Source organism: Oratosquilla oratoria, chromosome 25, assembly GCF_046742065.1.
Source record: "Oratosquilla oratoria isolate Oo_2021 chromosome 25, ASM4674206v1, whole genome shotgun sequence".
Lineage (NCBI taxonomy): Eukaryota > Metazoa > Arthropoda > Malacostraca > Stomatopoda > Squillidae > Oratosquilla > Oratosquilla oratoria.
This window is the reverse complement of record NC_134801.1, coordinates 52,540,690-52,605,039: the sequence shown is the minus strand read 5'-3', so window position 1 is coordinate 52,605,039 and position 64,350 is coordinate 52,540,690. Positions and strand designations below refer to the sequence as shown.

At 38.8% G+C, this 64,350-nt stretch overlaps 2 protein-coding genes across 8 annotated transcripts in view; one reads left to right on the top strand and one right to left on the bottom strand.

The window, feature by feature from the left end:
- The first annotated feature begins 12,465 nt into the window (after positions 1–12,465).
- On the top strand, positions 12,466–28,701 carry LOC143038957 (SPRY domain-containing protein 3-like). Of its 4 annotated transcripts, none has more exons than XM_076208770.1 (10): positions 12,466–12,594; positions 15,775–16,043; positions 16,193–16,314; positions 17,387–17,468; positions 18,151–18,298; positions 18,413–18,598; positions 22,298–22,447; positions 23,426–23,604; positions 25,781–26,006; positions 26,825–28,701. In XM_076208770.1, exons 2-10 carry the CDS (start codon positions 15,847–15,849, stop codon positions 26,957–26,959), a joined length of 1,425 nt encoding a protein of 474 aa, XP_076064885.1. In that variant the 5' UTR covers positions 12,466–12,594; positions 15,775–15,846; the 3' UTR covers positions 26,960–28,701. The 4 variants fall into 4 exon arrangements, with proteins under 4 accessions (XP_076064885.1, XP_076064888.1, XP_076064886.1 ...); XM_076208773.1 differs by lacking the exon at positions 12,466–12,594 and adding an exon at positions 12,675–12,995 and having other exon boundaries at positions 15,778–16,043; XM_076208771.1 differs by lacking the exon at positions 12,466–12,594 and adding an exon at positions 12,675–12,995.
- A 21,269-nt stretch (positions 28,702–49,970) lies between these two features.
- The window catches only part of LOC143038958 (uncharacterized), a 20,117-nt gene continuing 5,737 nt past the window's right edge, over positions 49,971–64,350 (bottom strand). For all 4 annotated transcript variants that reach the window (XM_076208776.1, XM_076208774.1, XM_076208775.1 and 1 more), the window contains exons 3-8: positions 63,923–64,071; positions 63,541–63,742; positions 58,045–58,165; positions 55,063–55,195; positions 54,326–54,468; positions 49,971–54,090 (exon numbers count right to left, since the gene is read on the bottom strand). In XM_076208776.1, the coding sequence (XP_076064891.1) occupies positions 53,913–54,090; positions 54,326–54,468; positions 55,063–55,195; positions 58,045–58,165; positions 63,541–63,742; positions 63,923–64,071 (926 nt within the window). In that variant the 3' untranslated portion in view covers positions 49,971–53,912. The remainder of the gene's footprint in view (positions 54,091–54,325; positions 54,469–55,062; positions 55,196–58,044; positions 58,166–63,540; positions 63,743–63,922; positions 64,072–64,350) is intronic.

Below are 64,350 nucleotides of genomic sequence, written 5' to 3'. Positions count from 1 at the left end.
CTCCAGAAAGAAAAGCTCTTGATTCTCTTGTTCTTTTGTTGTTACCCTCCTTGGCTTTGTTGACAAGCTCCCTTATTTCTGCTCGTTTTTCTTCAGTTGCATCTCATTTTATTCAAGTGTTTGTACATTTTTCCTTACCTGATAGTTTCCATGTTCTGTGGATCGTCTCATTTGCCGTTGCTCATGACCTGAACTTAATTCTGGAGGGAAATATACCTCTGTCTTTTTATTTACCTAATCTTAACACTTTCTTCATCTGTTTATGTACATTTGAGTCACTTCTCTTAATTCTGGTAGGAAATATGCCTCTCGCTTTTTACTTACCTAATCTTAACACTTCTTCTATCTGTGTATGCACATTTGAGTCATTTTTCTTAATTATTTATATCATTTCTTTGGCACTGTGCAAAACATATTTCCATCTTACTATTCACGAAGTAAATTGTTCCTCTCTCTACCCTGAGGCGACACATTTATCGTTTCTACCATGTTCCTGACAAGTAATTCCCTACTTTTAGTACTTTCACCCCTTCCTCCACCAATTTATCCTTTTATTATTTTTATTTTATTCTATGTTTTCTCTGAATATGATTCTTTTTTCCTCTTGAATTCTTATCAGTCGTCTCTGCTACCTGTATGCGCGTATGTGCGCATGTGTACATTCAGTTGATTATACCCATTTAAAAGAATGTTACAGGATAAAGTGAAAGATAAAGAGAGACGCGTAATACCCTGTCTGTTTTTCCTTTGATTCAATTCACTAGAATGTGAAAATATAGAATATATTGGAATTACCAGTGGTTTTATCACAATTCTGAGTAAATAGAGTTTGCATCATCACACAAATACGAATGCGTATTGGAGCAACGCGAGCCACCGGATGGACGCCTCCAACCATCGTGGAGCGTGTGTGATTCCCCATCATGGTCTTGGATCACGTGTTGGACTCATGATCAACAGCTATTTTCCTCCCGGAAGGGAGCTCAGAGCACGTATACGACCGATCTATGGGTAATGCTGTGACCTTACACGCACCACACCTCCCCAAATTCCTCGCCCACGAGAGTTGGAGTAATGACCCGCAGCGCAGCGATATTGAAACTATTTCAGCCTTGGGCGGGATTCGAACCCGTACCTCCGTAGTGACGGCCGGGAACTCTAACCGCTGCGCCATCGAGTCGTGTGTGTGTGTGTGTGTGTGTGTGTGTGTGTGTGTGTGTGTGTGTGTGTGTGTGTGTGTAATTGTGCATGTGCATGTACCTTCCTATGTACTCACACACTCGTACCGGTATGAATTAATCATTCCAACACTGACAGCAATACTGGTAGAGTTATTTTACCCCCGAGGCAACCTAGGGAGGGTAGAAGGGGAAGTGGAGGGGACGGATGCTGAACGTGTCCCAGAGATGAGATGAGCTAATTAATCGCATGCACTACTGTTCAGTCACGGAAGTCCACAACGAGACCGTTTTCTATGTCTCACGCATGTCGTCATTTTGAGAACAAATATCATGGTTCCTCTTATCTTTGATGCAAGAATAAATGTCGATTCATTAGACTGGAGTAAATCATGCACCAAAAACCAAAATATACTTTTCCCATCAATGGCGTTACAAATTACTTTTGAGAGAGAAGTTAGGTGCTGTAAAGATGAGAATGAAACCGCAGTACTGAAAACATAGAATCTACAGAAGTCGACGGTTAGAATAATGCGATATTGCATCAACGTTTATAAAAAAAATAAATCATGACAGTCACACTTCTGCAAAATTAATAAATAATAATAACAGTAATAGTTAATTGTTCAGGTGAAATACAATTTATATTGATCAAATACCCACCGTGGTAGTTACCTGTTATACAGTACTTTACTACCAAAGCGTGTATTAATATATTGAGACCTCTATGCCAAGATGTACTTTTATGAAGTTAATCAGAATCGCTTAATCATGCTTTTTCACACTTATTACCGCTCGTTATATTTGCCAATAAAAATATAATTCGTGTCCTCATGTCACATTTCTTCAACTGCGATCCTATTTTGCTTCTCCAACCCTGCCGACCAATTTACCTCTGTGTTTTTTTTTTTTCTTCTTCTTCCAAAGAAAGAGATCAGTACTCCGTTGCCTACCTTCCCTCAGGTTCTCCATCGGGATAAATTTATCCTATAGGGATAAAAGATGACATGGCAAGGAGTTGTAGGGGTTTTACTACTACATGATGTGTGAAGTCATCCATGAGATATGGATCAGAGAAAGTCAGGTTCGCTTTGGACTTTCTCTGATCCATATCTCATGGATGACTTCACACATCGTGTAGTAGTAACACCCCTACTACATTTGGTGACCCCTGGAGAGCTGCCTCTACTACATTTGGTGACCCCTGGAGAGCTGCCTACTACAGAGTAAATAATTGATGTACCTGATAGCTGAATAATAATTCAATTCAAATTTATCCTTGTAAGCTGTGTGTGTATGAAAGAGAATGCTAAGTATGTATGTGTGTGTGTGTGTGTGTGTGTGTGTGTGTGTGTGTGTGTGTGTGTGTGTGTGTGTGTGTGTGTGTGTCTGTGTGTGTATTTACCTAGTTGTATTTACCTAGTTGTATTTTACGGGAAGGGGAGCTATGCTCGTGGGATCCCGTCTTCATATCTCATTTTATCTAAACTATTTTTAAATTCATGTATTGTTTTTGCACACACCACTTTCTCATCTAACTTGTTCCAACTGTTTATTACTCTGTGAGGAAAGCTGTTCTTTTTCAAGTCTCTTCTATAGCTGTCTTTTTTTATTTTCTTTCCGTGTCCTCTTGTATTTCTGTTATCCCATTTTATCAGATTCTCTCTATCAGTGTGTGTGTGTGTGTGTGTGTGTGTCTGTGTGCGTGTGTGCGTGTATGTGTGTGTGTGTGTGTGTGCGCGTGTATGTGTGTGTATGTGTGTGTGTATGTGTGTGTGTGTGTGTGTGTGTGTGTGTGTGTGTGTGTGTGTGTGTGTGTGTGTGTGTGTGTGTGTGTGTGTGTGTGTGTGTGTGTGTGTGTGTGTGTGTGTGTGTGTGTGTGTGTGTGTGTGTGTGTGTGTGTGTGTGTGTGTGTGTGTGTGTGTGTGTGTGTGTGTGTGTGTGTGTGTGTGTGTGTGTGTGTGCACCGTGGGAGGACGGGAGAAGAAAAGGAGTGTTATTTGTCCCTTTATGATGGCTGTGAATTTTTTGTACGGAAGTAAAGGGTTAATGATGGAGGAAAAGTTGAAAATCCCTGTTCCAACCGAAGACATACGAGTACAAACCAACTCCGGTTTACACCCATCTTCTATAATTACAAAACCTTCAGATTACTCATACGTATCCTTCATGTGTAACACATGCTACACATGAGTTCACCCCACTGGACAACTCCAACCTGATGACAGACAGACTAAAAGTGGGAAAATGTCACAAGTTGTGGAAGAAATCAATCGAAAATAACAGAAACAAGTGCCACCCGGCACGTAAGATTTATTTCATCGTTTGGCCTCTCACGGTCATAAAGTAAAGAGAAGATCTTCGACTTTAGCTCGAAAAGAACGAAGCTGGTGGGCGCCTCCCGCCAAGTTTTAAGTTTCGGGCCAAGAAACTTCGAATATTCTTTCAGAAAATTCTGATGCGGACGATGACGACCTGTTGTGTGAGGCGGCGACGCAAATATCGGGGCGAGTGTCAAGTTTAAGAACAACAAGGAGAGTCCCCGCCCACACAGCCGACCACCACGGGCCTCCCCCTCCCCTCCCCTCTCCTTGTCTACGTAGTTAGCTTTCTTTTTATTACCTAACGTTTCCCTTTCCTTTGTTGTATGTGTATATGCATGTATACATATGTATATATATATATATATATATATATATATATATATATATATATATATATATATTGTGACATCATGACATCGGAATTGAGAGAGAGAAAGGGATGCGGAAGAAGAGACGAAAAGTTAAACCCGCGTTATCTATTCGATCTGTTTGTGGGATGTTTATAGCCTCCTTGTAAATTATTTACCACGCAATTAATAACAACAACGTGGAGGCATTTGATAATGTGTTTAATAAATCCGTAAGTAGGGTCCATCCCAACATCTGGAGACTAATTGACCCACTCAAAGATGAGGAACGGCAAGCAACAGATAAGAGAATTCGTTTTGAGCGAAGTAATTCACCTCCCGATGAAAAAAAAAAATACAGTGAATGCCAGAATAAGGAATATAATCCTAAACTACAGTACTTAAGATGATAAAATAATGTGTTTACGTTCCATTGCTTATAACATGTATATTTTAATGAACACGTCCTCTTCTATTCTTTATTGTGTTTTTAAATGTATATTGCTTGTAGTTTTAAACTGAAATTTTTATCGTGAAATTATTTGAGATGCTTATTTTGTAATAAACTGGTATTTTTTCATCTGTTTTCTTTTTTCATATATTCGATGTGTTTTTCTTATTTTGAATATGCAAATGGATGGCAATATTCCCGGTGGCAATAATGACAGTGCCGGAAACTTTATCAAGCAACAAAAAAATGTACAAGGTATACCTGCCATCACAAATTTTCCGGATGCAAGGCAATAGAAGAAAATTGTTTAAACTGCAGGTAAACACAACAGTGTAAAATGTCCAGTATATCATGAAGAAATATGATATTGGTTACAGATCTGGACCGTGATTTCTAGCTAAGGAGGAAGATAACCTAGATAAAACAAAAAAGGAAACATCGCAGAGATTTATTGTTAAAAATGTGAGTGAAATGCTACAGTAGATGTAAACAGCGTATAGGGAAGACGCCGTTAGTGAGTGTTTGTGGAACAAAACATCTATCAATATTGGATATCAACCGTCACTCGCCTCTTGGGCCACGACGCCTCACCTAAATGACCAAATACACAGACGACGGACGAATCCATAACCCCCCACTCCCACCCCCGCCTAATGATGCTGATTCATCTCGTCGACATTATTCTCTCGACTTCCAAGAAGATCTCTGACTGGAAAAAAAAATGGAAAGGCAACTTTGTTTTTAATCTTTCTTTCCTACCACTGGAGCACTTTTGGGAAATTTAACGAATGTAGTGACTTTTCGACATTTTCTCTTTCAATTATTGAATAGATATTTTCTTTTGGGATTACCACGGCCACTGTTAATTAGTCTATACTATACACGTGTTTGTACATGGTTACACTTACTATTCTTCTCAACTGGTAATTATTTCTTGTATTTATCTACGGTTACGTCTACGCAGGCCTTACAGATAGAGACGCAAATACTTTTTCATAGCATTAGACACCTACAAGTATTGTGTTTTGGCTGACGCCAGGTGATTTCATTCAGTTTGGTGGGATCCCTGGAGGGTAACGTTTCAACGACCTACCCCCCCCCCTCTCTCTCTCTCTCTCTCTCTCTCAAAGATCGGATTGCCCACTCTGGAAAAAAGAAGAGAAAGAGATGTCCTGTTTCCTGACTTTAGAACTACGAAAGATGTTGACAAAACTGACAAAGAAGATTTTATTTGTACGGGATGAAAAAATTGCGATCTTCGCAAAACAAACAACTTAAAACCGACGTACACAAAAATACAGTTTTCAGCGTTGATGCATTCGTTTGTTTTAGTAAATTAAAAGAAACTGGTCATCAGGACAAAAGGAATGAGTGGAAAGCAAAGTTTGATCATTGCAGACAGACGGAATTCCACAAGTATAATTCGTGTCCTTTGTATTGCCATTACATAAAACAATTTGGCAAATATGCACACGCACAGGAACACACACACACACACACACACACACACACACACACACACACACACACACACACACACACACACACACACACACACACACACATATGTATATACAGACACTCCAATCCAGTAGATGTCAGTAATCAGGCCGATGGTGGAGAAAACATTGTAGGCTACACTTAGAAAAATAATGAACCAATTATACCTACTTCAGTGACTGATTTTTACCCACAAATCTTCTCTAAGCATTAAATTCACTTCTTCTTCTTAATCTTGGATATGCGGGGGAGAAGGGAGAGAGGTTGAATCTATTTTGGGCCGACGGAAGCGTCCTGTGGGAGACGATAATCCGAAGGACCCCATCAGATCCGCGTGTACCTATTAGACAGGGGCACTTGAACCCTTGGTCTGTGTTGACAATATTCAAGTGTGGCCAATGATATTCATCAGGTGAAAATCACGGAGAAAAAGAAAGATATGATCAAAATGTCTTGAATTATTCTGTAGTTTTTTTTTTATGTAGACCTTGCGTTCGTTATCCAGCATTCGATATTTTTTCCGTGCTGGAAAATATTTCACTTGAAGATAAATACTGTAAAGAAGATATGTTAAGTAACTAACAATTCAAAATATATTTACATAATAAAATCCTTGGGATGCTTCAAGATCATCGTACATGGCAGGTGACTGGTATTTCTAATGTCAATATCAGCAATAGCATTTGATATCTTTATCAATTGCCCCCCATATGCAAGACGACAGGAATAATGGGTCAACTGTTATATCATCATTTATGTTTATTTGCTTTGTTTCTTTTTAGATTGTTTACATTATATGTTCACATACAAATTTCATCCTCATTATTCGTTCAAGGCACCTTTTCAGGTGTCATTAACTTAAACAATATAAAAAAAACAAAGAATATAAATAAAAAGGCAAATATAACGGGTCACATCATTTTTCTATTTTTCCTTTGTCGTCATTGTGCAATGTCAAATATAGCTGGTTCCAAGAACTTCTTTCGTGAGGACATATAGTCTTCTAGAAAAAACTTTAATGGCATGGGAAAGTTAAAACTTTCTAGAGAAATCGCCCTCTCATGAGCTAAATAGGCTTCTCAGAAGAAAATTATTACGATACTTCCGGGAGATAAAACTATCTAGGAAAATATAGACTCCATCTTCCCATAAAGAATATAGGAAACACGCACACATGTATGTAAATTTGGGTATGAATATTCACTGTCACACACATGCACACGCACACACACGCACGCGCGCACACGCACGCGCACACACACACACACACACACACCACACACACACACACACACACACACACACACACACGCACGCGCGCACACGCACGCGCACACACACACACACACACACACCACACACACACACACACACACACAAACTCCATCAAATGAATGTAGATGGACAAACGCTGGCAGCAGAAGGTATGTCATGAACACAGGTATAAAGAGACATGAAAAACAAGCTTATGAATGGTACAAACCTACACTTCCTGAAGATACAATACAGCAGAAGCAATGGATGGGAGAGGAGAGAGAGAAAGAGTCGGGGGGGGTGGAGATGGAGGGACATAAGGAGAGCCGCCAAGGGGTGCAAATTGCAAAACAACCATGTTAAATGAATTGCAAATATGATAACAGCCACATACGTGATAAAAGCAATGCTTGCTGATTAGGTTCAGGGAGGGATGGTGAGGGCGCTGGAAAGAGGCGGGTGACGGAGAGGAAGGAGTGAAAGTGAAGGGTTGGGATGGTGAGTGAGGTAAAAGGAAGGAAAGTGGGGAAATTAAGAAGGAAAGAGGTGGAAGGAGTAAAGAGCAAGGGAAGGTTAGGAAGATGAAGGAAAGTGGGGAAGGCAAGAAGGAAAGAGATGGAAGGAGTAGAGAGTAAGGGAAGGTTAGAAAGATAAAGGAAAAGGGGAATAGACAAAGAGAAGAAAAGCAGAGTGCATTGCATTTCGTTGCTAATAACTAGCGATTCTATACTTGGAATCAATGTCGCGCCGAAGAGGTAGAAAGATTTAAAGAGAGCAGAAGAAAGGAGTGGTAGTAGAAGTCAAAATCTATCATCATTCCTCTTTGAGTGGTGATTAGTTCCCAGTCATAAAAGAATTGTATGTAACTGTGGTCTGTAGGAGCGTTAGTGAAGTCCCTTGTGTGATGGCAGTATAGATATTACGTGTTACAAAGGATTACAAAGGATTACAAAGGCGGAGCATACCGACAGGAGACCTTTTGATCCATATCTAGGTCGGATGCGAAAAAAAAATCATATTAATAATAAAATAATAAATAAAAACTATAATAATGTAAATAACAAATAAAATACATAAATAGATGCATAGGTATAGTTAAATAATAAACAAACAGGTAAATAGTAAATAATAATAAATTGACATATAACTAATAATAAATGAAAATCAGACAGACAAAAGATAACAAAACAAAAACAAATAATATAAGATAAATTATAATCATTACAGCATCTTACTGTGTTCTCTGTACGGAGGAAGATGAGCGATGAAAAGGAAGCGTAGCGAGAGAAAATTCAAAGAGAAATTTGGGAGGAGAGGGAGGCTAAGGTCCTGTTCACACTGGCGGTTTGAACCGCGAAGAAACTGCGGCAGTACCGCATAGTAAGGAAAAACTGCGCGGTTGTGTGTGTGAGGTTGATGAGGGAGGAAGGTTTTGTGTGAGGAAGAGAACGACGAGAAAATTTTGGAACCAATGATGTGAAGGGCGGAGAGATGAAGAGAATAATGAGGAGAGCGAAGAAGAAGAAGAAGAATAAGAAGAGGAAGTGGAAGGAAAAGAAGGAGGCTGGGGCATTGGGAAGGACGGAGGATGGGAATTGAAAGAAACAGAGGTAACGGCAAGATATGGCTGAAACGTGAGGTAGGGTTTTTCTAATCCAAACTTTAATGCCTTGACTGAACAGAATCACTTAGTGGCAGCCATGATAGATATTAAGGAAACTACAGCGTACTTATGTTCCTATGATATGCCCTATTCCTTCATATCTCACTCCAACCATTATTTTTCATTTGAATGTGGAAGGAGATGGATAAGAGTGTTATTGTTTTATGGTTTAAAGAAATAGGCATGTTAGCCATTACAGGTAAATTGTTAGGAAGAATAGTGACAAAATAATATGAGAGAAGACCGAGGAAATGGTGGGAGAAGACCTGAGAGATTTCAGGAGTGTTGGGGATTTTATGATCATGTATTTTCTTTGGAAAAATCATCGAAATTTTGAGAAAGGTAGACAAGGATTTCTGAGTGGCGTTCGTTGATCTGGAGAAAACATACGGTTGGGTATTCTCTCTTTTTTTTGTTGGGGGGGGGTGTTGGATAGGCATAGACTGAGAGATGTACAGAGGGTAGTAAAACATTAGAGCAAGACATAGTTGAGTGTATGCTCTACCATTAGGTTTCGAACCCTCGCATGAGCGATTGCTTCCTATGAAAGCAAGGGCGATGCCGTTGAACTAATCCATTGGTATCGTTTTTGCTTCATAAGAAGCAGTCGCTCATGGAAAGGTTCGAATCCCAATGGTAGAGGATATCTCCATTTGTCATAACGACTCTCATACTTGAGAGTAACTAGGGAGATGTGGACATGTTTTGGTGTGAAGGGACTGCTGAGGCAGGGAGGTGTGATGTTCCTATAGTCGATCGACGCTTTCATGGATAAAGTCGTGGAGAAATTAAATGAACGGGAGGAGTGGAAATGTGTGAAGAGGAAAGATGGACTGCAGGCCATGTGATGTATGCAGATGGTATAATATTGACAGGAACTCTTGGACAAGCATTAGAAGGATTACTTTTGTGAGGTATGTGGAAGAAAAATATAAGATAAAAACAAATGTACATAAGAACAAATCTATCGAGATTGAAGAGTGAATGAGGTTTCTGAAGAACAACTGAAAGGTGACAGGATAAAAAAATGGAAAGCTGTTCCAACATCTGAAATGGATATAAGCGTGGACGGATAACTCAAGCCAAGACGACAAAGGCTGGCAAATACAAGACATACGAATGGCAAGAATGGGCGGAAGACGATCGTAGGTATGGTAGAAAGCGTAGAGAAGCAGGTGTTTCTGTAAGTCACCCTTTACTATTCCACTCTCCCCTCTCCCTCCTTTACCTATCCTCTCTCACCCCGAGCTCCTCAACCCCAACTCTCCACCCGACCCTACATGACTCAAAGCAGCCCACCAGGCACGCCACCCCTGGCCTATTAGACCAAAGGGTCTGATAAGGTGACTGATGGCTTCAATCATGCGAGGCTCCTTAACTGCTTTAACCGTCGCGCCGCCTTCAAAGCCTCTCGAGTCATGACGCCGACGACGACGCTCTTCAGCTTGTCGATGGCGGGGAGATATGGGGGAGGGCGTGGGCGTGGACGTGGGCTGACATGCAGAAGGCAAATCTAGAACTTCATGGCCTCGATGCAAGTTTCACAGTGTTGATGCTGTAATGCCTGCCGTTTATTTTGTATTATTTGTTGTTATTTGTATGTTTATTGTTATTTATTTGATCATTATTTGTTATTATTTGTCTGTCCATGTGTTATCATTATTTACTATTTGCCTGTTTGCTTATTACTTTATTTGCCTATTTATTTATTTTATCATTATTTATATTATTATTACTTTTATTTATTTATTCATTTATCATTATTATCATTTTTCGCATCCGACCTAGTTATGGATCCAAAGGTCTCCTGTCGGCATGTTCCTCCTTTGTAATCCTTTGTAGTATATGTTGCATATACTTTGTCGTCTGCTGCTGGAATACGGAACACTACTCAGTATTGCCGCCACTGTGATCTATGCCAGTTACCACAAATGAGTGAGATTTTTTCCACAAAATTCCCGCAAGGAAATCTGGATTTCCACAATTTTTCCCACAAAAAAGGAAATTATTATATACACATATAAGTTTATTGCAACATATTCCATGTGAGCAAATTTTTCCTACAAATTTGTGGAAGATTCCCACAAAATGGCATACCTACCACCACTAATGGAGGGGGAAGGGCTGATGGCAAGCCATTTCACTAATCGTCCAACCCCTTCACTGCAGTCAGAATGCTACAAAGGGGAACGGTCTGTTCTGAAACCAGACAGAAAAAACTAATTTCCAAACCATAGAAGGTCCGCCGAGACCGGGAATTCCCCTTTCACTGCCAAGAAAGTACTGAAGAGACAAGTGAAAATTTCCCAACAGCTAGGCAGAATAAAAAGAGGCTCATCGTCATGAATTCAGCAGCGTTTCTATCCACAAGGAAAATGTTGCTCCGTTACCGAGAACTGATTTTGAGTTCATGGAGCTATCAAGTCTGGCCAGTTCGTGGTTAGGTACGTGTGGGATTGTGACGTCATGAACCGTGGGGATGCCTGAGTGTCACGTCACAAGGTCGAAGTGATGCGAGAAGGCCAAAGCTTGGATAAAAAAATAAAAAACAATATGAATAAATAAAAATGCCACCATGGTATACTATGAAGATGTGATCAAAAGGATTTGATAAACACCTGAGAGAAGAAAACAAGGTGTTTCTCTCATGCACATCACGAACCCCGATCTGAACAGAGATTTAATTATTTAGACCCCTTTCTGACGGGGAGCTACCCCTTCCCCTCTTCTCCTTTCTCTCATACCCTTGCCATTTTTCGACAAATGGCGTGTTTGAATCTTGAACATGTTTTCCGGTTCTTTTTCTACCCACATCCATTTCTGGTCTTGTATTATTCCTATAACATATTTATTTTCACTCGGGTCTAGATTTGTTCAGATGACTGGTGTCATTCTTAGCGCTGAATTTTGAGCATTTTTCTTTGTACGCCATAGCCCATTTCCATTGCCTTGTCATTTTCAGTTGCTCACCTGCACATCGTTGCTGAGAATCCACACATATTATACAATTTATGTTCAACATGTACAGGTATGGACCTTTTTGCAATGTTCATGTATTCAATTTATATTTCCTAATCCGTATTTCTAATTGTTATGGTATTCTATCAGTTCTAGCATGTTATCAAAACAAGTAAACTATTCAACTTTTTCATATCTCAGACATTCACCAGTGATTATATGATTTCTGAATCATATTTCTAGATGTGACACTATTTCTTATTTTTGGGATCAATTACTATTGCAAGTCTACTGTTTTTTTCTGAAGTGAGAACAATACCATCTGTGACGTGGACTGTTTTGTGTGGGTAAGAGTTAAAAATTCAAAAGGCTAATGACAAATTTAATTAAAACAATTGCTGTGGATGAATGTTATGAGATTATCTCCGTCTTGCGCTTTACGATTCGGTAATCAAACAGATCGGTGTTGCAATCTCCATACCTCTCAGCTTTCACTTGCAGGCACGTCATACCTCGACCCACCCACAAAGTTAGAATTTAAAAACAGTGATTTTATCTCATCAAGAGAATAATCAATTATAGCTTGTGAAAAATATCTATATTGTTATGTTTTTGACATCTATCGTAATACGAACTAATATCGTATAGACATTAACTGTTTGCTTTCCGTGCAACTAGTTTATAGAAAATGTATCATATAAAATATTTATCGAGAACAGTATTAAAAAGTGTTGAAGTGTTTCAATTCTCATTGGAAAATATCCTGATGTACAAATTATATTTGCGTCTGTGTAGCTCCAGCTACAAACAGCTGATATTTGTAAACACGAATCTATCAGTGTTTCACGAACTATAACAAACTCTGTGTTTTGTAAATGCCCTACATATAGCGTCTGTTTCATGACTAAAGGCAATGACGGTAGGTATCCCTTCATGTGTCAGAAATTCTAAAATTATTAATTTCAGATATTTACCTTTGACGCAGTACGCATGTGCCGATCGGGGACGTACACACCCAGACATTGCTCAAGTTGTTTCTTCTCGCAGTTTGTAAACAAAACAAATCATTATACAAACAGGTATAAAAGGCCTCATTCCATTTCGAGCACGTTCGTGTCAAGCATACAAAATGTCAAAAGAAATTGCCCTGCTTCTGAACAGAATGAAGAGTGATTTGTAACTTAGTTACGTAGTAGATCTGTTCAGTAATATTTTGTCATTTCTTGGTCAAAAAAGATACATAACAATGAAAAATGTGTGATTCAGAACTTCATAGAACATGCTAAAGAAAGCTGATAAATTTATGTAAGGAATAGACACGTAAGTAACCAGAAATTTATGTGATAATTGGTTGATAATTGTAACTTACTAAATATGGACTAAAATTATTTCATGTAGTGAGTATATTAATTTTCATTCCAGATCTACATAAATTCATGCATACATTCATACAAAAATATTTTGTTCCTCACAACTTCATAATAGGGAAGGGACTAGAGAAGATAATCAGGCAATGAGTGCTGGGCTGTTTAGAGATCATGAGATATCAAATAGCATATGATAGACAGTTTGGTCACAGACTGGATGCCCTGCATATTAGACTTAGTGAGCTTCTATGATAGATGGTATACAGGAATGATATAGGGGGTTGAACTGTGCATGCTATGAGTATGCTAAGTATAGACCCCCAAAACAAATGGACTTTTATGATTGTGTGGAATGTCTATATAAATGGACTTGATACAGTAGAGTGTCAAACAATAATCTTAAGTGATTTAAATACCAATACTCTAAAGTCAGGAAATTCATTGATCAAAGCGATACATAACCTCATGAATGTAAGAGGGTAAATACAATGATTGATGTACTTACTATGTTATCTAAAACTAGTGATTCCATCGTAGATTTGATTATGGTATCCAATTCTAGCAAAATTTGTTAGCATAGTATAATAAATGTAGGAATTAGTGATCATTTGCTTATTCAATGTTCAAAGAAACTGAAAAGATGTTTTGTTAATGAGTACAGTACTGTAGAAGCACACTCACTGAAGAATTATTTGAAAGAAGATTTTGTTTACAAACTGGAAAATGTTGATTGGTCACATGTGAATTGTAATGAATTGGGAGAAGCCTGGATTGATTTTAAGAAAACCTTTGTGTATATCATTGTATATCTTATTGCCAATAAATCCAATCCAAGTTTGGCATTTTTTAAACATTTGATAAAATGTATATCACACAGTAGACAGTTATAGAACCTAGAGAGAAAGGGCATCAAATGTATCACATTGAAATGGATGGACTACTCATAACTCCCAGGTAACTGGTAACAGCCTCCTGATTAAACCGTAATTCACTTGAGGAAGAGATCTTGTGTTGTTATTTAGGAAAAAGTAGAATAGGACAATGTAGGATGAGATTTACGTGTAATTTGTGTGGCGAATCCATATGGGACATTTGGTTTCTATGGATTTTCTGCAAGAGACACCTGGGGCAATGGCTTGATTGAATTATGGATGGACGACATTTTTGGTAGGAAGACAGATGAAAATAAAAGTCAGAGGAAATTACTCGGAATACAGAAAATTAACAAGTGAAGTTCCACAGGGACTGATAATGATGCCAATCATAGCCAATAGCCCCAAGTCTCTCATGTAAGAAACCTACAACCCCAGATTATTGGCAGTTTTTGAATATACTTCTAATGATCAACAAGATTTACTGCCTTCTTTTACTTCATCAGATTCCTGTCATTTGTTTTGTTTGTGAGGATCAATTATGCATATTGGGACAATTCAGTAGGTTTATACTATGGCTTTTATACATAAATTGCTGAAATCATTGCTGTACATAGTGATTTTGAATATTGTCAAGAAATTGGAACAGATAGCATTTGACCTCATTAGGGAGGTCAATCAGTTAATTAATCAATTAGTGGTTTCCTTGAGTTTCACTGAGTGGAAACCTCACAGCCCCACAGTGACTGGCAATGGTCCTTGGAACCTCTCATAAATCTCTCTGGGAAGAAACTTTGGACTATTGTCTGCGTTGTATCAATGTGGGACTGTTTCTATGTCACTGGCTCAAAGTTGTGCAGAGAAAAGAGCAGTTGCTGGCTGTCAGCTCTCCATGTGTAAAAAAGTGCAAAAAATACAGCTGAAGCTGATAAAGATTTTGGGCCCAGTCAAAAGACCAAGTGCCAGCCCCTTTGGGATGCACCTTCTAATGGAAGTAAGGAGGTTGATAGGTTTTGAAAGTTGGCAGCTTCACTGTCCATTGTGCAGGGCTACCAATTGCAGGTACCTGTTGATGGTCATTTAGGGAAGTCAGATATATGTAAATTAGCTTGATTTAAATGTGAGGAGGGGGGAGTTTCAAGCTGGGTTGTGGGAACCTGTGTTTAGAAAAAAAAAAAGAGGTTTAGTCAACCACATTAAGATTGTACTGTTTGTTATTTCTCATTACATACATACATATACCAAGGCTTTTTCCCCCTTACAAGGGAGGTAGCCAAAAAGGGAAAGGCATAAAACCATTTCCACCCATTCCATCCCTGAATACACTCCACACCCCTCCACCCTCCCTCTTATCTGAGCACCTCCTGGATGACGGGTCATCCCTGCACCTTGTCCACTGCCCGTCTGGGGCTTGTTATTGTGGCAAAGTAGCATGCAGTTGATACTTTAGGGTCTATATGGGGTGCCCCTATGGACCAGAACCACACATCATTTTGTCTAGGATAGAGGAAAACTCTGTTCATAGAGAAATGATGACACTTTTATACTACGACTGTCCCTCCGTTATGCTGTCCCCCAACCCTTTGTTGCTGTCCTGTACCATTTCTCTGAGTATTCTTTTTCTGTGATGGGGGAATTCCCTGTGGTGGGGGAAAAGAATACTGCCACCAAGTATTCCCACTTGGATCATAAGAGGCGAGAAGAGAGGGACGGGGATTGGGACTAGGCATCCTTCTCCTTGTAGCCCCACAGGGGACATTCCTAAACAAAAAAGAGAAGGCAATTTCTCATTACACTTTTATGAATTTTGAAGGCTTAATTTGTATCTCAGGATATTTATTCTCTAATGTTCTTTTCCAGAAGTGTTGCCAGGTTTGTGAGAGTGCCATATTGATCTGAAGGGGGAAGGCTTTCGTGGCTGCATTTAATTCCATGTTGAGCTGTGTCCACCCCAACCTCTTTGTCTTGTTTAAGAAATTGTTTGGGTCCGCCCCTCCAGCGGACACAGATACTGACAGTGCTATGTACAACAATGTTGCACATGAATTCCCCTTTTTCCAAAACAAGAGGGCTCCTGTTCCTGGCAAAGTTCGTGCAGAAAGAATTACGATTGAGGGGGATGTTTTAAGGTTAGTTACAATACTTTTTGTGATGAAGATTTGCTGAATCTTTTCATGAATGCAATATTTGCAGGTATGTACTGCATGTAAAGTTTGTAATTAGGAACTATATTATATATATATTATTTTATTAATTTTTTTATTTATTGTTATTTAAGTTACACTGAAGAAGATGACGAAAGAGTTGGGGTTTACATAAGCGATACACCAGTCACAGCTGACCACAACTATTTTGAGGTAGAGATCTTGGATATGGCAGCACAAGGTGCCATATCTATAGGTAAGTTTGATTGTCATGATTTATATTTCACATGAAAGTGATAGCTATGTAGTTTTATGCAAGAACCTTTATCCCTACTCATCCATCTCATTACATCATAAAAGTACAATCAAGTGAATGCAATGAAAAACTACATCAGTAACATACTACTTAAACATATACAACAATCTACCTCTTGTACCACACAGTATATCCTTATAAAAAAAAAATTATAATCATATCACAAAACAAGCTCTTTAATGCTGATCACCAAATACCCTGCTTCATCACCCTCCCCCTCCAGGCAGCAGCCCCACAGAAAAATTCCTCCCAAGAGAAGCAAGAACCACACTTGAATTCAGGTCACCATTCATCGCTGCAACACTAGTAGAACAGAATAACCAGGATACAGAACCAAACTGCCATAAATGCAACCATTACACAGAAGACACAGAGCACGTCATCCAACACTATATCATCTTAGCTGTAACAAAACAGCAACACAATATTTCTTCCTTGAGTGATTTATGGGTGACTCCTGTGGCTGTTTCTAGTTACCTTGGAGCTGTGGGTCTCTTGCAAGAGAGATATGGGAAATGGATTGATTGATTGATTGATGGAAAATAATATTCACTCAGAAACAGAATGCTAATAATTTTTAATTTCTGTTATCACTGTTTTGCTGCCCTCCTTATATTGCTCTTTTCCCACTTCTGACTCCCATTTTTTGTTGTGATATTTTTCTCAGGGATGGAAATGTTGGTTGTTGTCAGTGAAAAACTGATATTGTAATTTATATTGACTTTGTTCATTGATATATGAATAAAGAACAAAATCAATTTGTTCATAATTCTTAACATAGAAATGTCTGTAAGTAGGTTGTGACTGTCATTAGACATGTTGGATTTTTTTCCAATACATAAGTATGTAAGAGGTCATCGTAAAACATCTCTTTAGCTCTAGACTGTGATCAGTTTAGGGAACTGGTAGAATGTATGTATAGATTCAATACAAAATGAAGAGTTTTTTTAATTTGTGTGCACTTTCATAAGTGGCAGTTTGTAAAAAACAGTGTTCTCATTTTGTACCTAAGGTCTTTGCTGCCAAAAGTACCCCTTATACAAACTACCAGGATGGGCTGCGGAGAGTGTTGGCTACCATGCAGATGATGGCAAGTAAGACTCTTCTCTAATTTTGTTTAACCTATTCAATACGCATCAAATTCTTGTGGACTCCTTCACAGTCCAAGGCTCCAGTCCTTGCAGTGCTGTGGTTACAATTGCTTCCTTGTGTAATCTCTTTGCATTCATCCCCAAATTAATACCCGTTTCTCAACACCTCAACACGTCTCATTCTCCCAAGAGATTGAATTGCTTCTCTTATACTATAATTCATCTCCACCTCCACTTCCCCATTCCCTGCTACATGTAACCCAAAATAATAAAGCTCTCCACCAGTATTTCTCACCCATTAAATTGACCTTCAACCCACCACCACCATCACTCTTTGTATATCTCATCACTTTATGTTTGCCTACATTTACCTTTGGATTTTTCTCTTCACATACCTCCCAGACTTCATCAACTGCTTCAGTCTCTCCTCCAACTTGGCTACAAGTGCAGTGTCATTCATAAACAACAACAAATGTACCTCCCACTTCCCTTTACTCTAACTCCAAACCCTTACCTAACACCCTTCTGTCTATCTCCTTCACTGCATAAGTACACATAAACATCACGCAACCTTGGTGCAGCCCAGCCATTGCCTCAAACTACTTAGATATGTATGGGGAGTTTATGGTTATTCAAGTTTGCAAGTCAATTCAGGTCCTGCATTTTTCTCCCCCATTATTTCAAGGTTGTTTAAAGCAAGACCGCGAGGCATCGTGTTTGGACCAAAGTGTGGTGGTGGGGATCGAATGGGATGTGGAGTAAAATTTGATCCTCTTTCACCTGAAGATGACCCTTCAGTCATACCCGTCTTCTTCACAAAAAATGGGAGAGAGGTAACTAATTTAGTTTTTATGTTTGTCTTTAGTTATACTCAAGTTCTTTTAACTTTTCATTTTAAATTGATTGCATTTTGTGAACATTTGAAGCTGAATCTTAGGTTCTCACAGATTGGAACAGTGTTAATGTCAGCCCCAGCTGGTGGTCTGTTTCCGTGTGTTGGCCTGGCAGCGACAGGAGATGAAGTAAGACTTACAACACATCTCAGTTGGCAACACGATGAAGATACGCACATGTCTATAGACTCTAATGAAGATGAATGGCTACGCTTACATGATATAAGGCTCAATGGACAGGTAATCACAACAGTTGCTCTTACTGGAACTCTCAGTACTTGTAGATTGTAATTCCCTCTAAATATAATAACAGTTTATGTATCTATATACCAAAAAACTTCTTGGCTCTTATAAGGGATGTAGCTAACCAAGGCATGCATCTGTCCCATGCCCATCCAACAACCATTTGTTTCCCTTTCATCCTAGTTCCTTGTGGATAAGGGGCTGTTCCTACTCTCTGCCCATTGCCCAGATCAGATGCAGTGCAGCAAGACAGCACATCTACAGCAGGGCCTGATAGCCTAAGCTGGTTCACCCTCACTGCTTCATTGATATGGCAACCCTACCTCCTCATCTCCTCACATGTAAATAAAGAAAATGAGGAGAATCCCTTTGGGATGTGTTAACTTGTCATCCATTCACATCAGTTCTCCACTCACACCTATTTCTTGCTTTCTTCCTTCTCTGCTCAACAGACATTCCTCTTTTACCCAAGGCCTCCTTCTCTCCATCCATCCATCTTATTCTTGGTCTTCCTCTTAAGTTCACTCCATCCACATCTGTCTTTCATACTCTTTTTGCTAGTCTTTCTTCACTCATTCTTGCCATGTGCCAAAACAATCCCAGTATTCTTTCATCCTCCCTCTTTGCCAGTTCCCTTTCTACCCCCACTCTCCTCCTCACTTCCTGAGTTCTCATTCCATCCATCCTTGTGACCCCCACTATACTTCTCAAGTGCAGTATCATCAGGAAACAATTGGCTTACTCTCATCTCCCTCCAGTATCACTGACCATCCCCAATCCCATGTCACTGACTGGAAACTTGCAGCTCCACAGTAGCAAACACTTGCTCTTTGGCCTTACCATATATTTTCTGGGAATCAATCACTCTGTTACCCCAGGTCTCTCTTGCTAAAGACCCGCAGTTCCCAGGTAGCTGGCAACAATCACTGGATTGACCCACAAATTACTAATGGAGGAGACATTGGGATTTTTGGGTAAGGCTAGAGCAGGGGAATGTAATCTGAGGGTTTTTGATGATTGGTAAGAAATGTTGGACTGTTGTGTTTGTGATATGTTAGTATGGATCTATTTCTTTGTCACCTGGTAGGAGAAGGAGATGGAGGGGAGTAGTTACTAGTTGTCAGCTTTTATGTAAACAAGTGAAGGAAAAATCTGATGGAAAAGTTAGTAGAAAGATTGTGGGCCTGGTCTTGTGGCCAAGAGCCAGCTTCTTAGGGGCTGCACCAGAGAGGTGAGGGTGTTGATCGATTTTGAGGATGAATAGCAAGAAAACTATGTTTTCTGATAATCTAGGATCATTGGTTGCTCTCTTTGTATTGGGTAGTACTTCTTTTAATGTGGATGCTACCAGACTACTATATTCATTTATGTAGCTTGTGTCTTTTTCTATCTTTTTTTCCTTTTTTATTCAATTACCCTTATTGCTATTCATCTTCAGTTTGTTTTTCCCATAAATTTCTCAGAGAATCAGTTTCTGCAGTTCATTTTCACTGCCTACCATCAACAAATCTTCTGCAAAAAGCATGTGGCTTACCTTCCCGTTCTTCCTGAGAGTGATGGTTAACTTCCCCAGGTGTCTTGTACCTGTTATGAATCTCATTTCAAGGTCCTGCACCTCTCTTCACTTCATCTCCCCCACTTGGCAAGACCCACTGCCTCAAGGCAGTGTTCCCCAGGACCTACTCCCACTTGAGAGTTGCCAAGCGTGAATCAGCAACTTAGACTAACAATATATTTAGTCACTATATAACTTCCCTCCCAGTACCTAACAATAGCTTTGTTCTTCAAACTATCAACCAAAAGTCCTCTGGTCGTTACAGTGGAGGCAGAAAGTGGTGATCATTTGAGGATCTCAGTCATAACCCACACAGCAGGGAATGTAGGTCCAGTGATCACCCAATGCTGGGACTGGGTGAGTAGCAGAGCTCATCAGTAGTCCACATGACTGAGCAGCTCTTTGCAGGATCTACTCTGCTTACCCTGCATGAAAAAAAATTATTAGATAAAAAGTAAAAAGTAAAATAATTAAAATAAAATAAATAAAATAAAGTAAATAAAAAGTAGCAGCAGCCTTCCCATAACAAAGCCCCCACTCTTCTGCCCCCCCTCCCCCTCCCTCATGAATGGAACAAAGAGGTCTTCCCTCAAACACAGGAACAATTTACAGTGACAGAAGACAGAACAGTGGCAATTGCTTACCCTTCCTGGAGAGAGAAACAGTTGCTATGATCACCAAAACAAAATTATGAAAGAATCAGATTTTGACCATTGTTCCAACCCTGCATAGTGTAACTGCATTGCCAGACTTAAACCCACATCAAAATAAAGTGGACCCTGACTTTGATTACTCAAGATTTATGCTCCTAAACATCACCAGTAAACCAGCATTTGCAGCAAGACCCATTAGAGCAACCAGAGATTTCAACGCTAAGTGTGGAATCCCTGTTTCAACCTGCTTTAAATCTACATCCTTTTGCAGGGTACCTTCTTGTATTGGCTATCCTGGAAATGAATGAACGGACAAAGCAGCCCGAGAAGTTGCTTTAGATCTCTTTGATACCTCAACTCCACTTGCAACAGACTACTATCTTGGAGTAAAATCTGTTCAGCAAACATATGGCAAAAATGCTGCGAAGAACACCCAACAAATCAATAAAAAATAAATCAACCCCATATACACTCATGGGTCTTCTCCAATAAGTGAAACAACACTAATACACTTAAGAAGAGGCCACACCAACCTCCTTCATGTCTGTCTTATGACTGGAGACAACATTCCCACCTGCTCATGTGGTACACACCATACAATACAGTCTTATTAGAATTTCCTACATACTTAACCTTTCACAACAAGCTCCTACTCCCTTACCTGTTCCCACAAAGAACAATAATACTGTCCCTAATCTTAGGTGAAACAGTGCCAACACCCTGTCATTTCTCTGCACCTTTCTACAGGAGATAGGACACCAAACCAAATTATAATTGCACCATAGTATAGAAAAATCATATCTCCCACAGTCAAAGAAAATCATACCCTTATATATATGTATATATTCCCACTTCCATCTAGTTGAACTGATAAAAAGAATTTATGATATCTCTAAACATTAGTACTAGGGAATTTTTGACAGTGATAACCCTTCGTTCTCCTCCTCCTCTTCCTTTTCCTCCTCTCTTCCTCCTCCTCCTCTTCCTCCTCCTCCTCCTCTTCCTCCTCCTCCTCCTCCTCCTCCTCCTCCTCCTCCTCCTCCTCCTCCTCCTCCTCCTCCTCCTCCTCCTCCTCCTCCTCCTCCTCCTCCTCCTCCTCCTCCTCTAATATGATTCCCTTTTTTTTTTGTAGTCCTGTGCTTGATTTCTTTTATTACTCATCCATGTATGTATGAAATATCCACACAGGTTGACATAACATATCTCTGTTTCAGCCCTGCCTGCAACCAAAATCATTCTGTCTCCTCTTAGCACACCTTTGTTCATGCCTTTTCATCCTCCTGCCTAATCTTTATTGTCCTCAATTTTTTTTTCTCTCTCCATGAGGATGGAAGTGCGAGTAAACTGTCAGTGATAATTAGTAATAATTCTATTTTGCTCTCCATACATTTCCACTTCCCTCCATATCACTACCCAGTCCCCTCTATCGTGCCATCTAGTGTAGGTGTTACTGTCTCGTTAATTCTTTTTTTTTTGTACTTTTCTCAGATGTTGGAATACTGTGGCAGAGGTAAAAGCTTAATAGATGTAGGACTTGCTCAAGCACGTGTACCCCTCAATACTACATCTCACTACTTTGAAATGGAAATAGTGGATCCTGGCAGATCTGGTTATATTACTATTGGTCTAACTAGAAAGGTAAGTTGTGTGAATACTGATATTGAGTTGGGGATGAAGTAATTGAATAAGTGAATCTGAAAAGGGTATGGGTGAGTTTAAGACCAGGAAGAGAGAAAGGGGAAATCATAATTTACAGTTGTTTTGGCCACAACTGGATAGGAGTAAAAAAAAAAAAAATCCTGGAAAAGTATGAATAAGAGATAGGAGAAATATTGGGGCAGAATTGAGGTTGTAGTGAATGAGTATGTAAATGTTTGGGTGCACTTAGGATGAACTGGGGATGTGATGAGGTGCAGTTTTTACTTAGTTTATGTGAGAAGACTTGAAAGGAATGTATGTAATGTGAATGGATGGGGTGAGCTTCTATGAATACATAGTTTGAAATGAAATGATGACACAGAAGTCTTTAGGGATACTCCATGAATGAAATGGAAGTAAGTACGGATATGGCAAATGAATCAAGTTACCAAGTGTAACTTGAAAGATTTTTGAGAAACTATGTATGGGCAAGATGTAGTGATGACTCATCATTCAGGAGGAGCCTATAAAAGAGGGAGGGAGGGAGGGGGGTGAATGGGAGTGGAGTATGTGGGGATGAAATTGGTGTGAGTGGATTTATGCCTTTGATTTTGGCTACCTCCCTTGTAAGGGGGAAAAAGCCCTTGGTATATGGATGTATGTATGGGAATGATAATGATTGTCACCTCAAGTCTCATAAAATGAAAACCCACAGTCCTTGTGATGGTGGTTTAAAGATGCACCTCTAGATAGAGATGAGGGTAGTGATGGATTTTGAAGATGGACAGTAGGAAGCAGAATCTCTGTTGAGGTTTGTCTTGCAGGACCACCACTTGCAGATTACTTTCTGCATAATGTAACGGAAAGGAAATTCTCTCAGTGAACAGACTAATAGTATCCTTTGACCATTCTGGTTTAATCATTTGACAAATAATTACCAAGAATGTCATAAGCCAGATTGTTTGATATTCCTTACAGGACTACCCAAAACATCGACATCCAGGCTGGAATCGAGGCAGTATAGCGTATCATGCAGATGATGGTAGAATCTTTGTTGGAAGTACTGTCGGCTCACCCTTTGGACCTCGTTGTCACAAGGGTGATGTTATGGGATGCGGAATAATATTCCCAAGAGATTATGTGTGTACATATGACAGGTAAGCAATTTTCTCACATTGATAGTGTTGTAGATTCTATGAGTATTGCAACTCAGAACTTATTGTGTTCACTGACAGATCTAGGACCTTCTTGACTCCAATGCTGAGTTGTCATTAATAGTAGTAGTAGTAGTAATGTTATTAGTATTAATATCCTTGTCTTGTATCTATCCCCTCCCTCATCTGTAGCAGTTCTTCACAGAACTGTGGTTCCCATAAATCAGGATTGGATCTGCTATTGTAATTATCTAATTTCATTCTTGCATTGTGTACAAATAGATTTACCTTCTGTAACAGCAGCATTAAGAGATAATATTGTGTAAGCATAGAAAGTCTTTAGTCATAGCAAAATAGGATTAGTTTGGATTGAAAAACATTTATCACAGTAGTTAGGTCATAGTAACTCAAGTCTTAACCCTTTCCAAACAGAAGGGAATTTTATTTATTTATCTATTTTTTTGCTGCCATCAAGCTATTTTATTTTACTCTATGGCAGACCTTTGGTAAAGAAGAGGTTCACATATGTCACCTGTTTCCGAAGGTTCATATATTTTTTTATTTTTCTTGGCTTCTCTCAGCTTTTTTGACTATCTATGTAGGAACCCCTGTCACTAAGAAAGTGGCTAAACTTACTGTGATTCATATTTTCCCTGCCAAATGGTACATACATACATACATACATAGTTCCATACATACATACATAAACACTATTTTTGCATGGAGCCAAGAATGGGAAATAAGCTTCAACACCAAAAAAAAAATGCAAAGTACTGGAAATGGGCACCAGCTGCAAAAGATAATCCTTAAACTATTCTTTGGGAAGAGAACCCATTACAAAAGCAAAAGAGCAGAAAGATTTTTGAGTATTGATAAAAGACAACCTGTCACTTGGCAGACATATCAGCAGGATTGTGGGAGAGATATACGGACTGCTGTTGAAGGTTAAAGTGGCTTTTCACTGTATGGATGAAGTGATGTTGATCAAATGAATTGAAACAAAGAGAAAGAGGCGATATGATTACAGTATTCAGGTTACTAAAGGGGGTAGATTGCTTTGATAGAAGAGATCTCTTGATTCAGGATGGGAGGGATTCAAGAGGCCATGGGAACAAATTAAGAAGGACCACATCTCTAGAGGATGTGAAGAAAAACAGTTTTCCACGTAGATGCATAAATATGTGGAATAGCTTAGAAGGTGATATAGCCCAAGCTGGAACAATATATAAATTCAAATCTAGATATGCTAATTTGAAACCAAAGATGTAAATTAAATTGGAACTATACATGAATTTGAGGCTAGGTAGGATAAATTGGATGATAGGAGACAGGACCCAATGAGTGTTGTTCCTTTCCTGTATACTATAATTAGGTAAATACATACATACATACTTGTACATACATACATCCTTGACAGAGAAGATTTATTAAAGTGGGACAAAAGAAAAACAAGAGGACATGAATAGAAACTCAAAAAGGATAGTTATAGAAGAAATTGAAAAAAAAGTTTCCATACAGAATGGTAGACATCTGGAACAAATTGGATGAAACAATAGTATGTGGAAAAACAATACAAGATTTTAAGAACAACCTGGATGCTGAAAGATACAAAGACGAGTCAGTAAGAGCATAGCTCCCTTCCCCTAAGATACAACTAGGTAAATACATACATAATATATATACATACATACATACATACATGTATACATACCAAAGGACCTTTTTCCCCCATTTAAGGAAGGTGGCCTGTGAGTAGTGTATTAGTACAGTAGTTAAGTTTTAAGTGGATGACTCTTCATCCATGAGGAGCTAAGATGAGAAGGATTTAGATGGGTGATGAATCGGAGTGGAATGGGTAGGGATGGGTGCATACCACCTTATAGGGGGAAGAGACCCTTGATATATTGATAGATAGCAAGAAGTTTTAAGTTTGAGAGATGCAAAGGTATGACACTGATAGCTCATAATATTGAAGAAAAAATAGATTATTGTTTTACAAGTTTTATATATATATATACTGTATATATATATATATATATATATATATATATATATATATATATATATATATATATATATATATATATATACTGTATATATATATATTAATAATTGATTAATTAAAGTTTCACATTTGGTTCTTTATTTTTTCTGATGACTGGATGGCTGTCCTAAACAGTGATGGTGGGAGTAATGAAGAAGTGAGTCCCTTATCAGGAGAAGGTGACGATTACTTGGAGCATCTTCTTCATGTTGCTCAGTACCCAGCCAATTTTCACATTGGTCAGTATCCAGGCGGAGGTTTTGGGGATGACAACCACTTTCATGGCTATCCTGGTTTTGAGTCAGATGAAGACGATCTTTTGCCAGCCAGGGAGCACATCAAGGAAGGAGCATTGGTACAGGTAAGGTTTTACCATACTTATGGTAAATTACATACATATATACATATACCAATAGCTTTTTCCCCCTTACAAGGGAGGTAGCCAAAAAACAAAGTCATAAAATTCACTCCCACCCATTCCATCCCCACATACTTCACTCCCACTTCCCCCTCCTCCCCCTCTTATCCTGGCTTTTCCTGGCTACTATGGTAAATTACTTTTGTTAAATGATAGAAGAGTAAAATGAACTGTGATTTTACTTTTACTTAGATATTCAATGCAGTAGAGCAGGGATTCTCAGCCTTGCTTGGCCCATGCACCCTTTTCACCATTTGTCAGAATGTCATTCCCCCCCTCCTTCCCAAGATTGTCTGTTTCAAAAGGTGCATTCTAAATAATATGCAAATATTACTAAAAATCCTTTTATTTTTTCCAAATTAGTATATATACATTTATAATTTTACATGGATTATGTTTATAGTGAAGTTTTACAAATTAAATGCAAATTGAAATTATTGATAGATATATAAAAATTGAATAAAAGTAAGATAGTTCTTTTAATTTATAATGAACTACTTAACAGGCGTAACACTTTTCTAATCCTAAGATCAACTTGGGTCAGCACAGGTATAATTCCAGCCCAGGTGACAGGCCAGATAGGCCAAAACCTATAATTGCTTTACTCATCCCGTAAACTTACTGTGGTCACAATTCACCCCCAGAAAACCCAAAACTCCCCCCTGGGGGTGAATTTCACCCCTAATGAGAACCCCTGCAGTAGAGTATTGTTTTACTTAGTACAGATGAAAATGTATGTGTTACTTTATATTCCTTTCAAGGTGTTTTTCACACGCAATGGCAAAATGATTGGTCTGCGGGAAGTACACCTACCACCTGGCGGTTTCTTCCCTAGTGTAAGTATGGCAAGTTTGGACGAGCGAGTACGAGTGGACTTGAGACCTCTCACTGGATAGAGCTTCAGACTGAAGGCAAGAGGCACATCACCATAGATTGCTGTTTCAGAACTCTTCTGCAGGACCTTTCTCAAGTAACTGTTTTCATTACATGAAATGAAGCTTCATACTTGTGAAAGCTTTCTTTAGTATCATGAGCAGCTCCTCTGTTGGTGTTGATTATGAGTTCATCAGCCTCTTGCTAGTGGTAACTTCATCATATGAGTAAGCAAAGCCTTTCACTAGTAATAGTTGTTCTTATTGGTAACAAGAAACCCATTACAAGTGAATGTTGCTTTAGTACCTTGAACTATTTCACCTGTGATTGATGCTTCTGTGGCCCACAGCCTTTCACTTTTGATTGCTTATTTGCGTGCCCTGAAGCCAGACACGTGTGTGCTGCTGCCGCTTCAGGGCCTAGTGGCCAATCCCTTGTGATCTTTGATTTAGTGACCAGAAGACTTTCACTTATCATCAAATCATCACATATGTACCCAGAAGCCTTTCAGATGTGATTGTCGCTTCTCCTTCCAGAAGCCTCTCACCCAAGATTGTTGCTTCTAGCTGTGACCTGAAGCCATCCAATTGGATGTGACATAAACTGTGAATGCTCTGTACACCCAACAAATCGTCAAGTTGGATTATATGCAGTTTGAAGATTTTTTGGTATTCTTTTGGTATGATGGTCAGTATTACTTCTTTTAAAACAAGTGAAGCAGTAGGGATATGAAATAGAATGAGAGAACTAGTAGACTAATATGTCAGTGATCCTATTTTATCATAGGTCTGCTGTAGCAGTTACTTTAAAAGAGTTGCTTTGGTGCAAACACATTTTTTTTAAGTATTTTAAGAATTTTTGGGTGGTGACATCTTTGATAATAATGAAAATTGCTGTCTCAAGTTTCACTGACTGGAAACCTGCAGCCCCACAGTAAACAGCAACAGTCCTTGGGCCCTCCCATAGATCACTCTGGGATAAAACACTTGACTGTTGTCTATGCTATATTAGTGTAAGGTTATTTTATGTCACAGGCAAGGAGGAGGAGGAGAGGGAGAAGGAGGAGGAAGAAAAGAAAGGCAGTAATTATCAATTGTCCATTTTTTTACATGAAAAAGTGAGGTGGGGGGAACAGAGAAAGATCTTGGGTCCAGTCTGGAGTCTGGAGATCAAATGCCAGCCTGTCGGGGCTGCACCTTGAGGTGGAGATGAGGGTATTCATAAGTTTTGAAGATGGGTAATGGGGGAAATGGGTGAGGACCATCTCACGGAACCACCGCTAGCAGGACTCTATTGATGGTTCCTGATAATATGTTAAATTGTTGACAAAGGACATAGGTGTCCTGAGGGGAGGCAGAGGGGCACTTGCCCTGTCCCCCCCTCAGATTTTTTTTTTTCTAGATAAAGAGTAAAATGGCTTGGAATGATTGCATGATATTGGATGACTGCATTAGGTGAGAGATTTGTAAACATGTACAGTGTTCTTAAAAAATTAGTCTTTAAAACTAGATTTTACCATAAGACGAGGTCAGTGGTGTACATTAGAGTTTTGTGCTCATTGTGAAAGATGCTGCAGATGCCCAGTGACAAAAGGAATGTTACTGAAATGCAGCATCTGTTAGATAAAATAAAAAGTATTTGAACTTCTCATTTCCTAAATATAGATATTCTTAGAACTCTCTCTCTCTCTCTCTCTCTCTCTCTCTCTCTCTCTCTCTCTCTCTCTCTCTCTCTCTCTCTCTCTCTCTCTCTCTCTCTCTCTCTCTCTCTGTCTCTCTCTCTCTCTCTCTCTCTCTCTCTCTCTCTCTCTCTCTCTCTCTCTCTCTCTCTCTCTCTCTCTCTCTCTCTCTCTCTCTCTCTCTCTCTCTCTCTCTCTCTCTCTCTCTCTCTCTCTCTCTCTCTCTCTCTCTCTCTCTGAAATTGAATACAATATATGCAAAATCTTCAAAATGGGTCAAAACAAAAAGAGACTGTTATGTAGATATAAAATGTGAGATGAAATATCACAGAAGTAAAGGGGGGAAAAGGATTTATGAATTCTGATCAGAGATGATCTTTCACTGGAAAATCATACAAATGGAATAATGGGAGGGACATAGAAAAGTTTATGGAAGATAAGAGTATTATTTTGTTATTTGGATGGTGACATCATGAAAAAATAACTCAAAATCTGATCTGCTCCAGACTGGAATATTCAGCAAAGCTGAAGTCATCACATGAAAATAAATACATAAGGAAAGCATAAAGAGGCCTGCCAACATTAAAAGATCAAAGAGAAAGTTGAGATCTGATTATGGTGTTCAGAGTATTGAAGGAGGTAGACAAAGCCGATGGAGAAGATCTCTTGGTATAGGATCAAAGGGTACCAAGAGGTAATACTGATAATTGTTGCCTTGAATTTCACTTAGTGGAAAACCCACATCAGCTGATAATGGTCCCCAGGTCTTCCCACAGATCTCTCTGTGAAGAAGCTGGATTGTTGTCCACATTGTATGGGGTCAAAGTTGTATGAGAAAGGGAGCATTTGCTACTTGTCAGCTCTGCATGTGTGAAAAAAAAATACAATTGAAGTTCATAGAGAGACCTAGGGCCTAGTCAGGGTACAGAGTGCCAGCCCTCAGGGCTGCACCTCCTGACAGGAGTGGATGGATTGATGGGCTTAGCAAAGGACAGATGTGCTGTCCATCTTACAGGACTACTGCATGCACATAACCACCATGGATCCTACATCAAGAGCTCCTGCTCACAAACTTGGGAAGACCCTGCGATGAAAGATGTGAAAGAAGAGAGTTTCCTTTGCTAATGCGTAACTTCAAGGAATTGCAGGAGAGATACATGAGACAAGCTGCAATGATACATGAAATTAAAGCAAGATGTGAAAATTGGAAATTAGGGGACGGGACCCCGTGAATGTAGTCCTTCTTGTATAGTACTAGAAAATACTATCAGGTAAAGATAAACACACACACACACGGCCATATATGAGCTCTGAGCTCTCCTCTGGGAGGGAAATAGCTGTCGATCACGAGTCCAACATGTGCTCCAAGACCATGACAAATTACACACACACACACACACTCGATGGCGCGGTGGTAGTGTTCGCGGCCGCCACTACGGCGGTCTGTGTTCGAATCCCGCCCAGGGCTGAAATAATTTCAGTACCTTTGCGCTGCGAGTCGTTACTCCAACTCACGTGGGCGGTGAGTTGGTGTGCGTGTAAGGTCATAGCATAATCCAGATCGGTCATATATGAGCTTTGGAGGGAAAATAGCTGACAATCACGAGTCCAACACGTGATCCAAGATCATGGTGAAACCATAGTGAATCACACACGGTGTATAAACACGTACACACACGCAACCGTACAAATTTATGGAACATTCTGTTACGATGATTTGAATTTCGGCGCCGCGAATCTAGCTGTCATGTCGTCATTACGCTTCATTCATAAGCAACCATCCCGGGAAGTGGAACGTGTCTATTGAAATTGTGCCAAATTTGCGTGGGAAAGATATCCTTACTCAGCGTTTTTTATACATCATGTGACATTTGCAGTGAAGAATGGGGTAAGTGTAAAAAATGATCTGTTTATGCTTACTAACGAAAATTCTAAGTTATCTGGAAAATCAACAAGCGAATAATCCCTTTCAAATGTAACAATCTTTTTTGTAGTGCGTTGTTTAGTGTAATTTGAAATTCCAGAAATATGCGAGCGAGGATATATAACACGAAACTTGCGTTGTAACTTGTAATCATTCCATAGTAAAAAAAAACCATATAAATCTTATAGAATGTATTAGTAAGAAGTTAGAATTGTTTATCTTCATCATGTGGGTACCATGCATTACATTACATTATGATTCTCTGCAGGTGGTGGTGGTGAATGAAGAGTTGTCATTCATTTTTTCTTAAATTTGTTTATATTTCTCGCAACAGTTCAGTGTAATCCTTGTTTTATTTTTATTTCTCATGTTTACCTTGTTAAGATTATATTACCATCGGTACCAAGGAATAGGCCAATCAGATGGTGACACGCACACACACACACACACTCACACTCACACTCACACACACAATCTAGGTACGATAATTTGAAGTGTAGGAGAGGGGACCCGACGAGCGTTGCTCCTTTCCTGTATACTACAATTAAGTATATGGGATGCTGACCGAGCGGGTTAGGGTGTCGCTACTTGCATCAGAGGTAGGGGTGATGGTGGTTCAAACCCTGCCACTAGTGAGTTGGACCTTGGGCATGGTCATCTAAAAGGGGCAGCGTCCCAGGCTCCTGATAGGGGAAGTTTGCGACGTTAAACGGAATCATCATCACAGCAAGGTAATTGCACACACCTCCTTAGCGCAGTGGTACTGCTCTCGATTGCTAATTTAGCGACATGAGTTCAAGTCCCACCCAGGGCTAAAAAATGTCTGTATCACTGTACTGTGAGCCGACACTCCAACTGTGGTGGGCAAGGACTGTCACTTTGTGTGTGTGTGTGTAAGTTCACAACATAACCCATGGATAATGCCATATATGAGTTATGAGCTCTTATTTAGAGGGGTAATAGCTGTCAGTCACAACTCCAACACATGATCCAAGACTGCAAGACTGTGGTCACACACACACACATATACATGTAAAAACTATACATGAATTTAAGAGCAAACTAGACACTGCGAGATACAAAGACGGGACACCACGAACATAGCTCCCCTTCCCGTAAGTTACAACTAGGTGAACACACACACACACACATACGAGCTCCGAGCTCTGTTCCGGGAGGGAAATAGCTGTCGATCACGAGTCCAACACATGATCCAAGATCATGGTGAATCTCACACACACCACACAAACACACACAAGCCCTGAGCTCTCTTCCTGGAAGGAAATAGTTGTCGATCATTAGTCCAGCGCATTACCCAAGACCATGGTGAATCACACATTACAGTTAGGTAAATATAGGGCAACATGTTAAAAGGATATCAAAGAAAAAATGTTCCATATGGGTGCATCAACACCTGGAAAGGCTTGGAAAATGTAGCCCAAACTAAAACCATAAGCAAATTCAAAATTAGGCATGGTGGTTTGAAATAAAGATGCAGGGCTCCAGGAATGTAGTTCATTTTTCTGTAAATTAGATTTTGGGTAAATACAAGGGCTGATTAGAGGAAGCTGCGAAGAAAATGGGTACTGAAAATTGGGTGTTAGTTTAGAAGTGCCCACCTATGCAGTATAGCAATAGAAAATTAAATATACATTATTCTTGGCGGAAATCAATACTAAAAAAAAACGTTGCTAAAAGCTTTGGAAAAACTAAGTTGCGTAGAGTCCTTTAGACGCAATCTTTTTGATGATTTGGAGGTCGGAGACGACGATGACGATGGCCTGATGACATCTGGAATTACAGGTACCGCATTATTAAATGCAGGTTGGTAGGTTGGGTTAGAATAGACGAATTTAGCATACTTTAATTTTTTTGACCTCCATCTCTACCAAAAAAGATGGCGTCTCAAGTAGTCAAAACTGCTACGTTTGTTATTTATAGCTTTCAGCAACTGTTTCTATTATTAATTTCCTCCAAGAATAACGTATGTTACATTGATGTATTATAATATACTAAATTATTATTTAATTTTCTATTACTATATTGTGTAGATGTGCACTTCTAAAAAAATACTGAAAATTGTTTTCTAAGAGGTTATCATAAAGGTGATAAAGGAGAGGTTTGAATAGGGTAGCAGAAAGGAAGGATAGGAGAGGGGACGGAATAAATTGCCACATGAAATAATGAGTGCCAAATGAGTGAAGAAATTGGGGATGTATATGGAACTCCCCCACCCACCCAAAGAAAAGAAAATGAGAGAAAAAAAAAGAAAGAGGCCATTTAAAAAATTGCATCAAGATATTGTCTTATTGTTCACGTGCAGCACACATATCTCTGGGGACAATATTGTACGGAAGAGACAGTCATAGAAGTGGTAAAAAAAAATAAAGAGAGATTTAAGGAGGAAAGCATAAAAGGATCAACATACAAATGTCTACGCACTGAGCTGTCAGAACATACACAAATTCAATTGTCATGGGGAGGGTCAAGCATACATAAGGGTGATGTTACCCCAAGTATTCAAAGGTACAAAGCAACCAAAAGTCAGGTTATGAAAACAAAAATAGAAAAAAGTAAAAACAAAAGTGAGTATATAATATATATATATATATATATATATATATATATATATATATATATATATATATATATATATATAATCTAAAATATATAATATAAAAGAAACCTTGCCTGGCAGTTATTTTAGTGGAGCTTAATACTGAACTGCTTAACTAAGGTAAAGGTTATATAGTGCCATATCCAATTTCCAGTATGTTGACAATACTGTAGTCAATATCTACCTATACAACAGTTTCCAAATTATAGCCCTCCTTAACATGTGTTGCCAGGAGTTTGACCTTCGAAGATCACTCAAGGTCAAAGTTCTATATCCCAATTGAAAGCCCATATTTAACTTCTTATGTACCTATATTTCTCTATCTACAGCCCTTACAAAGCCACTCACAGTCAGCCTGTATTTTTTCACAGTTGTGATGCATAAAGAATGTAACTGAGAAATATGATAAAAAGATAACACTAGTATGAAGTGAAATGGATATATATTTAGAAAGTTACAGTGAAAATAATTATTTATAACATTTTGAGTGATCTTGACCTTTATCCCACCCCTCACAAAAATTTGAAGTCATATAAGGACCATTGCCCATGTTTTCTGAAAGTTTTGTATAAATTGATTCAGTTATTTTGCAGTTATGATGCTAACAAACAAATATCAACCAAAAAAACCTTCCAGGACACTGTCCAAGCAAGGTACTAACAGAGGAAAGGAATCAGTGAGTGAACTTTTTATTCTGTAAAACTTTAGGCAAGTACATCTAGGTAAATAATCATAATAAGTGTTGTCTGGTATTGCATTGACTGGAAACCACAGATTTACAGTAGTCTGGTCTCTCCAGTATGAAATTTTGGATTGTTTTCGTTGTTGTATTTGTGTATTTTTCTTTTTCGTATATAACTGGCTGGCAGGAAGAGGGGAGTACTGTATATACAGGTTGTCAGCTCTCCATATAGGAAAAGAAAAAGGGGGGAATGCAAAATTGATAGAGAAAGAATGTATCTTGTCCAGCCCCTTAGGTGGAAGTGCAGGTACTCGTTTTTAGTCCCTCAGGGAGTCTGTATGTAGGGTATGATGTGAGCTGAATATTTTTGTTAACCCTTGGGAATCTGTATCTTGCTTACTTTTAGAATGGAATCTGTGATGCCTTTTGTAGCTCACTTTATCACTTGCTGTTTTCTTGGGTGTTACCTACTGGAAGACCATGGTACCAGTGCACAAAAATTGGTCTAGGCTGAAATGTGGGTGGCCATTTTAGATTTGTTGTGTGTAGTCTTATCAGTTTGGATCATAGTAGTTTATGTATTGTTTTTATGTTGATTAGGTTTGGTTAGTCAGGCTTGCAATAATTTTATGGTGTGTTAATTTGAAGGGAGTTAATGAATAGCTTTCTGTATTAGTTTGCAGATGTTTAATTAATTAAGCATTGCCTTGAGTTTCACAAAGTGAACCTGCCCCACAGTGAATGGCAATTGTCCTTGGGCCCTCCCACGGATCTCTCTGGGAAGAGACTTTGGATTGTCGTTTGTGTAGAACTGTTTCTATGTCACTGGCAGAAGGTGACAGGGAAGAGGAACAGTCACCATCTCTCCATGTGTGAAAAAAATTGAAGTTGGTAGAAATTGTGAGCCCAGCCTGAAGACTCGAGTATTAGCTCCTCAAGACTGCACCTCCTGATGTATGTGAGGGGTTGGCAGGTTTTGAAAATGGGAAGCAGCTTCATTGCCCATTCTGCAGGACCACCACATGTTATATCTGTCATTGGTCCCTTTGCATATGTAGAAATGGTGAGCTGATTATGTCCTGCATTGTTGCTTGTTGGTTATGTTGGTGTGGATGTATTGTTGATTGGTTTCAGGAATTTAGGATATCTAAAGTGTATAATTGGTCACTGATACCATTTCATCTTTGATCTATGGTGGTGTGGTTAATAATAGTAGTTATTGCCTCAAATTTTGCAAAGTGAAAAACTCCCAGCCCCCCAGTGGCTACCAGTGGTCCTTGGGTCCTCCCACAGATCCTTCTGGGAAAAAACTTTGGATTGTTGTCTGTTTGTATCAGTTGTTAGCTCTCCATGTGTGAAAGGTGTAAGAAATACAGCAGCTCCTGATGGAGGCGATAGGTTAAATAGGTTTTGAAAATGGGGAAATGTGCTGCCTATCTTACAGGAGCACTCTGGGTGGTTAAACGTATTAGGTGATGTACATGTCTCCATCTGGAATGAACTTTGAGACATGGTTTAAAAGATGATGATGTGGATTGTACCATATCCTTGCAGTGCCATTTTCAGTGATGGGATGTACATGTTTATGATTTAGATTTTTTATGGTGATGGTTTGTACTTTTTTGTTTCATTATATAGTGTTTGTCAAATTTGTTTGATTGTAGGCTTTCATGTATTAAGTTGACAAGTCCTCTGGTGCTGTAGTTTGTTTTGTATGATTATTGGGTAATTTGTGAATACTGAAAGTGGAGCCTGTGGGGGACAGTTTGGTTTCTCCATTCTCTATTACCTTGAGTTTTCTGGCTAGAAAATCATGGCCTATGGCAGTTGAACATTCATAAAAATCTCTGGGAAGAAATGTTTGTTTTCAATGTTATGTGAATCTCTTTGTATGTTGCTGGTTAGTAGGAGAGCAGTTGTTAGTCGTTTACCCCTAATTTATGAGAAAGTAATGGAAAATAGGAACTTGATGGAGAGGGCACAGTCTTGAGACTGGGTGGAAAGGTCTTAATCTCTAGATGGAGTGTGTTGATGAGTTTTAGGAATGGACTATGAGATGCCTCTCTTATATCTATCCCACTGAATTAATAGGTGCAAGTGCTCAATATTGGCTCCTTTGGCTTCCTGCATGAGAATGTTGTAGTTTGGAGTGTTTGTTTTGTATTATTGATGTTTAATGTAAGATATTAAAGCTGTAGATGTTTTGCATAGGGGGGTTATGTGTATTTGGAAAACAGATCCTGTTGTTGGTGTTTTATGTTCTGTTTTCCTATGTTTATACATCCTTTGTGGTTTTATTTGTCATATCATTTGCATAGCAGTAGTTTGTGTGTGTGCGTTTGTTTACCTATTTGTATCTTACGGGAAGGGGAGCTACGCTCATGGTGCCCTGTCTTTGTATCTCACAGCATCTAGTTTACTCTTAAATTCATGTATGGTTTTTGCACACACTACTGCTTTGTCAAATTTGTTCCAGACATCCACCACTCTGTGTGGAAAGATGTTCTTTTTCAGGTCTCTTTTATAACTGTCCTTTTTGAATTTCATTTCATGTCACCTTGTATTTCTCTTAACCCAATTTAGTGTGTGTGTTTTACAAGTATTTACCTAATTCTGCTATACAGGAAATGAGCAACACTCGGGCATTCCATCTTTTATTCTTCAGCTTATCATATTTGGCTTGAAATTCATATATAGTTCCAACTTCAGCCGTCTCCTTAAGCCGTTGTTACACTAGTTAATGAAAGTGTTGGATTCTAATGACTCAGATGGTTTTTGTTCAAGGGTGGAGGATTTGTCTTGGAATCGAGGGCTAGGGATGCCCAACCCAATACCGTCCATCCCTTGGATGAGACTCAAGGGGAAAAAAAAAGCAGTATTCATATTTATGACATTTGAATTATATATATATATATATATATATATATATATATATATTATATATATATATATATATATATATATATATATATATATATATATAGAGCTAATTCAGTAATAAGATGAATTATCAATAGTATTGAATTATCTTGAAATAGAAAATAAATTTTATGGAATGTATTTGATGGTAATAATCAGTCATTTGATTACTGCTGCAATTTAAAACTTTGCTTACCACATGCCAAACTTCATGCCGTGATGAAGTGGAAAATGGAAATTATTCATGCTGTTCTTGCTTTCCTCATCTTGGTGTCTTGTTTTTTAATGAGTTGTGACACTAATTCCAGCAGTTCATCAAAGTTCTTCCTGCACACTTCAGTGATAATCATAGAAGTCTCGTTCATCTTGTAGACTTGTCTCTGTCAACAAGTTGTTGATAACATTCTAGGATTTTCTAGCCAACCATAGCTTCACCCAGTATTGCCTGGGTTTCTTCCTTTGAGCATTAATTAAGGCTACAACATCACCAGCAAGAATTGTAGTAGTAAGGCACATTTTCAATGCAGTAGTGTCTTCCATTGTCTTCCTTCTCCAATGAAAGGAGCTTGCTGCATAGCAGAGTATTGTTCTTCTTCTAGTGTGTTTGGCCTGCCTTACAGGCAGAAACTTAAACATCTCCAATGCAAGGTTGGACTCTTCTCACTAGTCTAACCACTCATTCAAAGATAGGGTTGGATGGACGTATGCAAAGATTGGACTTCAAGCATTCCATTGACTAGTGTAACCAAAGCTTTATTTTCCAATTATCACACCTGGATTTTAATTCATGTATTGTTCCAGCTTGAGCTATAATGTCTTTTCAGCTATTCTAAATGTATATTTGTATGGGAAATAGTATTTTTTCACATTCTTTGTTCTTAAAGCCCTTACATTTCTAATCAATAGCTCTATTCTTTGTAGTCAAACCCCCCTTTAGTGACCTAAACACTAATCAAGTCACCTCTTTCTCTTCAATCTTTCTCTGTTGGTAGATCCAGTGCTTTAGTCTCACCTCATATGGCTTATCTGTCAGGTTGGAAAGCAGTTTGGTTTTTGGATGTGTGTGCGTGTTTAAAGTCACAGCATGACCCATAAATTGGGCTATATATTAGCTCTGAATTCTCATCCAGGAAGATAATAGCTGTCCGTCATGAGTTCAACATCTGATCCAAGACCATGGTGCATGTGTATGTTTGTAATTTAATTGTGATTGTGTATTTGTATGGATATGTTGTGCAGTGTTGGTGGAAGGTTGTGGTGTTTGAGTATTTTATTTTATTTATTTTTTATTTATTTATTTATCTATTTTTTTTTTTGCAGGTGTTTTAAATTTTTATTCTTGTGTGATGAAATGAGGTGGGCTAAAAAAAAAAAAAAAAAAAAAAAAAAAAATAGTAGGGTGGAGGGTATTTAGCTTTGATTTTCATTTATATTTCCTGGGGAGGATTCTGGTTTTTATGTGTTGGTGTTGTGTTATTATTCTTGGTGCTTATTTTGCATGATTTGTAATGCGTGTTTTCCTAATTGTTGGGAACCATGTGGAAGCATTGTTGATTATGATTCTGAAGACCTGCTTAGACTGTGACAGGTAGTAATAGTTGTTGCCTCAAGCTTTCACTGACTGGAAATCTGTAGATCTACAATGGCTGGCAGTGGTCCTTGGGTTCTCCCAAGGAAGAAATATTGGCCTGTCTTTGGTGTATTAGTATGAGAATGTTCCTATGTCACTGGCTTATAGTAGTAAGAAGAAAGAAGCAGCCTTTTGTTGTCGGGTCTCTTTCTGTGAAAAGATGGAGGAAGTATGGTTGAAGTTGATGAAAGATCTTGAGCCTAATGCAGAAGCTGAGTGTCAGTCCTTTGATGTTTCATCTTCAGATTAAAGTGACAGTGTTCATAGGTTTTGAAGACCTGAATATTGGAGGACTGCCACTAGCAGGTACCTGTCATTGGTCTTACACTGTTAGGTAAATATAGTGTGGTGCACACTTCAATTTTTTCATAAAGTTTATAAAAGAGATGAATAGTTGGCAATAGTTCTTCCTTTGTAAAGCTTTGTGTACCCTTGTTGATTGTAGTTGCCAATTTCATAGCTATTGTCATTTTAAGAAATAATTGTTGTCTCGAGTCTCACTGGTTTCACTGTCTGGAAATCCATGGCAACAGTCCATGGGCCCATCCATAGATCTCTCCAGAAAGAAGCATTGAGAGAAAGAGATGGAAGGAGAGGGACAGAGAGAAAGGATGCTATTCTTAAAGTGTTTTGCAAAGAGGAATTAAAGGAAATGACATGATAGCGATAGTACATATATATTTAAACAGAATAGTTCTTTTTCAATGTAAATGTCTGAAAAATATTGCTAGAAATTTTAATTACAATTTTCTGCATTTGCTTTACCAATGTCCCTACATATTTTAGAGCAATCTACTGCATCTCTGAATACATGTTCAAACATGGACTGGAGGTGAAGCTTTTATTCCTGACGTTTCGTCTAACGACTTTCTCAAAGGAATGAGCATACTAGAAACATACAGAGTATGCTCATTCCTTTGAGAAAGTCGTTAGACGAAACATCAGGAATAAAAGCTTCACCTCCAGTCCATGTTTCCTTTACCGTGTCTATACAACTTGTTCACATGGATTTTCATCTTTTTTCATGTTCAAACATATTGGAGATTATCTTCAGAACAGCCTGCAAATGCAATTCCATACATTAGCTACATTTCTAATTCTTCTCTGATAAACTTTGTAGTCAATTACCCCCCCTCCCACACACACAGTGTATAAAATCTTGGGGATAATTCTCCAAGTTTAACACCTTTCATTTATAATCAAGAATAATTATTCTTCCCAGTTGGAGTTGTAATAATGAGGCTGTACTGAAGATGACTCATGATGGGCTTTCATGTGTATACTGAGAAAGCGTAAACTGCTTTGAAATCTGTAGGGACATTGATGGTGCACATGCAAAACTTGTAATTCAGCATTTCAGTTATACATTTTCAGACATAGTTATTTATTTTGAAATAACTATTTTACTTAAATGTTATGTAATATTACATGATTTTTTATAATGCCTCTTATTTTGCCAAATAGCTTATTTGGGAACTCCCTGTATATATACAGTATACACCACACACACACGACTTGTGGCACAGTGGTTAGAGTTCCTGGCTGCCACTATGGCAGTCTGGGTACGAATCCTGCCCAGGGCTGAAATAATTTCAGTATTGCTATGCTGCAGGTTGTTACTCCAACTCTCGTGGGCGGGGAGCTGGGGGTGTGTGTGTATGTAAGGTCACAGCATTACCCATAGATCAGTCATATATGAGCTCTGAGCTCTCTTCTGGGAGGGAAATAGCTGTTGATCACACGTCCAACACATGATCCAAGACAATGGTGAATCACACACACACACACACATACAAGCAGATAAACAAAATAGTCAGAGAAACCTACAATTTGTTAACATCAATAAAGGTGGATTTTAATTACTTGGATGAGGAAATGGACAAGAAAATACTAGTCATACTGATAAGACCAAGACTGGAGTATGCAGCAACGCTATGGACACCCAGTACAAAAACGAATATAAGGAAAATAGAAAGAATCCAAAGAGCAACAACAAAGATGGCTCCAACACTCAAAATGACATATGAGCAAAGATTGTCTAAACTGGAATTACCAACCCTGGAACAAAGAAGAGAAAAAAGAGGTGACCTGTTGGCCAGTTATAGAATTATGAAAGGCATGGAAGTCCTTGATAGAGAAGACTTATTAGATTGGGATAGAAGATAAACAAGGGCACATGCAAAGAAACTCAAAAATGACAGTTGTAGAAGTGATCTGAAAAAAAAAACTTTCCACACAGTGGTGGATGTCTGGAACAAATTGGACAAAACAGTAGTGTGTGCAAGCACCATAAATGTATTTAAGAACTAACTGTAGATGTTGCGAGATAGAAAGACTGGACACCACAAGCATAGATCCCCTTCCCGCAGAATACAATTAGGTAAATATAAGTTGTGTGTGTATTTACCTAGTTGTATTATACGAGAAGGGTAGCTAAGCTTGTAGTGACTTGTCTTTGCATCTTGCAACATCTAGTTTGTTCTTAAATTCTTGTGTGTGTGTGTGTGTGTATATATATATATATATATATATATATATATATATATATATATATAATATGTGTGTGTGTATATAATTGTGTGTGTATGAATAATTTTTTTCAATATATTTTCCTGACTTTGAAAAGCATTTTAATAAGACAGATCTGTTTCTGAATTAAAAATTGAGGTATTTGCAAAATCAGTTTTTGTTCATTACTTAGGTGTAGAGGTAAAGATTTTATCTTGAAAATATTAAGCTGTGTATGACAACCATGATAATTTTCTATCATCGTCTGCACAAAGTGACAATACCACAAGAACTGTTGTTGTACACTGGACTCTGCTTATTGGAAATGGAGGGGTATATTGAAAATGGAGGGGTATATTGGAAATGGAGTATAAATGAATTTTCTCTAGACATTGAATTGACTATTCAAAAGGATTATCAGACCATCAAATAATATTTACATGAAAATATTTACTCTTAGATCATTGTTATTGAAATTCCTCTGTACCAGTTCTTGTAACCATTCTCATTGTATATATTAACCTATCAAGTATTACCTTCTGTAATATTGATTATATTAGCATGCAGGTAATACTTGTATTTTTAATGGAGTCATGAGTAATGCACTCGTATCAGGGAAGAGTGTCATTGGAAGGACTTTGATTTCTCTTGCCATGTGAGCCAAATGGACTAGTCTGTTTACCCAGAATTCTTTTAATCAGAGCTGGGCACATTCCTCAGTGCATTCCTAGGTGTGTTCCTTGGTGTGTTCCACTTTAGTTTGGCTGAGTTTAGTGCTCCCAAACTATTAAAGCCTTATAGGTGTCTGTATAGTATGTGGCCTACAAAATTTTTCTTTGGTATAGTATGTGGCCTACTGGACTTTTATTTTGGTATGAACCTGTCTCTTAAGCTTTAATAGTTTGGGAGCACTAACTGTGGCCAGACTAAAGCAGAAGGCACTGAAGAACATGCCCAGCTCTGCTTTTAATGGCCATGAAGATAAGTGTGTGATCAGTCTTATGATTTTAAATGACATAGTGTAACCTTTGATGCCATGCATCTGTCCTATGAAGTTGCATAGTGTTTCACATTATGACCCACCTTCCTGAATATATGCAGCTTCTTCCTATTGTCATGCAAATTATGTTCACACATGATATAATGTTATTGTAGCTTTGAATGCTCAGCCAATGAGGCAAATATTTGTTGAGTTCTGCAGTCATGTCGGTCCCTAGTATACTTAAACCTTATCCAAACTATGTCATGTCCGTCCAGAACTCCAGTTAATTGATTGCCTTGGACTTCAGTGTAGGGTGTAGCAACATTAATTACTTCATGCTGCTCACCTAACCTACTGTGCAATTTATTTGTGCACAAATATCACAATTGTCTCATGAGTTGCACATGTCAGCTGTTAGGTAAAGGCATAAGAGTTTAGTTTCTCTCCAGGTATATTTTATGAAATTCATCCTACATTTTTAGTGAATTCATACCTTAGCTACTGAGTTTGAGATCATCAATATGTTTCTTCAGTTTCAGTACAAAAACTTAGAACTCAGATTGGTAAACACGTTTTCAAAAAAGAACTGAAATTGGTTAACACATTTTCAAGAGTGATCATTTGTCTTGTAAAAAAAACAGAAAGGATGGCAGTAACCTAATCTAATAAGGTTTATCTAAAGACAAAGGGTTTTATAATAAGAAGTTCATATAATGCACTCTCAACAGCCATATTGAAATTCAGATGCCACTCAATTGTAATCAGTTTACATCTTAATTTTTATATAAGTAGTGTATAGTTCCAAGTTTATTGACTGTGATTGTCTTGCTTAGTCTTTTGTGTTGCTGAACTTGTAACATAAATATTTAAAGATGAGGTCACATTTCAGATTTTCTGTGTCCATAGTGTTCACCCACATTGGTGCTGATTTATTCACTTACTGGGCTTTCGAGGATACTTGCCTGATTATCAGTATGTTTTATTTTTTTTCTACCTTAGCATGTTTGTAGAGATGATTTATAAATTTAGCAACCTACAGCATGAGTAAACTGAAGGTCAAACAGGTCAGTTATTAAATCATTAACTAAATATTGGAAAATGGAATAAATGAAATTTGTCAGTGAATAGTTTCCATGGGGATAGATTTTAACCGATATCTGATAATTTGGATTTACCATAATTGAGTACATTTTGTTTTAGGTACATCATGAATTTCAGCAAAGTTTATTGGTATTGGCTTTCAAGACAAAATATTAACTCTGTTAAAGTTAGGTTTATATTCCCTCTTGACGCACCTTTGAATAACTCGGCTTAGTTGCAGATATGAAGCAGAATGAAGATAGAACATTGGTATAAGGAATATGTTTTCATATAGTGATAATATATTATGCCATTCAACTTGTATTGACAGATTGGCACTTGTATATCAAATAATGCATGTTTTCCAGAAAAAAATAATCATATAATAATGTATTCTAGCATAAGCTTGAATTTTGGCATATTGGAGTGGGTTGTTATCATTACAGTTTCTTCTTGTAGTCTTGTATGACCACAAAGGTGTGTAGAGAAACACTTATTGTTGTTGGACTTGTGTCAGACTGGACTGAATGATTTGATGTGGTTTTCGTAGAGCTACTTACCCACTCCTCTTCCTCACTTTGTGCTGTGAGCCTAGTCAGTTTGTAAACTTGTCTTTTACACAAATGTTTTAATTTAAGCAATATCCTTGTGTACTGTTTAGTGATCTTGTTACTATTTGATGTATTAAATGTGCAAATATTTATTTACTGGATGGTGCCTGTGAGTGGGTAGTGTTTGAAGTGTTATTGAGAAAGGTTGCTTTCCTTATATTGAAACTAAATTGAAAAATGCTTCATGTTCTTTATGGACTGCACATGATTTGCACACAGATAAAGGAAATGGTATGTACGTTCCTTAAGGCACAATTTGATTAATTATATTACTGTACCAAAATCATCTTAATGCTGAAGTCTTTCTCTCAGTCACACAAACTCATACAAAATACTTATGCTAGTTCCTATCTCCTTTTTAAGTTAAGTTTGATGTTTGTATTGTATACACAAGCAAAAAAATAACTGCTTTGTAGAACATATGGGTAAATAGAGATAGTACAACCTAAAGTTTAAGAAAAATTAGTTTTCATTTTTTAAAGGAAATAAACATTTGGTAACAGTTACAGAATAACATTATTTTGTTTTTTAGATTCATGTGTAGAGAAGAGATTACATTCAATATTTTATATTTATTTCAATTTGTATAAGACAATATAATCAAGAGAACTAAGGTGAGGAGAAAGGTTGTTTCATAGTATTTAGTAAATACACGTGGTTATTATGTGAGAAAAATGTAAATGACATTTAAAACTAATAAAACTTGATGTCATCCAATTCTTTTGCATTTATGGTACATCCTCTTTTCATATTTTGCTAAAACAAAAAACATCTTTGGGAGCCCATATCACTTGTGCAGCAAGTAAAATAGTTCCAGCCTTCCTCGTTCTTAGGAGCAATGACTACAACATTCACAATTATTGGGATAGTAGAGAGTACCCTCTACAAGAAAGAAGATGGCCAGCACTGAAATAAAAAGAAAAGGAAAATCCATAATGCAGTCTTGAAATTGTAACTGCACATTTTTTATTTTCCCTTAGTCTTGGGGCTTGTTGACTGTACTGTGTGCTGATCATATTATGAGGTAATAGAAATGATCAGCTTGGTGAACCAGATGACCCTTAATCCCTTCGTTACCGACCTGTCAACCTTACGTAAACAAACGTTTCAAACTGTCCCATGAATGGCTGGAGCCTTATGTTTGTAAACACAGACACTTGCCACCACGTGGGTAGAAATAACCCAGAAACCGAGGCCTTGAGAGCCCTCAATACACACAGCTTATAACTGTGACATGTGCGTGTCAAGGGGAGCACACTTGGTTCCTGGCGGGTGCACTCAGCCGTGACATGCAGGTGTCACAAAACACACATCTGGTACGCAAGGGGTTAACTTTGGGGGCAATTTTTTTTCTTTATATAGATTGTATGGAGTGAAGTGATTGAGCAAACTAGGATGCCAGTATTTGAAGATAAGTTAGATGAATGGTAGGTAGATTTCTGTTAAATCAAATCCATCATATCATTCATGGGGCATGTTTTTGTTCCAGAATCATTGTTGGTAAATATCAGAACCAAGAATATGGAGTAGTCCAAGTTGTAGTCCACTTCATCTCGGTATGGGTCAGGTTGGTTGTTAGTAGGGCTGGGAAGGCTTGGGAATGTAATATCTCTTAATGGGATCAGGGTTGCAGTTATTGATTGTGTCTGTTGCTAATACTGACAAAAACAACTATTACTCTCTGGTGAGGGTGGGCAATTGTTTGCACTTTGCTTATAGACGAATGTTGCTGGGTAGGTTAGGGGAAAGCTGTTGCTTCCTCCTCTTTTGGTAATTATTATTCATGCTGCATTGTGGATAACCTTGCTAGTTGGCTACCCAGCCAGGTCAGATTGAGGAGAGCAATGTGTAGGGCACATTTTTTAGCCCTTTCCCTGTTTAGGATGAACTAAATGGATGTGGAATAAAGTTGCAGTTTGTAGGCTGCTGCTGAGCTGTGGGTTGTGACTATGGGTTTTCAGAGACCACTCTGTACTAAAGTATCGACTGCATGTTATGGTGAAATTGGGATGGGACATGTGGGTTTCTTTGAGTACATATGGACCTGGTAGTGAGGCTCTGGATAGATTTAAATGAGTTGAGGATTTTGGGAGGAAAATGAATGTACTGGTGTAGAGAGAGTAAATATGGGTTAGGGAAGGTAGAGGGTGCATGGATAAATTTTTTTGTGGTAAGGCAGATTTGCAAGAAGTTTTCGGCAAAAGTTAAGAATTTTTGGGCCTTTGTGAGTTCAGAGAAGGCTTATGTCAGGGTAGACAGGAAGGCAGTGTGGGAAGTATTGCAGATATATGGGATAGGATGAAAGCTGTTAAGGGTAGTCAAACATTTTCAAGAGTAGTAGAGCATGTGTTGGGATTGCAAATGGAGAGAGCGAGTGGTTTGAGGTGAAGGTGGGGCTGTGCCAGGTTTGTGTTATGTCGTCATGGCTTTTCAGTGCATTCATAGATGGGGTGGTATGGGAGGTAAATGCAGGGGTGATGGGCAGAAGATCAGAGATGGTTAGAGAGACTGGAAGGAAGTGGGAGATAAGCCAGTTGTTGTCTGCGGATGACACTGCATTTGTGGCTGGGTTGAAGGAGGGTCTGAGGTACTTATTGATAGAGTTTGGGAAGGTGATGGGAGGACATTGAAAGTAAATGTGAGTCAAAGCCAAGTGATGAGATGTACAAGAGGTGAGGAAGGAAGTGAGCTTGCTGCAAGTCCTAAAGAAGAGAGGTTAGAAGAGCTGAATGGTTTTTAATATTTAGGATCGCATGTAGCAGGGAATGGAGGAGTGGAGGTGGAGGTAAATTTTTGAGTGAGGGAAGCAAGTAAATGAAAAGTCTTATGAGAAATAGGTATCTAGGGGTGGATGTGAAGAAAAGATTGATAAAGGGGCACTTCTTCCTATGGCACTTTATGGAGCAGAAACTTGGAATTTAAGGTAGGCAAAAAGGAGGCATTTGTGTAAGATGAACTGTCTGAGAAGTATGGTGGGTATTACAAGGATAGAGTGAGAAATGAGGAGGTGAGGAGGACAGCAGGGGTGAATAGGGAGCTGGCAGATAAGGTAGATGAAAGAATCCTGGGATGGTTTGGTTACACAGACAGAATGAATAAAGCCTAGCCAAAAGAGAGTGGAAGGTGGAGGTGAATGGAGTGAACTTGAGGGAAAGATCAAGGATGAGATGGATAATTGGGATGAAAGGGGCTTTGAATAAAAAGGGAATATTTGTTGAGCAGGAAAGGGAGAAAGTAAAAGATACATATGAGTTGAGAATGGTGAATGGAATATCAATTGACATGACTTGAGGAGATTTCTCCCTGTCCTTGTTTTCATACAGGAGAATGAGGGTCACCATGTAAATGAAGTGGCTGGCCCTGTGGTGGATGAGCTGTTTTGCTGCATGCACTGCTTCTGCCCTGGGTAGTAGGCAGGAGACAGGGATAGACCTTCATCCACAAGGAGCTAAAATAAGAAGGAAGTGGGGTGGGTAGGGGTGGGTGCATGCCTTAGGTGGTTACCTCCCTTATAAGGGGGGAAGAATTCCCCCATCATTCCGCACCATCACTGAAGGACTTGTGGTTGTTGGAAAAATCTAATTACTGTTAATCAGTGGAACAGAAGATCAACAGTCTCAGTTGCTTCCCCAATCTCGGCATAAAACTCTTGGACAGGAGTCTAACCCAGGGGCATTACTTGGAGGTGGAGAAGCAGCATTTGGTTTCTTTCCAGCAAGTTTTTGAATCCCTTTTTGAGATCTTGCCTACCTCTCTTTAGGTAGATGAAAAGAGAGAGGGCTGCAAGCCTTCAAAGCAGAATTCATAGTAGGTAAAGAAAGTCCAACTCCAGGTTACTGGGGAACTGGGTCTTCTGCATGGGAGACCCTGATTTAAACAAATATGCAAAGAACTGAAACAATACATCACAAAGAAATATTTATTCTGGAAATCACAGAACTCTTTCCTTAACAAAAATTATGCATATCATCAGTTTAAAAAGGTATATGTATAAAGTATAATTTGGTAGGTAAAGAGGAATAATGGACTTCCATGGTAATGCTATAGAATAGCAATAGTTACTTAACATTATAATGGAACTGTATTTCACAAATATATTAAAATTCTGAGGTACACTTTTCAATAGTATGAAACAAAAAATTAAAAAATTACCATATACCACATTTAGCTTAAATCTATGACAATATATAAATTCTGAAACCACAAAGACCCTAATTACATTGTGATTTTATTCTAATCATCTGCAGACTTAAAATATTCACTGGCTTCATGTATGTGTTTTCATAACAATATAAAGTGCTTATGTGAAAACTAAACCATGAATAAAAGAAAATAGGATGTTACAATGGCAGGTTCCAATGAACAATACAAGATGAAGCACTCAATAATAATTTATCCACTCTTTGGGTTAAAACGGCTTATTCTCATTGATTACTTTCACAAAAGACAAATATAGTTTCATCGCTGAAACTTAAGAATTACTTTACAATTAATAGCCATGAAAATAGTCTCTTCAATGAAGAACATGTACTGAGATGCACCTCCATCCATAGAGTACTGTGGCAAAATTATATTTATCCCATCCTAGATTCATAATACCAATACCTATTCTAACTTTGGTTAATGATTTTCAATGAAATAATGGCTGACATATACTTTTTGTCGATGTTAAGACATGAAATTAATTTGATGTTTTATTCATATTCTTTTCTCAACAAACAAATATTTGCTGTTTTTGTTGCTGCAATGAATTGCAGTTTACTTCAATCTTTAAGGACAATCCCATGTTGTTGTCATATGTTAACATGTCTTGGTCTAGTACATGGGTGTTTATAGTTTGGTCTAAAGTCCTGTTTTTTGTAGGAAGTTGTAGAAAGATGATAGGGATATTGGCATCTTGTTATCCAGGATTTGGTGCAGTCATTCTTGTTTGTGGGAGTAGATGACTATGTGGTTGTGAGGTTTTATGTAAATTTGACATTCTAGCAGTAAGTATAGTATCAAGAAGGGAGCTTTACACTGGTAAGTGGGAGGGTTGATTCCTGTCATGAGGTGGCCATGTGTTAGGCAGGAATATCCTGTTCTTGGGTGTACTAGTGCCATTTCAAAATGTTGGTTATGCTGATGTGAGAACAGCCATAGATGTATACAGGGCTCGATTGTTTTTAGGTTGTTTGTTGGGTGTTGTTCGCAGCATCTTTGCCACATGTTTAGTATCTGATGACTGGGTAATAGTGGAGCAAAGTGGGGACACCAAAAAGAGGTGGATGCAACTGTTTGAGCCACCTTGTCAGCTCGCTCATTGCTGGGGATGCCTACATGATGTGACACTCAGCATAATGATACAGATTTGAAGTGGGTGGAAAGTTAAATGATCCATGAACAGATCGTGTGGACCAGTGGATGGAAATTGCTTGTAGGGCACTTTGTAAACCTGATATGATTGTATAGGACATACTGGGGAGGGGAGGTAGTTGTGGATAATGTGAAGATGGCAGAGTTCAGCAGTAAAGATTGAGGCAATGGAGAGCAGGGATCCACATTATCTCTCAACTGAGGGCATTGCTGCACAACTTCTCCATGGTTCAAGCCAGTCATCAGTGTATAAGCTAGACACACATTGAACGGGTAAATAGGTGGGCAAGAGATTCTTGTAGGATGACTTGCTATTTTGCTCGTTTCAGGTGACTAGGGCGAGGCAGATGTCTATGGGAGTAAGTAGCCTGGGAACTTGGTTGGGTGTTTTTTTGTTTACTGGAAAGAAGGTCTGCTATTCTTTTGCCATATGTTTGGGCATTATGAGGGACTTTGTCAAATCCTTGATGGGTTGTAGAGGTTTTAATGATGTGGGAGATTGGGTCAGCAGGAGTATTCTTGACAAATTAGATATTTAAGTGATATATTAGGGTGCAGTGGATATCTAGGTGGTGTTGTGCACTTTGTGTACAAGCTTATCAATAAAGTACTGTGAAAAGTACCTATGCTGAGGTATGGGCTAAGGGAGCATAATATAAGGTCCAGTATTTGAAGGGCTGAGGGTGTAGTGGAGGAGTGGGTTTGACATCTGCAGTCAAATTTGCTATGTAGGAGGACCTGGTTACAGGTTCTACAGCAATTGTCTGTCTGCTCCCCATCTTGTGTATGATAATACTTAAGAGATTGTAGGGTACAAAGCAGGATGCTTTTAACTGTTTAAAGTTTGCAATTCAGGTGAGTCCATTGTCAGGCCCAGTAATTGGGTTTGTTTTACTCCTGGGAGGGTGGTGTTTCCTAGTAGTAATGATGGCGTATTTTTGCAACAAAGTTGTCTACTGAAGTGCATGGCAATTGATTTTATGGTGAAGTTAAGGAATCCATAGTCTTCTGCCCACAGGTGCACTCAGGTTACAGCATTATTATTTACTTATTTATTATTATTTTTTTTATTTTTTTTATTTTTTTTTTTTTGAGACGGTGGTTGATGTGATCAGGATGGGTTTTGATGCAAGACATGGCTAGGTCATTGACATACAGGGTTGCAGTTATTTACTTTATCTATTAATTTACTTTTGAGGGGTAGGGTGGGATTTATGGTGGTATTCTTAAAAAAAAAAAAAATCTTTCCTTATATAAATCTTGTATAAATCCTTGGAAGGAAAATAATTTTTTTAAAGAACACCACCATAAGAATATTACGGTGGTATTCTTAAAAAAAAATCTTACTTTATATAAATCTTGTAGTCCAAGTCAGGGTACACATTTGTCTCAGTATGGGTCAAGTTAGTGGCTAGCAGGGCTGGGTAGACTTGGGAATGTACTATTTCTTAACCACTTTGGTACAATGGCGCCTACATAGGCGTCATGAGGTATGAGTGGGTACACGAGGATGCTGGCATTGGCATCTTGATTATACATATTTTTTGTAGTTGTACGTGAGTTATCCCCAGATTCTGTGAACTGGTTTGATCATGTTTTCTGTATATAATATTACTCAGAGTAAAAGAGAACAAGTATTACAGCAGTGACTTTATATTTCATAATGCAAGTAGTGTGATGCATCGTTCATATGGCAGCAGATTTGTGTCCAAGAATTTGACTCATACTGAAGTGGTTAATGGAATTGGGGCTGGATTCATTGATTGTGGTGCTTTGGTCTGATTGGTCTAGTGTAACCAATATAGATTGTTCTTAACTTAGGGTGCATGGAGGGCTCTTCACTTCATTCCAAAGGAAGAGTTCCGGGACAAGACAAGAGTGCAAAAGAGGGACTTTGGTTTTGGGAAGTCTGTTGCTCCCTCCTTGTTGTTATTTGGTTATCATTCAAGCTGCACTATGGGTAACCTTACTGAGGGCAGCTAGCCAGCCAGGTTAGGTTGGAAGCAATATTAAGGGCACCTTTTCTAGCTCCTTCCCCATGAGAGGTGAGCATAGCAGATCCTGAAAAGGGCTGTTTAGCTGGTTAGGTTACTGCCATGCTTTATTACTCCCTGGTCTAACCACAGGGGAACCACTGAGCCTACACAGTCTACCATGTGGGTTGTGACTCAGGGCTTCTAGACATTACCACATCCTGCCCCCACTATCATGCACTATTGCCAGAGAACTTATGGTTGTTAATTAGAAAAATGAAATAATCATAAGTTAGTGGGAGAGAAGATTGAAGGTGATTGAATATACTATTCGTCTCAGTTGCTCTCTTACTCTTGGGAGCCTTTCTTGGGGACACCACCTCCAGGTGGTGAGGTAACAGTTGGTTTCTCTTCAGCCTACTTTCAAACCCTGCTTTGATATCTTGCCCCTTTTCTTAGGTAGGAGAAAGAAAGGAGGGGGCTACAAGACCTCAAAATAGAATTCATAGCAGGTGAGGAAAATCCAAACTCTATGATATGTATTATATACAGATTCTTCATAAATAGCTTTCCAGATATTAATATACATGATGCACATGACCTGGGTGGGAGACTGGGATGATCCTTCATCCATGAGGAGCTAAGATGAGAGAGTAACTAGGTGGTGGATGGGAGTGGAATGGGTGGGAGTGGGTGTGCGCCTCAACTGGTTACTTCCCTTGTACGTGGAACAAGCCCTTGGTATACAGATAAAGATAAATGGTAATCATAACTAGTTTCCCTGGTTTTCATCATTGTCATGAAAACAGTAAAAAGGGTGTACTAATTACATGTAGTTTCAAGTCAATAACAGGGCTTCAGAATTAACTCGATATTGACCCATATGAACAATCTTAGTTTGTTCTAGGTAGATGGAATAATTTTATGAACATGGGATACTGGCAGGAAATATTCACTTGGTGTTTCTGATCTACACATTTTTCTTTATTTTCTTTATTTATTTATTTTTTTATTATTTTATTTTATTTTTTCATTCAGAGACCCTTTATCAATCTTTTAATAGGCATTCAATACCATTTATTGTTCACATTTTTTGATTTGGATAACCTTCTATCACTTCTCATGTGATACTAATCCTTATAATTCAATTTTAATCAATTGCAGCTCTGCCAGAATTCTCTTTTTGGGCCAAAAATATCTAATACCCATAACAGAGTTTGGGAGAGTGTGTGATAGAAGAAAGCTGAAGATAAATGTGGATAAAAGTAAGGTGATGAGATGTACATGGGGGGAAAGTGGCAGTAATCTGGAAGTGAGCATTAAGGGAGAGCAACTGGAGGAAGTGGATAGTTTTAGATATTTGGGTGCAAATGTGGCAGGAAAGGGTGGAGTGAAGGTGGAGGTAGAATGTAGATTGAGAGAAGCGAGTAAATGCCTTGGTGGTTTAAAAAGTGTAATGAGGAATAGGAATCTGGGAATGGATGCTAAGAGGAGACTGTATGAAGGAGTGATTGTGCCAACAGCACTGTATGGAGCAGAAACATGGAACATGAGAGAGGAAGAGAGAAGGAACTTGAATGTGTTTGAGATGAAGTGTCTGAGAAGTATGATGGGGGTTACTAGGCTAGATAGAGTGAGAAATGAGGAAGTGAGGAGGAGAACAGGGGTGGAAAGGGAGCTGGGAGATAGGGTGGATGAAAGAGTATTAGGATGGTTTGGACACATGGAAAGAATGAGTGAAGAAGGACTAGTAAAGGAGGTATGGAAGGCAGATGTGGAGGGAGTGAACATGAGGGGACGTCCTAGGATGAGATGGATGGATGGGGTGAAGGGGGCTTTGGGGAAGAGGGGAATGTCGGTTGAGGAAGGACGGGAGAGGACAGAAGACAGGGGTGAATGGAGAATGATTGTATATGGAAAATGTTGTGATGCATGAGGTGGATTGGACGGGGGAATGGGGGTGAGGTAGTGTGTGTGAGCAAAAATTTTTGACACAGCCCGAAGGGATTTCTCCGTGTCCTCTCCTTTATATGGGGGGACGGAGAGGGGGGGTCGCCGATTTAATGAAGCGGCCTTGCTGTGGGTGTGCTGTGTCCTGCGACACTGCTTCTGACCCAGGGCAGTGGACAGGGTGCAGGGATGACCCGTCATCTAGGAGGTGCTAAGATGGGAGGGAGGGTGGAGGGGTGTGGAGTGTTTTCGGGGATGAAATGGGTGGGAATGTTTTTGTGCCTTGTCCTTTTTGGCTACCCCCCTGGTAAGGGGGAAAAAAGCCTTGGTATATGTATGTATGTATGTATGTGTAACTGCCACCATTTACCCTTTTGTTACAGTAATATATTCTACAAATTTTATTTTGGATATATAATTTTGTCCTGCTTGAGGGATGACAGTACTATGAAGGGATGAGATCATCTTTATTAACATGTTTGTAATGGTGATACACATTATGGATTATTTTCTAGATAATATTCAGCTCAGGAGATGTCACAACATGATACTGTCCTTAAAGACAGATGTGCAAGTGAATTGTTTTGATGACGAAATAAGGGATGTCACTATTGCAAAAGAGGTTTAGACCTATATTAAAAAAGTCATTATTATCATTGCTGTTGTTTGTCCTACTTCATTTTCTAAAGGGACTATAAGGACCAACCTACTCACTGGTCCCTTTTCATGCCAATTTAATGTTTTATTTATTATTATTTTTTTTTCCATTAGGTTATGAACTGCAATGGGAATCCTTGGCAGCTCCTCCTTTTATAATCTTTTCTTCATTAGTCTTTATTTCTGAGGCAATATCAACCACACCTCATGTAAAGCCATATTCCTTAACTATTGCATACTTAGCTTACTATACTGCCAGCTCCTGCTCATCAAGCAAACTGGTGACTGGGTTCATCTTCAACTTATGACAATATATTCTTCTGTGCATAGCTCATGTTGCAGTGACATGTTTGCTCTGTATCTATTATTTGCTCCACTTTCTTGAACTTTCCCCTCTTGATTAATTTCCCTCAGTTATTACGCCTTGCATTATTTCTAGCACCTCCTCTGTCTTCTACAACAACTGAACCTGCAATGATGTCGTACACAGTGCGATTCTGTTGAAAGTTGAAGAATGTGAAACAAACTGGGAACAGAAAGGTCAAGGAGAAGTTCTTGACCACTGATCTTGTAATGGCTCTTCCTAGGCTGTAAGAAAGAAACAAGGTACCATGTTATACAACATGAATAAACAGGGTGAAAAGAACAATACAGTCTGGCAATTTTTTCCCAAAGAGCTGGGAGCACCTTAGGGCCACTATTAAACTAACATTGGACTGTGGTTTTCTGTTCCATGAAATTAAAGAAAACGGTCATTATTATCATTCAAATATTCTGTATCCTATTGGAATCTTCAATAGTATAAAAATTTCTCATTACTTACCCAAGGTCATTGCCTGGATAGACTAATGCTTGCTCATTGGGTGTTGGTGCTAGCCATTCACATCGCACAACTCTCAGTCCTAGGAGCTTTTTACCTGGTGTGGCTCCCCCTACGCCTCCAGTACCACGATGTAAACACAATGCCTATAATGAATGAAGAGAAATTTTCATTTATCCCATCTCCAGAAAGAAAGCAAAAAGAAATTTATCAATGGAAGTTCCTCAACTTTACTCCCTACTACATTTTCTGTGTTGCCATGACAAATATTGACAATTTATAACAGAAATGGTCTGTGACTTAGAAGAAAATCTGGGCCATACAACATTAAATCACTATCTCACTTAGTCTATCCTGATTAATCCTGTATGGTATGGTGTAGTGTCATTGTTATTTGAAGGGGTAGATAAGTGTATGTAGTTGTTGCAGCGTGTTTTGTAAATTGGACATTCTAGTAGGATGGCTAGTATTATGAGAGGAACTTTGCATTGGAAGGTGGGAGGGCCATTTCCAGCAGTGAAATGGCCATGTGTGAGGCAGGAATAACCTGTTCTTAGGTGTACTTGTGCAATTTCAAAATGTCAGTTATCTTGTGAGGATAGCCACTGATGAATTGGGGCTTGATTATTTGTAAGTGGTTTGGTGGATGTTGTCCCCCAGCATTTCTGCTATATGTTTACTATCATGGATTGGAGGACTGGTAAATAATGTAGATATATAAATAGATTACATCTGCTCACCTCAAAAACACAATTGCCAACACGATGTATGAGTTCAAGGACTAAAATTTCTGATGTCATCTCTAGAGCCATTTTATAATCTGTGAGTAGATCTGCTCCTAGATTTTCAAAGTCATACTTGTCTACATCACTCCTGTTGAAATGAAAAATGTAAACTTCATACATATAACTGAAATGAAAATACAATCAAAGCAACTTCTAAATGATCTAAGAATCTAACCTATTACTAGCTATTCAAATAGAGCTGTAGATTCCTACTCTTTCATTAAATAATTCATAATGGCTTTCCTTATGTGTAAGTATATAAATATACTTACACCTGCCCTTTTTCCTAATGCCAAAAAGCTTGCATTCTGCACAGAATCCGGAACTTTTGACATCTTGCCCCTTGGCCATGGTGCCATATTTATCCCACCCCCTCCGAATACCTCCTTGCCATAAAAAAAATCTGTTTTGTGTTATAGTAATATAGTATTTCTAAAAAATATTTTAAAGTTACAAAACAAATGTTATATGCTTCATGGAATAAAATATATCTTGGAAACTCAAAATAATACTTTAGTGGCTGACAACTCATATAAAAACTCTGTACAGATAGCCTGGACTTGAGAATTTATGCTTTTGATTTAACTGATAATTTATGGATTATATATACATTTTAATATATGTTATATATACTAAAATCTGAGTCCAATGTATTAGTACATGTCATTTTATATTCTGTATATGTGATTATTTCTTTATGAATAAGGATGAAGTCTGTCTTTATATCAAGGGAGGTAGCCAGCCAAGGTATGCACCTACTCCTATCCACCCATTCCGTTCCCATCCACCATCCATTGTTTCCCTTTCATCTTAGCTCCTTGTGGTCATCCCCATCTCCTGCACACTGCACAGATCAGAAGCAATTCAGCAAGCCACAGCACATCCACAGCAGGGTTGCTTCATTTACACAACAACCCTTCCTCCTTGCCCCCTCAAAAGGAATATAGAAAAGACAAAGAGAAATCTTTTCAGGTTGCATCATAATATCATCCATGCACAATCATTCTTGACTCGCACCTATCCCCTGTCTTCTCCCTTCCCTTGCTCACAGCCCCTTTCATCCCATCTATTAATTCATCTCATCCTTGGATGTTCCTTTAAACTCACTCCATCCACCTCTGCCTTCCACACACTTTTTGCCAAAAAAAATTTCACTCATTCTTTCCATATGTGCAAACCATCCTAATAATCTCTCATCAGCCTTATCTGGCACCTCCCTTTCTACAACTGCTATTTTCTTCACCTCCTTATTTCTCACTCTATCCAGCCTTTAAACCCCCACCATACTTCTCAGACACTTTATCTCAAGTACATTTAAACTTTTCTTTTCTGCCTCGCTTAAATTCTAAACCTCTGCTCCATACCTTGTTGTAGGCACAATCACCCCTTTATATAACCTCATTGCATCCATTCCTGGATGCCCATTTCCTGTGACACTTTTCAATCTTCCAAGACATTTATTACTTCCCTCACTTTAGTTCACTTCCACTCCCACTCCTCCATTTCCTGCCACATGCCACCACCAATACTTAAAACTATCCACTTCCCCTAGCCTCTCTCCTCTAAGACTTTTATTTCCGACTTGCTCCCCATCCTCCTCCCTTGTACATTTCATCATCTTACTCGCATTTACTTTCCACTTCCTCCTATTGTATACCTTCCTAAACCCTGTTCCCTCCTCTGACCCCGCCACAAGTGCAGTGTCATCCGTAAACAATAACTTGCTCACCTCCCACTTCCCTCTAATATATCTAATCATTTCCAATCCCCTGCCAATCACCCTCATGTTTACATTTTGTACCATCCCATCCATGTGAACATTGAACAGCCATGGTGACATGACTCCGCCCCACCTTCACCTCAAACCACTCACTCTCTTGATTTCCAATCCTAACACGAGCTCTATTACATACATACATATACCAAGGCTTTTCCCCCTTACAAGAGAGGTAGCCAAAAAAGGAAAAGGCATAAAATCATTCCCACCCATTCCATCCCAGAATACACTCCACACCCCTCCACCCTCCCTCTCATCATAGCACCTCCTGGATGACGGGACATCCCTGCAACTTGTCCACTGCCCTGGGTCAGAAGCAGTGTTGCAAGACACAGCACATCCATAGCAAGGCCACTTCATTAAATCGGCGACCCCCCCTCTCCATCCCCTCATGCATAAAGGAGAACATGGGGAGAAATCCTTTCGGGCTGCGTCAAAAATTGCTCACACATACTACCTCACCCCCCCATCCCCCCACCCATTCCACCTCATGCATCACAACAGCTCGAAAAAAAAACGAGCTCTATTACTCCTGTAAATATTCCTGACTGCCCTTAATAGCTTTCCTCCAATCCCATGCATCTGCAACACCTTCCCCAAATCCATAAAGGCCCAAAAATAAAATCCTTTCATTTTGCAAAAAACTTGTTGCAAATGTGCCTTACCACAAATGCTTGACCTATGCACCTTCTACCTTTCCTAAACCCACACTGTCCTCATTAATTATATCTGTTCCTCTCCTAATCTTCTCAATTAAAACCCTCTCATAAGCCTTTCCAACAATACTCAACAAACTGATTCCTCTAAAACTACTACATTCATATTTTTCCTCTTTTCCTTTGTAAAGTTGAACTATACAGGCACACCTCCAGTCCTCCAGCACTCTTCCCTCCCTTAGACACATAAAACAACCTCATTCGCCAATCTGCTATAACCATACCTCCCTTTTTCAGACACTCCGCATGACACCCATCCAACCCAGGTGCCTTATCAGTTCTTATAATTTTCAAAGCTTCTTGTACCTCTTTCATTTTCCTCTTCCATCACAGACTATAAATATGATTATGTGGAAAGTTAAAAATATGTGAATTTATTATATTAAACATTCAAAAGCCAATACTTATGTCAAACTATACACAAAACAACAAAAAGACATTTACAGCAGATCGAAGGGGGCCAGGACTGCATACATGACAGCCACCTTGACGACAAACAGGAGGAGGAAGTCCACCAGCTCGGCTATTAAGCGCTTCCATAATGGCGGTACCACATACTCGATGCCTTTGTGATATGGATCGTTAGCAAAAGGTATGGGAATATTGGGAGGGGCAAAAGAGAAGAGGAAAATAACAGAAAAAGTGCAAGAGAAAAAGAAAAACTAATTGGAAGGGGGAAATAAAGATGAGAAGAGCAGTAGAATAAGATATTGTAGAAAAAGAAAATAAAATGGGAGGAGAACTGAAGGAGGATTGAGAAAAAGGTGATGTAAAAGAAAAAAAAATGCAAATTGAGTGAAAGCAATACAAAACATAACAGGAATATGGAATCAATGTGAAAAACTTAAGAGTAAAGATTACTTGAAAAAAACAACACAGAAAATATGTCTACTTAAATTGTGATAAATATTTTGTATTAATTTAATAACTGAATGAATGCAAGGGTAAAAAAGTATAAAATAAAGAAGACATAATTCTGATTAGTTTCATTTGGAAACAGAAAAATAGAATTACCTAGATGTATACAATATCCACTATTAATGTAGTCTCTTAATAATTCTTAACAATTGTGTTGAAATATGAAGCACAAAAGACTCAGAATAAAATCTGATACCATTACTTACAATTTCTATGAATCAATATTATTTAAACTGTTTCACTAATCATCTGATATCAACCCAAAATATGAATAACATGTTCTAGTAAATTACACTGAATTTTTCACCATGTGAATATAAATGCATATATAACACAGGGTCTTCTTGCGCTTAAATGGGGATGGCCGAGTCAAAGCATACATCCACCTCGCATGCATCCAACCCCATTCATCACATCTTCGCATGTCATAGATGATGGGTCATCCCTGTCCCTGTCATACTGGTCAGGTCAAAGGTAATGCAGTGAGACACAACACCTATACAGTCAAGCCAACAGCTAGAGCTGGTTTACCCCCACTGCTTCATTTTAGGGTGATCCTCCTCCTCCACTCGAAATATAATTATGGAGCAAACAAGGACACCCCCTTCAGGCTGCATCATTCCTTCGTCTAATTATAATCTCTCTCCATTCATTCCTATCTTTTGCATTCTCTCGCTTGACACATTTCTTTTGCATCCAATGCTCCTTTTACCTGACATATATATACATATGCATACCATAATGTCCTTCCTCCAGGAGATGGCTGAGTCAAAGCATATATCCACTGTTCACCCATCTAGCACCTATCCAAAGCCCACTCATCCCTTCTAATTTGGCTCTTTGTGGATGAAGTCATCTCTGTCCACACTCCACTGTTCATGTCTGGGCCAGTGCACCTCCACAGCAAGACCCAACTATCAATGCTGGTTAACTCCTATCACTTCATTATGTCACAACCCTTCCCACTCATCCAGTGAATAATTTAAAGAGCAAATTTAAATATAATTTTCATGTGATATTCTTAGAGAAGGTCCTTGGTTTCTGTATTCAGATATTCTAAGATGATTTTGGTGCAGTCTATAGGGTGTCTGTTTCTTTTCTTTTATAAAGTGTTGGGAATCATGCTGTGGAAGCACAGTTGAATGTGGTTTTCAAGAACTGTTTGTAGACTGTGATTACAATTTACTTCTGACTACAGCCCATGCTTGTTACTGATCTTAGTATGTTTATTTTCTTGTTGGATTTCACTGTCAGGTCTTTGATGTGTGCATGATTCTCATATATCAAAAGTAAGGCCCAGCATTTTAATTTTTTCCACTTAACCCCTTCCATATGATGACGCTTATGTAGGTGTCATGAGGCACGAGTGAATATATGAGGATGCCAGTGTCAGCGTTTTTAATATATTTATTTTGCCATTGTAGCTGAATGACCCCTGAATTCTGTGAACTTGCTTGATCACATTTTCTGTGTTTATTATTACTATGTGAAAGAAAATGAGTAATACAGCAGTGACTTTATATTTTATAATGCAATTATTGTGATGCATCACTGTACCTCAGGCATCCATTGCTGTGCATGAGAATCTGAATTGTACTGAAAAGGTTAAAGGGTATGGTCATTAAATTTTACTTCTGAATATTTCTCCGATTTGTGGTTATCCGGTGTGAACAATATTACCAATAATCTCTGAAGGGAAGCCTTTATTCTATTTCTTCTAGTCCACTGTTCTAGTTTGTCTAAACAAATCTGGTTGTTTTTACCAGCTATTCTTGCTATGCTGGGTTATTAGCATCATATCATCTTAATAGGGGTGGGGAGATTACTTGTGAAGAGGTATTACTCTTTGGGGGACTCCAAAGAACAATATCTTAATATCAGAAATTTAACTGTTTTGGGTTACCAGCAAAAAAAAATTGTTTGCCATTTCTTGTCATTGTTATGGATGTTTGTCAGTATGACCTTTTCTAGACTGTTCTAGGAACTTTATCAAATGCCACCATGATCATTCTGGAGGTGCTTTCTTGCTGAATCTCTCCAGCACCTGTTAGGTGATGTTTGAGAGAAGTATATTAGTGGAACAGTCATCCTTGAATCCAAGTTAGTTTGTAGAGGTAAGCAGATTAGTGATGTTTCTTTGTGATTTGTGTCTTCATCAGGTTGGATATGGTTGATGATAATGACATTGTTCTGTAGGATGCTGGATTTTCTAGTGGTGTGTTTGGTATATGAATATTGTGTGTGCTGTCGGGGCAGAAACATGGAACATGAGAGAGGAAGAGAGAAGGAGTTTGAATGTGTTTGAGATGAGGTGTCTGAGAAGTATGATAGGGGTTACTAGGCTGGATAGAGAAAGAAATGAGGAGGTGAGGAGGAGAACAGGGGTGGAAAGGAAACTGGGAGATAGGGTTGATGAAAGGATATTAGGATGGTTTGGACACATGGAAAGAATGAGTGAAGAAAGATTAGTAAAAGAAGTATGGAAGGCAGAGGTGGAAGGAGTGAATATGAGGGGGCATCCTTGGATGAGATGGATGGATGGGGTGAAGGGCATTACAAAAGAGAGGAATGTCTGTGGAGGAAGGACGGGAGAGGACAGAAGATAGGGGTGAATGGAGAGGGGTTGTGTATAGATGATGCTATGATACATGAGGGGGAGTGGGTGGGGGATGGGGGGTGAGGAAGTATGTATGAAAAAAAAGTTGACGCAGCCCGAAGGGATTTCTCCCCGTCTTCTCCTTTTATGCATGAGGGGAAGGAGAGGGGGGGTCGCCGAATTTATGAAGCGGCCTTGCTGTGGATGTGCTGTGTTTTGCGACACTCCTGACCCAGGGCAGTGGACAGGATGCAGGGATGACCCGTCATCCAGGAGGTGCCAAGATAAGAGGGAGGGAGTAGGGTGGAGGGGAGTGGAATATATGGGAAATGGAATGGGTGGGAGTGGTTTCTATGCCTTTTTCTTTGTGGCTACCCCCATGGAGGGGGAAAAAGCCTTTGGTATATGTATGTATGTATGTCTTCTAGATTGCCGAAATTTTGATGTACAGAAAGTAGTGCATAAAAGTATCAGTCAAGGTCTTTTACACTGATGTTTAAGATATCTGGGCCTTCTGTACAGGAACTTTTGAATTTCTTTGTCCCTTCTGTATCTTTGGAGAAAGGGGTAAAAGGCATTTGTGTCCAGTTTAATTTTCCCCTTATATTTTGTTATTTTCTTATTTTCTGGAGTCTGGAAATTATTTTCAAGTGTTTGGTAACCGTATTACATGGCTGTTTTGGCGAAGGTATTTTTCCTTGGTTTGCTCAAACTGCTTCATGGGGAAGGTGTATTTTAATTGTTCATTTTTTAATGGCTTCTGTTGTTTTCCACATGTTATTTTTCATATTGAATTTGTGCATTTCCCAGTTTTCTCTTGTTTATTTGATTTCCGACACTGCGCTTTAACTTCTTGAGTATGAGGACACCTATGTTTGCATCATGAACCGCAAGTGTCGGCTTTCTGATTATATTTCTTTTGTAGTAGTAGCTGAGTGACCCCTGTATTCTGTGAATAGGCTTGATCACCTTTGCTGTGATGTTATATTTATTCATGGTGAAAGAGAGTGTGTATAACAACAGTAACTTTATATTTTGTATTGTGCATATTGTGATGCATCATCATACATACGCAAATATTTGACTCGTATTGAAGAGGTTAATTTTTACAGTTGCTCTTTTCCTTCTGTGAACATTTGTTTACTTTTTGGTTTGTTTCTCTTCTTTTTTCATGGTGGCTTTCTATGGTGTGTACTGGGAGTTGTATTTTTTTCTCGTAGCCTCTACAAATATATATCTTGTTACTCCTTTGACTGTGTAATGTTGTAAATTTGTTTTTTCTAGTTTATTGTTTGAGAAGTATGGTAGGGGTTATTAGGTTGGATGGAGTGAGAAATAAGGAGGTGAGGAGGAGGGCAGGAGTGGAAAAGGAGATGACCCAGGGTAGTGGGTGGGATACAGGGATGACCCATCATTCATGAGGAGCTAAGATGAGAGTGGGAGGGAAAGGGTGATGAAGTGGATAGGAGTGGGTATGTGCCTTTGACTTGGGTACCTCCCTTAAAAGGGGGATAGTTTCTTGTTGGGAAACTTGCTGGCTGAGTGGATTAGAGCATTGCGATTTGTGGAAGAAGCAGTAAGTTCATAGTAAGGGCATCATACAACATTAAATTCTGTCCTTCAAAAAGCCCTCCATAAGGGGGCACCATCCTAGCCTCCTCTGAGAGGGGGGGAATTAGAGATGTTATATCAAATAATATTTCCTTGTATGTGGGTTTTATTTTTTTCTTTCAGTTCTATGGTGATCTTTGTTGGCAAATCCAATGACAGGTTATGGATGGTGCCCCAAGTTCTTTGTGTTTGGAGAGAGGGTGAGAACACTTATGTCTTTTATAATAAGTCTGCTTGTTGTTCATGTTGTGGAGGTTGTCTAGTGGGCTATTTGCTGGAATTTCATGTTTAGAATGGGGAGTTGTTCTAATATTCTGCTTCCTCTTTGGTCTGTTGTTTGTGTTTAGCCAAACTAGATAATTTGCATTCACGTCACCTGCCAATTTGTGGTTTGTTAGTGAAATGAGAGGCTTAAGTGAGGGGTGTTGCCCCAGGGGGTTGATGTGGAGGGTGGTATGTAGACACTTGTGATGTATGTTGTATCAAAAAGAAGGTATTTGGGGATGAATGCAAAGTGCAATGTCATCAGCTAACAATAACTGGCTCACTTCCCACTTCCCTTCACTCTAACCATCTTCAGTCCTCTGCCTATCATCCTCATACTTACCTCCTGTTCGACCCCCTATGCTCTGAACATAACAATCCTGGTACAGCCCCACCTTCACCTTAAACCATTTACTCTCGGCATTCTCAATCCTGACACAAGCTCTACTACAGCTTTCACTGTATTCCATACACAATATCTGCAATACCTCCCACAATGCCTTCCTGTTGACCCTGTCATATGCCTTTCAGTGCAGTACAGAGCATCATACCTCTTTGCTGTTGTTGTTGTTGCTGCTGCTGCTGCTCTGGTTGATTTTGGTTTTGTTGTTGCTGCTGTTGTTGTTGCTGTTGCTGCTGCTGCTGCTGTTGGTCTTGTGGCTGTTGTTGCTGGGATGAGGAGGGTGTAGGGGTAGCCTGTGTTGTTGTGCTTGGAGGAGTTGGTAACCTGGATGAACTACTGCTATTGGAGGACTATGGAAAAAAAAAAAAAAAACCCTTAAGGTATGCAATGATATTCTGTTAATATTTCTCTTTTTGACAGACTTGGCTACCTCCCTTATAAGGAGGAAGAAGACCTTGGTATATACATACATAGATTTTTCTTTTGTGATTTACAATGCTGCACTGAATAACTCAAAACACTGTACAAACCTGCATATGTAGGGAAGCCAGGAAACACGGGAAGGAAGCAGCCACACACTGCCAATAATACAAATGGGCCATCCACTTGCGAAGGGCTTCAGCATATTCACCAACATTTTGATAATCTCCATCATAGCTGTGTAAAACTTCTGGTCTCACTGTGAAGTCAAAGAAAAAAAATAAGACATCCTTTGGTTTTAAAATACTTTTGAACATTCCTTGTTATACTTGTAGCTACCACTAGTCTCTTCTATTTGATATTTCTTGAAGGCCTTTGCAGTCTCTTTTTGTTCTCTCTATTCTGTGGACGATTTCTTGTTACATTTTAATATCAGCTATTTGTTTTTGTAGGGAGGATGAGCATATTGTTATGTTAGGGGACACAGGATGTTTGCTATGTTGAGGAAGTTGCCTTGTGGAGTGGTTATTAGATTTAA

Bases quoted from the DNA above. Each gene is read 5' to 3' on its own strand.
- LOC143038957 (XM_076208770.1), top strand. From the start codon at position 15,847: ATGTTGAGCTGTGTCCACCCCAACCTCTTTGTCTTGTTTAAGAAATTG. The intron at 23,605-25,780 runs GTAAGCAATTTT...TGTCCTAAACAG, and splicing joins TATGTGTGTACATATGACAG to TGATGGTGGGAGTAATGAAG. The intron at 26,007-26,824 runs GTAAGGTTTTAC...ATTCCTTTCAAG, and splicing joins AGGAAGGAGCATTGGTACAG to GTGTTTTTCACACGCAATGG.